We start from the raw sequence: 71,280 nt of genomic DNA on the forward strand, positions 1-71,280 counted from the left end.
CCATAGCATTTGGTTAAAGTATAAGAAAAAAGAATTATCTCCTATTGCTTAAAATATATAAGGTAAATGGAATATTTTACTATTTTACTATTGAGATGCCTATAAGAAACTGATGGATGCAAAATTTGTTGGGACTACAAAGACTTAAATACCAGTGAACTCTGTTTCCAACAATTCAGAATACTTTTAAAAGGCAGTTTTAATTTACAAAATGAAAATCTACAAAAACAAGTGAATGCAGCATTGGAAAAGGCACATGCAGGGACCACGCATTCTTGTCTAAGTTATGGAACACTTGAATTCACAAGAGGTCTCAGATATTATCACATGGAAAAACTCCTCATAACAGCGACACAATCAGAGATCAATAAAGAAAAGATGGAAAGATAACTTCTCCAAATAAACACTTCCAAACAATTCATGGATCCAACTGTGACATTTTTAGAAATGAATGACTATCAAAAATATGTCACATACCAAGGTATTTGATGATTGAGCCACACGGCACTTGGGGTAGGTTTCTAGCTGAACGTCTTTATTAAAAGGCAGCTATACGACATGGTGGCACTAGCAAGCCAGACTGGATCTATGCTTTCTATTTCTTTGGATATCTTTACAAAATGATGACAACAGACAGCTCAGTTCCCACAGAGACTGCCCACGGCATCGTACACTTGTGAGCTGTTAGCTCTGTCCGTGGGCTGGCCTTGCTGATTCCATCATAAAACAGTTCTAAAAGGCTAGTACCGCCTCTAATTGTACCGGTTTAAAATTCAACTCTTTAAGCTAAAAATATCCCCAGGGAAAGCTCTATTTCTGTCGTGACATGAGAAGTCATTTAATGCCTTCAAGCACTGTGTGCACAGCCTTTTCCTTTTCTAGATAATTTATCTATCCCCTTCTTTTGCTTTCTGAAAGGTACCATTAGAAACCGGCTTATCAGAGGATCAGGCATGCCATAGCTTCTTCTTGTATGTTTATTATCTTCAATATTCCTGAAATTAAAAAAAGAAAGCTGCAACACCAGAAAGAACGTTTGAATTAGTAAGGCGATAGTCATGTCTGCGGGATCCCCTGATATACTCAATTATCGTCTTCCTTGATATTATCCCATCACCTCCTTGAAGCAGAACACATAAGTAGGCACCAAGAAAGCCTCTAATTCATCACTTGCATTAGTAGGTAATGCCAATTTCAACGAGATTGTACTGTTAAGTTACCTCCTCCATCTCCAGGGCGCCTGGGAAAGTGTTTATATAAATGATCACTGCAGCTAAAGAAACATTGTCGGCCATAGGAAAGGCACTAGACACACGACACTAAGCTAGGAAAGAGACCGTGAGAAGGACAGGGAGAAATAGGGAGGGAGGACCAGGAGGACCAGGGCAGGACTTGAAGGGGGGGAGATGGGAAGGAGGAACAAGGACAATAAAATATGCATAAAGATGCCATAATAAACCCATTCATATGCTAACTAAAAGTCCCCTAAGAGAAAAAAAGTAGGAAAATCACATTTAAAAAATAATTTAAAATGTAAATGTATCTGTAGAAGTGTAGGGTAATAATTTATGAAATTCCTAGATTGAATATAAAATTTAATGAAGCACAGAAATTTAGCTACCAGCATAAAATAAGGTAGATATTTCATTTCACATAAAAATAGTTTTGAATTTTGTGTGATACTAGCAAAAACAGCCTGTGGGCCAAAAAATTGGGGGAAATGATTTTTCTACCCTCACATTCTAAGGGAAAATTGTCATACATATCTTTACATAGAAAAGAAAAAGAAAATCATGACAGTGTTGAAGAAAAGGCAAAAAACTGTGCGTGGTTCTTTAATAAAAGTCAAGGCAGAGTCTTAAATAATTATTAACGAACGCATTTTCATCCTTTCCCTCTATTACTTGCTGCCTGCCAGCCGCAGTCACAGTAATGCACGCGACAAGGCATGCGGCAGGGCACGTGGCAGAACACACAGTACGTCTGTTTGAAAAAGCTAATTGTTGGCGATGCCCACCTGCAATCCCAGCACTCTGGAGTCAGAGACAGAGGGAATGGAATTGAGGCTAGCCTGGGCTACATAGTGAGACCTTATCTCAAACAGGAAAAAAAAAATCATTGCTTAACTGAAGTTCAAAGTCAGTGGAGCAGTGTGCAGCACACTGCGAAGAATGAGAAAGGTTTCACACAAACACAGCATTAACAACTGTAGAAAAGCAATCGCCTGCCAGCCAAAGGCACACTCCCTTCTGAGCATTTTGTAGTAATTTTAAGAAATTGTCATTCCATGAACACAAAAAGAAAAGTTTTTATTATAAACATATTGTAGAACATTTATCAAATTTGAAGGTCTAACCAAATTTCAAACAGTTATAAAACTAAGATTCATCATTAAGAGGCTATGATAACTTTTCGTGCTATGAGTTAGTGAGCAGAAAGGAAACGATTTCTTAGCAAACCTACAGTGTAGCTCTACTGTGTGCTTCAAAGTTCTGTGGTTCGGGAGCTTACTTCATACACACAGTTTCGAAACACTTCAGTAGTAAATGTCATGGGAACTCTAGCAATAAATTTGAACTCATATAAAAGATTCTTCTATGATGAGATGAACAGCCACCTGGTAACCGTGAAGACAGATCAAATTTGTGTACTCACTTTGCTACTGAAGGCCTAATTAAAATGGTATAATGTAATCGCTTATCCAGTATAATCGGAGAAAATCGAATGCGTGCTGTGCCTTTCCCCAAAAAATGAGTCTGGGAATTTTTAAAGAAATTGTGCGATTTCGGAAAGTCCTAGTAGAAAATATCCTGTTAGAAATGCAAAAAATTAATATATTAATTTGGTAGAGGGCTAAATTGTTTCTTATGTCTATCTTACATGCTGTGAAGGGTAGGGTGGGAAACACCAAGATTATGATATCTAAATGTAAGATGTTATATACTCACTCATTTAATCCATCATGATTTACCAAGGTTAGATTAAAATATCATTTCCCTTCCTTCCTTCCTTCCTTCCTTCCTTCCTTCCTTCCTTCCTTCCTTCCTTCCTTCCTTCCTTCCTTTCTCTTTTCTGAGACAGGATTTATCTGTGCAGCCCTGACTGCCCTAGAATTCGCTCTGTAGACCAGGATGGTGATGCACTCAGAGATTCACCTGCCTCTGCTGGGATTAAAGGTGTGCGCCGCCTCTGCTCAACTAGATTAAAATATTTTACCAGACTAAATACATAACGTGAGAAAAGAATCCTGTTACAAGCCCACCCCCAATGAGATTGCGGAGACAAGTTTCTCTTGCGCCTGCCGCTTCCCTTCAGGCATTTGATGGTGTTTCAGTGGTACCATGTGGTAAGGAGTCTTCTGGATGATTTAAATTCTTGATTTTACATATGGAGGAAGCAAAGTGTGCCCCCACCCAGGACTAAACTCCTCCTATTTAGAACCTCAACCTGACCTGTTGCTTTCTTCTAGCCATCTAGATACCCAAAAGTACACGTGTGTGTTGGGAACCTCCTGCTCAGGCCCCTTTCCGAACATTGGCCTGGGAACTCAACCCCTCTCCTCCCATTCCAACCCCCGCCCTCTCAGAAAGCTGCCAAGGGTGGGTTCCTCCCCTGAGCTCCTCAAGACCATGCCTACAGGGTATTTCTCTCCTGCTTCCTTTCTCTGGGAGTCACTTGAAGTTGCTTTGCTCAGATTAAACCTGGTATTATTGGTTTATTCAGCTTGATTTGACTTATTGCATCGGTGGAGAAACCCACTACAAGGGATTTCAAAATACTTGTCGGTGTGAAGCTTTGGTCACCGGGCTCTGGCAGCTAGAGTTGTGAAACCTTTAAGTGATGGAACCCAAGGGGAAGAATTTTGGCTCCGGGGGATGTGTACTTGTGACACAGACCCTTTCTTCTGTGCTCAGTTTTTCTGCTGTGTATTTGCACCATGACATGTCTGCACCATGGACCCAAAGCAAGAGTGCTGAGCAAGCCTGGACTGACCCCGCTGGAACTGTGAGCCAAGACAAACCTTACCCTGGGGTTAAGTTGGTTGTTTCAGGCATCCTGCCACAGTGACAACATTGTTTCCAAAACTGGGGTGAAATGTAAGAATTACTAACACTACATGATGCTGATTTTTTTCATCTGGTCAATAGTTATTTAAATAAACATACTGATTGCATTCACAAGGGTCTCCATTTCTGAAATAGTCTTGCTAATAATGTTTATTTTTAGACTAAAAGAGTGACAGCTGCTGTGTTGTTTTTTTACCCTCGTAGATGACTTGGGTTCTTGGAAGACAGCTCTATAAACTTCACGATGACAGGCATGCTCTCACTGCCGTGACCTCCTCCTTTCTAAAGACTTCTACGTTCAGCTATGTTACTCAAGTTCTATCTCAGAATCATTTTTTAAGGATTTATTTATTTTATATACATTGGTGTTTTGCCTGCCTATATGTTTGTGTGAAGGTGTCAGATCCCCTGGAGCAGGAGTTACAGACAGTTGTGAGCTGCCATGTGGGTGCTGGGAATTGAACCCGGATCCTCTGGGAGAACAGCCAGTGCTCTTACCCACTGAGCCAGAATCTTACCTTGAGGTGCTGTTTTCGTCCGGGAAACGATGAGTGAATGCCCACGTGCTGGAACAGAGACGGTCGGTACTGCACTCGGACTTCCTTCCTGCGCTGCATGCAGCTCCTCTGGGGAAGGACAAGCGGCCATCTTGACACAGACCCCAGCACTGCTTTCTACCACACTTACTGCCCGTAGGGTCTTTTTAGATTAGTTTTGTTCGGAGTTATATATTAATATTTAAAATTTGGCACAAAATATTCCATTCTGGGGTCTTCCTACACAAGAATAGCCTAGCACAAGAGAAGGCTAGAGGAAAGCCTCGTGGAGGCGTGTGGTTTCACAACCTCACACAAAGCCGAGCTGTGTTCTACCAGTCTGTGTTTCCTCTTTCTCTTTTTAAAGTAGATTTTTCTTTTGGTTGTAATTTTGGCTTGATTTTTTTGGACAAGATCTCAGTACTCTGTAGCTCAGGTCGCCCAAGAACTTCCTATATAGCCCATACTGACACTGAGGTCAAGACGGTCTTCCTATCCCTGCCTACCTAATGCAGGGCCGGCAGGTGTGAGCCACACATCGGGCCCTTCTCTCCTTTCAATAGCTTAAATGACTTGATGGGAGAGCATGTTTTCCTGTCCACACAATTCTGTCAGAGTACATAATCACACTTTTGTCTTTCTGTATTCATTAATTCTGCGTTAATCCTCTAAAATCTCTTCTGAAGTGGAAAAAGAATTTGAGTGCAGAACAAAGTCTACATTGTACTTCATGGAGAACCATTTAAATGATTGTCATGAAAATACAGAAGGGGAGAGCAAGTCATCACTGCTGTTCAGAACAGACCAGAACTAAGGTGTGGCCCAAAGGTGGAGGACTGGGCTAGCCTGTGCCAGGTCTTAGGTTCCACCCCAGCATCCTAAAAGCAAAGCAAACATTCCAAATGATCCTGACCACTATTTGAGAATCATTTATTATAATTCTTTCAGAAAAGTAAGTCTTAAATTTTCACATACAGGTTAAAAATACCCAGTGAATTTATTTGAATGTGTTTCTACCCAATCCTAATGTATAAGAAAATATTTTATTAAGGAATCTTATAATAATGGAAAAACAATTTAATGATTCCTTCAGTCTGAAATTAAATTAACATGGAATAAAATGCTCAAATAGTTAAATATGTCAATAAATATGAGATGTTTGACATAGTCTTCTAAATTTTTCAGTAGGGCCACAGTGGTGGCACATGCCTTTAATCCCAGCACTTGGGAGGCAGGTGGATCTCCTCAAGTTTGAGGGCAGCCTGGTTTACAGAGCTAGGACTCCACAGAGAAACCCTGTCTCGAAAAACAAACAAACAAAAAAAGAAAAAGAAAGAAGGAAAGAAAGGAAGAAAATTTTCCAGTAGGAAAGCGATGTAGGGTGCCAGCCTCCCCTCCCCGACCCTGCCCCAACACCCACCACCACCACCTCCCCATCCCTCCCCACCTCCACCCTTACCCCCGGATAGCCTGCTGATAAGTCTGACTGAATCTGTTACACAGGTAGTAAGAGAGATTAAATGCCGTGTTAATTTGGGCTTGTCCATGTTTTCAAAGTTTTACTTTGGTTTAAATGTCTGTTTTAGGTGCATGCGCACCTGGCCCATGGAGCCTGAAGAGGACCCTGGATTCCTCAACCCTTAGTGACAAGCCTTGTGAGCCATGTGGGCCCTGGGAACCAAACCTGGGTCCTTTGCAAGAACAAATGCTCTTAACCCTGAGTCATCCTGTGCCATCTCTCTGGAACCCTTTAAAAATTAAACTTTTAAAAAACTGTTACTAGGTTTTCCGAATCCTTTACATATTGTTGTAGTACCCAACCATCATGACAAGCTCAACAAAGGCCTGGGTCTCAGTAGTTTCCCCTAAGGAAATACCTGATTATAAGAAGACCACAAACTGAGACCACCCCGGCACCACTCAGGAGCAGACCATCCTCACCCAAAGGAAATTCCTAACCTTCCAATCGTTGTAGACAGGATCACCTGCCAGCACACACCCTGCTAATGTAACTTTTCTGGGTTTAGCCTTCAAGTAACGCCCTCTAGACGGGCGGGGGACTGCCTCTAGGTACTGTGCTGATGAGGAGGTCCCTACCGGCTTGTAAGGTGCACACAATAAACCTTGCTTTTGCATTTTGGTGAGTTGGTCTCCCTGGTGGTCTTTTGGAGTTTCCAGGAACTGGGCATAACAATTGTGATCTAAAGCGAGGCTTTCTGGCTTACAGATCCGATCCTCCTGCCACAAGCCATGCCCTCCTCGGGGAAGGTTTCTTTCACACCACAGGTGTGTCTCCCTTTGCTGAAGCCCAAGCTCTGCTCTATTCCATTTCTCTGATTTTTGCACCTTGACTGACCTTAGCACGTGGCTTTGTTCCTTAAGACTGCTGTTTGTTTGGTTGGGAATTTTTGGATTTTGTTGTGCTGTGTGGCAAGTTTGGTAAGAACCTAGGGAGTCATACAAGCTAAGCGAGTGCTCCATCACTGAGCTTTTTTTTTGCCAGCCCCTCCTTAAAAATTTAAATGCATAGATTACGCTGCAAATAATTTTAATTTTCATTCAATTTAAATTAAGTTTTAATTCACCATTTTGTTTTAGTTCACTGTGCTTAGTTGGGGATTTTAGTAGCTATGTTCACGTGAAATTTACCGTGTGTGTGTGTGTGTGTGTGTGTGTGTGTGTGTGTGTGTGTGTGTAGTTCGCATTGATCTCAACCTCATTCTGCAACCCAGGTTTGTCTCCGAGTCATGACCCCCCTGCCTTGACCCTCCAAGTGCTGACCTGGGTTTCTTGTTTCCCCTTTGGTTTTCATGTCAAGCTCCTGCTGGAACGGCCTCCTCTTATTCAGTGTTTTAAAATTCTGGGGCTGAGGTGAGCGCTTGTTGAACACAAGTGAGACCCTGGCTACAGTGCTTAGCACACTGTTCCAAAAGTCTCAGGTGCTGCGTGATGAACAAATTACCATGCAAACATGGAGAAGACCCACACCACACATAAGCAATCCCCAAAACAGCACAGACATAGCCAACAATAGGAATAGAAACCCCGGTCCCAGAAACAGGAATCCCCTGGGAGTTCCTGAGGAGAATGTGCTTTGCCGAGAAGCACGGAAGAAGGACATGAAGGAGGGGCAGGCAAGCAACGTGAAGGCAGTCAGTGCGTGTGAGGAGCCACTGAGGTCCCTGGGAAGTCCAAGCCAACCAGGTAAGCCCAAGATGCTGAAGGGCCCCAGTACAAACTCAGCCATCTTGCCTTCTTCACTCAGCCCATGCCTGGGAAGCAGATTTCAGGCTACAGGGTCAAGGGTTTCAGGCTCTGACACTAAAGCCCAAGACTCAAAACCAAGGGTGAGGCTGCAGCTCCAGTTGAGGCTCCCAAAGGTGCCCGGAGTCCTGGGAAGGTCCCACAGAAGAAGCTTCTGTGTGGCACTGTGAAGACGGACGGATGGGTGTGACCCACCTACACACTGCAGATGGTCAGGGCGCAATGGTGTTTTTACAAGTAAGTCTGAGGCAAAAATCTGTTTTCAAAAAGGTAGAAAAATGTAAAACTCATCTGATTGCTATTATTTGTTCTTTAAATGTTTAGATAGAACTCACTTTCAAAACCACCAGGACTTGGACATTTCCTTCTCAGAGGGCTTTATTTATTTACTGAATTTCTGTTTTATATACGCTTATTCAGGTCCTTTGCTCCATCACGGATGAGCTTTAGCAGTGCCCGAGGCTTGCTCAGCAGCCCTTTCCTTTCTCAGTTGAGGTTACACGTATGTAACTGTAGCATTCATTCTCCTATTAAGACTTGAGAATTCTTTCACCGTATTTTTTCTATCTAAGGCTGGTGCCTCTGTCTTCCTTTTCAGTTTATCGGAGTGTTTAGTAACTTATCAAGATCGGTTCACTTTTCAACCTGCAGTAGTCTGGCTGTCCCCAGTGGGACATCTGTGGAACCAGCCAGGGCACGTGACTAGCTGGAGCACATTCCGGCTCTGTTTTCTATTGCTCTGAGGTCTACTATAGCACCTGTGCGGGCACTACCCCAACTTTGCTGGAGGGCTTCCACTATGCATGGTCTACTTTTTCCAGCCTATGACTTTAAATCTGCACCCTACACTTGGACTGAACACACACACACACACACACACACACACACACACACACACACATCACTAGCTGTAACTTTAAAAAAAATTCTGATAATCTGTGCAACTGGACAATTTACACTTACCGCAAACATTGAAATGCTTGGATATATGCCTTATTGTTTTTCTGTTTCTTTACCTCTGCTTTTTTTTTTCTGTTGTTTTAGGGACTTGTTTTCTGTTGGTATTGCTGTTTTTATTTTTTTGTCCATATTGTGGCTTTTTCAGCATTATCGTGCATCCTCATTATTTCATCTAATATTATGGAGATGTCATCAAAAGCTAGGAAACAGAAGCTTGAAGCTCTGTTACACGCATATCATTATTGTTTGGTAATAAAAATATTGCGGTGATTGTGTAACATGATGGTGATTTCTCAGTCTGTTTGGCATTTCTGTAGGAATGCTCGAGCAGGGTCTCCCCAATTGCACACCCTCATGGGGGGGGGCGACACCCTCATGGAGGGGGGATGACAACACTCACAATACGCTCTCCCCAGTGCACACCTTCACGGGGACACTTGAGCAGGGTCTCCCCAGTGGCACAGCCTCACCAGGGGAGGGGGACACTCACAATATGCTCTCCCCAGTGCACACCTTCACGGGGACACTTGAGCAGGGTCTCCCCAGTGGCACACTCTCACCAGGGGAGGGGGACACTCACAATATGCTCTCCCCAGTTGCACTTCTTCACCAGGAAGATGTCATCTAAAAGCATATCTATGGGCTTCACTTTGTAGAACATCAAGAAAAAATGGACAAAGTCAAGCAGGTCCTTCGAACGAAAGAGTTTTCCTGTGGAGAAGAAAAAAACAAACTCGTGGAACATGTGCGGACACGCGTGTGTGACGGGAGCGTTGTCTGTTCTGTTCAAAGGAACGAGCGCTTTGAGAACACGACTACCTTCTTGTTTTAGCAAGGAACTGCAACACATCCCCGTGGGTGAGTGACAGCAAGGCAAGGGGTCACGTTTGCTTCAGAACGTATTAAGGATTCGCGGTTCCAAAGGGACCGGTCTGGGAGCAGCTTTCCATCCAGCTGCCCCCAGGAAGCCCTTTTTGACCTCACACAGACCATGGGTCTCAGTCACAGGAAAGGTGGCACACTGGCAAGTGTGAGAGAAGAGGCCACCATCTCCCTGTTCTGCACAGAGAGCTCCCCTGGCCCTGCTAGCGCTCGCAGACCTGCTACAGAGCAACCTTTGTCCTATTTTTGACTAAAATACTGTATATTTCAAAATTTGAAAATTGTTTAATCAGGTGATTATAAGACAGAATACTATTTTAGATTTATGGCTCTTAGAGATATACTGTATTTTAAAAATATGATCGATTAGGCCCAATTAGTTTTTTCTCTCTAAGATACAGAGTCCTGAATTTAAAAGTGGAAACTGAGCAGAAAGATTCGGCTGGATCTGAAGGACGTAGCATAAGATGACTTCCCCATGTAGTAAGTTGGATAGCCACAATGCTGCATTTGCTTTGAATTCTGAGGCTACTTGGGTCGCTTAATAGGAAATGTACAATTGTATTTTAGCTATTTGCTGGTGTTGAGTTGAATGATGAGAATGGTCACTGTATGTCTTCTTCTGTTACCAGCAAGCTGCAAGGTCCTAATTAGTATGATCGTGTTTCTGGCCCCAGAGTCACAAAAGCTAAAGCCATGGGAAGTGAAGCTGAAATATGTCCTTAGCATCACACAGGTGAGTGCTTCTTGTTCAGTGCGTTCTCACAGCGGTGAGAATGTAGATGCTCTCTCCCCTTCTCCCCCTCCCTTTCTCTAGTTCCTCTTTCTCCCTCCTCTCTGTCTCTCCGTCTTCCTCTCTCTTTCTTTCTCTCCTCTCTCTATATCCTCATTCTCTCCCCCTCTCTCTCCTCTCTCTCTCTCCCCTCTCTCTCCTCTCTCTCTCTCCCCTCTCCCTTTCTCTCTCTCTCTCCCCGCCTCCCTCCCTCTCCACCGCCCTCTCTCTTTTCTAACTGCTGTCTGAGACAGTGAAGTTCTTTCAGCTCTTTAACTTCTCAGAGTAATGCGGCTTCAATGCCATTTCTTCTCCGAGTTCTCCTCAGGTCTTCATGGTTATGTACTTTTTTTTTTTTTTTTTAATTTTCACTGAGGCCGAAGGAAACACATTTGAGCTCTTAAAATGAGATGGGAAATCTGGGGGAAAATGTGATTATGTGAGCATATGAAGAACAGATGGATGTCCATAACTGTTAGAGGACACACTTTCCACAGACGTCTGGATGACCACAAGGCAGATGAACAGAAAATAGTCGCGTGAGGCTCACAAAGCCAACCGCACTATCAGGCTTCCTGTAATGCTCGCTCCCTCTACTGCTTCAGCACTGCTGCGCCAGTAAGAAGCTGATTAGAGATGGGCATTGATCAAGACCTTGAATGTTTAAAACGTAGCATTGAAGGTAAAACATGTAAGGAACAGAAAAGCTTATTGTATTACCAACCGCTGATGTAGATGTAAAACAGGCGCCAGCATGGGGATCAGGAAATGCTCTACTTGGGTATGTTTTGGTTTGTAAGTAGATTCTAAAGCTACTTAGACAGTGGGTCAACGTGAAAACAGAAAGCTGGGATTTCTTTTCTCCGCCCTCCACCCCCAGTACAATAAAAGTGAGTGTCCATCAGACTAATGGATGTCAGGCCCCCGGGAATGAGGGCCACAGTGACCCTGCTTGAGACCACAAAGTTCAAAGGGAATGAGAGAAAGGCTGGAAGAAGAAAGAAGAAGGAAAATTTAAATTATGGCTGTAGAAACTTTAACCATGGCCACCGTCCCAAGAACTTTTCTGTGGCCAGTACAATTCATATACTATTTCTTTTTGTGTTTCTGTGTGTGTATGTGGTATGTGCCCACATGCACAAAGGTGCACATAGGCAGAGAGGCCCAGGGTCAATATCTGGGCGTCTTCCTTGATCATCTCCCACCCTGTGTTTTGAGAGAGTGTCTCTCTCGGAACCTGCCACTCATTAATTCAGGTGGGCTGGCCAGTGAGTTCCAGGATCTGACTCTCTCGAGTCTCCCCAAAGCTGGTATGGGTGCCTCCGCCATGCCTGGTGTGTGCGCCTCCGCCATGCTTGGTGTGTATAGTGGTTCTGGGGTCCAAACTTGGGCCCTGTGTTTACATGGCAGGCTCCTTATCAACTGAACACCTCCTGGTCACTAAGTCATTTCTATATTAAGAACAGCAACTTTGACATATTGGAAATTAAATACCATTATTAACTACACTCCCATAGCCCTGAATTGCTGGTTGAGGTATCAGGATAGGACTTGGAGTCTAGCATGTGCTGAGAACATATTGTCCACAGGGACCCTCACATCCTCCTGCATGGAAAAGGGACAGCACATACTTGTCACTGAACATGCACATACTCTAGCACCCAATTTTATGATTTTATAATATGTGTATACATGTTAATTTGCTCATTTATATTGTATGCCTAGAAAAAATGATCAAAATATGTTAACTGAATTACAATTCAGGTGTGCCAGTCTGGCTTTACCATTAAGGCCGTATTATCTATACAGGAATCAGGCCATGCCTTTCCACTCAGTGTTATAACACACTGTTACGTTCTTCAAAAGTTTTAAGACTATTTTGTGCTAAACAGACAGACAGGCGAAAAAGTAAACTAAGCAGAGGATGTTTGGCACACATCCATAATCTCAGCACTTAAGGATGAGGCAGAAGAATTAAGATTTTGAGGTCCATCCTGATTTTTAAGGGTTCAAAGTCAACCCAAACTACATAACAAGAGCCCACCTTAGAAAGAAAAGAAAGTGAGCTTAATCCAATATGATTCAACACAATAGGCTTACCTATAAATCCAAGTACTGAAAATTCAATATAAAACCAATTTTCCGAAGTGAGACTATTTACAAAATCTTTCATTTTTGTAAAATACATCTTTCTTGCTATGATATCGTCTTCTAGCTAGAGGAAAAAAAAAGCAAATACAAAAAAAAACAGTATTAATACTGCCAATGAATTCTTTTAAATTAATATTATCTCAAGACTAAAAATAATACTTTCAATATAGCACACTGGAAATGTTTTTTGACAGGATAATAATCTTCAGTTCGATCCACTAAGGCTACTTTCAGTTAGTCAAAGCTCATTCTCTGGCTATGAGATCAATCAGACCTAAAGGTGTCTTTTTCTCTCCTAAATGCTGACCTAGAACATTCTACGTAAGTCCTCTTTGAGGCTCCTTTGCATCCATTTTAATTCTCATCAACATTTTAGCTTCTAACTAAGATGGTCGGACTCCATTCTGGTTGTTATAACACGATCTCACAGGCAGGCTTATACACAACCGTAAGGCTGGTTAATGCTAGCGGTTCTGGACTCTGGGGAGACCAGGGTCCAGGCGCTGCTGAGGCCGAGTCTTCATGGCGGTCTCACTGTGTTCTCTGACAAAGAGAGACCTTCTGTCTGAAAACACCAATCAATCATCAGGACTCTGTCCTCTGGACCAAATCACACCCCAAAGGTCCTACCTCGTGTCACACGAGGACTTCAGCACAGTAATTTAGGGCGGAAACACAAACATCAAGAGAGAAGCAGCCACAGACTTGCTCGCACCTGAGGTACGCTGCCAGGTTCCATCTGGAGCTCCCATGGGCTTTTGTGAGAAGTGGCAGGAAGGAGCTGCCATTCCCACCCACCCCTGACCGGTCAGAAGGATGATGGCAGGAACCTCAGAAGGAAAGCGGGTAAGGCAAAAGCTGTCTTTCTTGATTTCACAAACACGATGTGAGGTCCTTAGACTAAGGCGTTTCCCACATCAACCACATCAGGAGGGCACGAACAAGAACCGCTGTCCCAGAATGCAAAGAACCGGCTGCAGCGGACATCCCTCTGCTTCGCCACTGCGCAAGAAGAGCTGTTTTTCTTCCAGTCTCAGGAAAGATCTTGTTCTCAGCCTGTCTCTCGCTTTCTCCTGGCCCTCTATTGATAATTCTGAAAATGTCACAAGTGCACACTTTCCTCTGTGGTGAGGTTTGTACTTATTACAGGATGCATGCCGCAGCTATTCGGCAATCTGAAGGGACTGATCCCCATGATGGACTCATTTCTACAGCGTCACCGAGGCAGTATGGAGCAGAGCCATCGCAAAGTGAGAGGCCGGGTGTGGTGGCAATCTGGGTAGGTTCACAACATAACCTACAATAAGGCTTAGACATGCGCACAGGGTGATTTCCATGTCTTCCCAGGAGCTTTACAGTTTCTTTTTTGTTTGTACCCTCTAACTTTAATTTTCTCTGCTACAGCGAACACAGAAAGAAGATATAATAAATCTTAAGCTTCCTTTGGGAATATTGATTTCTTAAATATTTCCTATTTGCTTGGCTACAAACTAAGGCAGAGCAACCCAAGGAGAAAAGGAATTAAAGGAAGGATTGAAACAGTAAAGCTTCCATTTCAAATTCATGTTATGTATACCAAGTTTTCACCTGTAAGTAATACGTGGCCTTAGGTCGGGCATACAGCATCAAAACACAAAAATCCAATGTTTGTTTCATTTGCCAACTAAAAATAAAGAATAAAATCTATTAATGTTCACTATAGCAGATTAATTTATAAGCCTATTCAGTAGTTGAATAACACTTTTACATTTCTGATGTAACAGTATAGACAGTGATTAAAAGGGAATATATTTAAGCTAAAGTTATACTAAAGAGCTTCTCTATCGAGTGGGGAGCACCTGCCTCTGCTAAACTAGAATGAGCACAGACCAGGCATTTTACATTTTAGCAAAATTTTTATTTAGGCAATAAGTTACTGTCGGCTTGACAAAAACTGGAGCCCCTTAGGAAGAGGGGCCCTCAACTGAGGAAACGCCTCCATCAGATTGGCCCGTCCACAGCTGTGGGGGTGTTTTCTTGATTAGTGGTTGCTGCTGGGGAACCCAGTCCACGGTGAGTGGCACCACACCTGGGTGGTCCTAAGCTGTAGAGGGAGGTAGCTGAGCATGTGTTGGAGATGAAGCCAGTAGGCGGCGTTTCCCCATTGGTTACTGTTGCTGCTCTGAGTTCCCGCCTTGGCACGCCTCAGGGATGGCTGTGATGGGGGATTGTGAGCACATGAACCCTTTCCTCCTCTAAGGTGCCTCGGTCAGTGTTTTATCACCATGACAACAGCAAACTAAGGCAGCCTTTCTCCATCACATGGAAGTATTTAGAAACCTTACTGTACTTTATCAGCAAGCAGGGCACTGGGCCATGTCCTGCAGATACAAGACACAGGCAGTTCTTGCCCTAGGGTCTCCCTGACTATTAAGGGATTGTGTTGGGCTAAGTCATTAACAGCGAAAATCTTTGTACAACAAGATGGGAAGAGCAGAAAAATGGAACCGAGAAAGCCAGGGTATGGCATGTAGCTGAAATACAGTGCCAGAGACCAACCAGAGCATGAAGGATGTCTTCTGACATGTGAGGAGCATTGGGCTTGATCTCATATGGATGACAGAGTCTTCTGACCACAGGAAGTGAGTCTGAGATGGCAGACTGAGCAAGAGAGTCTGTGCCTGAGCAGACCTGAGCCAGGCCATGGCAGAGGGACGGAGGTGGGGAGAACGGTGCCCAGGCTTTCAAGGGAGGAGACGGAAGAGGAAAGGCTGCAGGTTAGCAAAGGTCTGACAACTTCCAGGGTACAACACCAATAAGGATAAACAAAAACGCTTATGTAGTTTGGGATCCAAACACACCACATATAATATAATATGAGCATATAATAGGTTCTCAGGGAAGGGACTTCCCCTGAGATTCCTAGCAAGCCTTTATCTTTATTTTTAATTAATTATTTATTTTACATGCCAACTGCAGCCTCCCTTCTGCCTCCTCCTGCAACCCCTCCCAATCCACCCTTTCCCTGTATTCACTCAGAAAGGGGCAGGCTTCCAAAGGGTATCAGCAAATTACTTTTTTTTAAAAAAAAAATCAATGTCTACTAAACACTGTGAATATATACTATTTCATTGAACATATCGGCAAAATTGAGGCAATTAAGGGCAAAGGGTCAATTTACCTGTCTAAAATGACGAGGGCATAGAAAGCTGGTAGCAGGTTTCATGAGCCATGAGCTCCAATACCAGGCTCCCCCGCTCCCTCACTGTGTTTCTGCTCCTCAGAGTGCCCTCAGCGGGGGGGGGGGGGGGGCTGGCAGATGCTGCCTACCCACTCAGAATGGGCAGGATGGCCACTCCTCGTGGGTATCATCTGTATCTTCTGCCCATTTTCATGGATTAATACTATGATGGATTTCATGCTACCAACTAAATGTCCCTGGGCTAGGGCTCAGAATGTGATTCTCAGGCAACCATTGCAAGTCAGTAGGAGCTGGCCTCCCCAGGTCACGACACTGTGGGTCATTGTCTCCCAGGTGTCACCAGTTTGGTGTGGGAGAACTGTCTGTATTCTGTCAGTCATATTTTAATAAAACGCTGATTGGCCAGGCAGGCAGTATAGGCGGGAAAGCCAGACAGGAAGTAGAGGTGGAACAAAGAGACTGGGAGTATTCTGGAAAGCAGGACGCTCCCTTCGCAGTTCTGCCCAGACCACCGGAGAGGAAAGATGTAAGCTGCCCAGCTGAGAAAGGTACTGAGCCATGTGGCTAATGTAGATAAGGATAATGGGGTAACATAAGAGCTAATAAGTAGCCTGACCTAATTAGCTACATTATTATTGGATAGTGGACCAATCAGTTTATAATCTTATGGAGTCCTGTGTGTGATTTTCTTTGGGCTTGCCGGCCCTCATGTTACACCAGTTCTTTCAGGTCCATTCTGTGACCTACCTTTCTGAGTCCTCCGTTGTTTTCTTGCCCAGTAATACACTCGGATAAAAAAAGGTGGGTATTGAAATGACTTCCAAGGACCCAGACTGCACTTGTCTTTTGAATCTAGAAACAGAAATATAGGGAGGTTGAATACCCAATATGGTTGAATATCTTAACTTACCAAAGTAATGTAAATACTTAAAAAAATACCTTCTTTATGTGTGTCCACATAATGTACGGATTTGGATTATCTCACAGGTTGCTTCCTGATACCAATAACGTACAAGTACTATTTACTAAGCAAAATATTTATAAGCTAATGAAAGATATATTTTTGAAACAGACTAAAATATATGGGCCAGCAAGATGGCTCAGTGTGTAAAGACACTTGTCCCACAAGCCCAGTGATTCAAGGGTCATCTCTGAAGCTCACATAAAGTGGAAGAGAGAACAATTATCCCAGAGTGGTCCACTGACCTCCGTGCCCAAACTGTGGTATGTATGCCCCATAACATGAACACAGAAAAATAGATCAAAAAATTTGAAAATTAGAATGCAAAATATAAAATAAATTTCCCACAGAATTATAGATACTGTGAATTTTCTTAAGCTGGTCAAAGGCATCCTTTGGCAGTCAGTAGGAGCGAGAACAGGCTACAGTAACAAAGCGGCTAGAAGGAAACCACTGCCAGCTGCGGGGGCCCAGTGGTGCGGTTCTCTGCAGGGGCTCACTGCGGAGGCTTGAGTGCAGCGACTCTCTTTCTGAAAGGATACATTTCCGTTTACTGAGAACCTTGCTCAACAGCAGTGCAGCTTCTGAAGTTAGGCTAAATGGCTAGCTAGGCTTGGCCTGACTTGCCTCCATTGCCCACTGAGCTGTGAGGATGTCTTAACAGTGGCTATGGCTGGTCCTCCTGCTTCTGCCTCCAAAGTACCAGGATTATATAGTCTGCTGCTCCATTCACCTTCTAGTGTAAAATTTATAAGGATGAATTCTAGTATTTCCTCAGAGAGTGGAAACTACTGGTAGAGGAGAGCAGACTGGGGAGTTACATATGGCTGGAAATAAAGATAAGTAACAGAGTATCTAATTTTAAAATGAAAGTATCTACCTTAGAGGCTTATATAGGAGTAACATGCAGTAGAGGCATGAAGATCACACGAGATTTCAGCATCCAGAGTGGCAGAAAATCTTGGACTGTGGAGGCTAATATGAAGTTTACACTGCAGACAACACCCAAATCCTAAGGCACCAAGGTCAAATAACTTCCCACTCGGTGGTCTAATTTCCCTTTACTGATGGAGAGAGATTTAGTCCTTTGTAATCCTGGGTGATGACAGTTTGCTAGGATCTTTTTGAAACATTTCTGGGTTATGAGTTTATGTTACATCAGAAGTCCCTGAAGTAACTATTCCAGAATTGACAGCCACCATTATAAACCAACAGTCCCCTTCATAGTAATATGTAAGGGGAAACTGTGCAGTGATATAGTTTTGTATAAAATACAGCCACGTTCAGTCCCAATAAGGTTTTATGTATATAACATTAGTGTTTTAAAAATTATTGAGCAGTTCCAAATTTATGACCAATTAAAATCTAGTATCCTTCCTCATTACTCCAGAAGATCTGGACAAAATGCTTTAGCTAAATGGTATGAAATTAAACATGGATTGAAATTTATACATTCATGTTAACTGACATGTAGCAACTGAGAAACAATCACTTAGAAAAATTTGGGGGGTAGGGACTGAACCCAGGACTGCTAACAAAACCCAGTCCAAACCTCATCACTACATTTTGAACTCATTTATTCTTTAATGTGTTCATTTGAATGATGGAGCTGAGCTGCAGAGGTAGCTCACAGGGTAAAACTGCATGCTGTTCAACCATGACCGCCTGTTTGGATCTCAGAATCCACGGGAAACCAGGCAGGGCTGTGTTTGTGTTCATTCTTGTGACCCTGGCACTGTTGGAGGGCAGAGGCAGGAGCATTCCTGGACTTGCTGGCTATCAGTCTAGCTCCAGGTACAGCTAAACACCCTGGGTCTAAAGGAATAAGACTGAGAGAAATAAAGCAAGGTGCCTGAAATCCTCCCCTGGCCTCTGCAAGCAAACAGGTCGTACACACACACACACACACACACACACACACACGTATACACACACACACACACCACACTGCATACAAACACATCACACTGATATACATACTTACTAACTCACATAAAATAAAAATAATTGATTTATTGCATTGTCACAATTTAAAAAGCAATCATTCAAAGTGCCCTGCATTAGCATCAACACTATTACCAACACTAGAACTAACTGCCTCGGAAATCATCTCACACAATTTTCTCAGTCTTCATTTTCGGCTATAACACACAGCAGTTTCTGAAACCACTGATTTTTACATGTGTGTGCTGTGTTTGTGTGTGTTTCTGTTCCTCTGCATGCATGCAGAGGCCTAGGAATGGTGTTAGCTGTTTTCCTTAGTTTCTGTACACCTTACGCATTGAGTCAGGGTAGGGTTGATCTGTCTTAGAGAGCTCGCCAACTCAGCAAGCCTGAGCAGCCAGCTTGCTGCGGGGGGGGGGGGTCCCCTCTTCATCTCCTACACGCACAGTAGATTACAGGGGGGCTACTATGCCCACATGGCATTTTTTTTTTTTTTAATGTGAGATCTGAACTCTGGTCCTCAGGCTTGCAAGGTCAGCGTTTTACCAGCTGAGCCATCCCTGCAGTCCCCACTGATGGTATCTCTGAAACTATAGGGCAGATCCCAAGTGTTCGCATACAAGGGATAACGGTTTTCTTTTTCCTTTTGGCTTGTGATCTTGACAATTCCCCACCCACTTGTTTTTGCTTTATCCATGCCAACTACTTCACAGAGTAAACCAAGACAGAAGGTGCCACTGCTGGGTTGCTCCTGCGAGCCAGACTCAGCTCAGTGGCCAGGCTTAGGGCTCTGGTCAATAGAAAACTGCAAATCCCTTAGCCTTGTACAGCATCTCTCCATAGCTTATCCCACCTCCCTATTTAACCCCAAGCATCTCTGCTCCTAAAGCACTTAAGGTTCCAAAAGTCTTGCACGTTGCCCTTTGGACCTCCTGCCTTTCCGATGGAGTCTGTGGCAGGCACCGGCTCTCTGCTTTTATCTGCCCAGGAAGCCTACTCGCACCCAAAGAGAGAGCTCATCCCTTCCTTCCCCCATCTGCAGGGGGACTCAGACACAGCAAGGAAAAGTGAATCCCAGTGAGCAGTCTGCAAACTCAGGAAAAATTCTATGCTCAACTTTACCACAATTAGGCAAAGCCACGGGCTCATCTTCTGCGGCTTGGAGTCACTAAAGATAATACAATCAATAAACAATAACACAATTGGACAGGAAAGAGTATAACATAAAAATAAAGGGTGGCTGATGTTGAACTTTATCAGAAAGTACTTACTTTGTTTTAACCATGTCGACCACATAGTTCAAATAATCACCAGTCTAAAAGAAAAAGAGAAATCACTGAATATTAAGGATGTCTCATGGTTTTATCGACACAACACTTTTACTACATGGAATTTATGTGTGAAGTTTCATCGTGACCTAATGATTTCTAGTGTTTTCACTTTCTAGGAGAAAATATAAAATATACATATTTATTTTAAAGAACATTTACTTGAATACAGAAACTACTGCACACTTCTCCGTGTGTCAACGGATGGGATGTTACAGTAATCACACTTAAATCAGTATGCCCACCCGTATGCATCTAAAATGAAGCCCCTTCGACTGAGGGTGTGTTCGACACCCAATCTGAGCCAAGCACCACTCCAGGTGCGGACATCTGAAGTACATTAGCTAATGTCAGCCTCAAAAGTCCTGCTACTTAAAGAATACGATCACCCTGATTTTGTACAAGAAGAGAGCACAGAAAAGCTCGCTGAGCTGCCAAGGTCACATGGCAGGAAGTGGAACAGAAGTGGAGGGTGACCACACAGGTACAGTCTGTGCTCTTAACTAGCCTGCTGGATCCTCATACCATCACTGTGTCCAGACGCTTGCCTCTCTCCTAAGGACCCGAGTTCCCAGAATTAGAATTTTAAAATGTGATGTGTGTTGCCACCTCCTCTCCCCAAAAGTTTATGACATTAATACACAATTCTTTATAGTTTTACTCAAATTTTCAAAATGAAATCGTGATTACTATTTCGGATGAGGGTGAAAAAGAAGATGATGCCGTTGTTGGGGAGACCAATACCCCGACCTTCATTACTGGGCAAGACGTCTTCTTTAAGCTGTCATTCATTATTCATCCCGCCCCTCGGAGCTCAGGGATGACCCCGCCCCAAGAGGAAGTGGGAAGAGTGTGAGAGCAGAGGGGATGGAGGACACCGGAGAACGAGCGAGCGAAGCTCGCACGAACTCAGAGACGAGGCAGCATGCCCAGGGCCTGCACAGCTCTGCACCAGACGCTCTGGGTCTATATTCTGACCTCTAGTTTAGTGTTTTATGGGATTCCTCAGTGTGTGAACGCGTGAGTCTCTGACTCTTGTGTCTTCTCTTGGGCTCTTTTCCTTCTGTTGCTCTGTCTTGTCCAACTTGGATGTGATAGTTTTTGTTTTATCTTATTATACTTTATTTTCTTTTATTTTTTTAATGAGTGAATGAATGAACGAATAAATGAATGAAAACCTAGTGACTAGGGTAAAGGTTAACAGCTGAACTATCTTTTATACCTGCTGGAGAAGGTAAAAATCAGTTTTCTCCAATGGAGTGACACTGGGTTTATAAGTCACTCCAGGGTAGGCCGCATGTTCAGGAGTAAATGACCAGGGTATGATATATGATGGACTACACAGAGGTGTGTGTGTGTGTGTGTGTGTGTGTGTGTGTGTGTGTGTGTGTGTGTGTATGTGTGTGTATGTGTACTTTCATTTGGTGTTGTTTATTTTGGGTGGTGGTGTTTAATTTTGTTTTCTTGGTTTGGGGAAGTTGTGGTTGTACTGGGATTTTGTTCATTTTTTGAGAAAAAATTTAGGGTAGGTATTCGGGAGAGGATCTGGGAGGACTTCAGGGAGGGGAAGAATCTGGTCAAAATACATTTAAATTTAAAATTGCTTTAAGTAATAAAGAAGGATACAAGTGCTTTAAAAAATAAATAAAATTGGCACAGACTCTGACTGCACAGAGCAGACCAAAAGGGGAGTAACCAGTTCCCCAGCTGGACTGCCCAAACTCTAGTCCCTAGGCCTGGGGCAAAGCCCTGGCCCCTTGCCCACCTGCCTCAGCTTCACTAGGTGGCCAGCAGGCAAGCCACCTGCAGGCAGACTGCTCTAATACCCCCATATCTATGGGACCCTGCAAGCCTCACTCTGCTCCCAAACACACCCATCCCTGGCAACCTCAGCGGCTCTCTGAGGCACATACTGCGGCTGCATAGACAGGAACAAGAGGAAAGTGACCAGCTTCCTAGCTGGACAGCCTAGTCTCTAGACCCTCAGTCGGGGTCCACAACCCCGGGCCCCTCCCCCACCCATCTCAGCAGCTCTAGCTGGCCAGCAGGCAAGCCTCCTTCAGGCAGGCTGCTCTAACAACCCCGCATTGATCAGACCCTGTAATCTACAAGTCCCACTCCACTCCTAAGCCCACCCATCCCCCCAGTAGCTCCCTGAGACACAGACAGCAACTGCAACAATGGGTCCAAGAGATGATCCCCGAGATACAGACACCAACTGCAAGGACTGAACCAAGAGGCAGAGACTGCCTGTGCCAACTGGAAGAAGAGATGGTTGGCACAATGCAAGACTTCATTCAACAACCTAAGGAGCAGCATGGTAACACCAGAACACAGTGGTCATACAACAGGAAGACCTGAACATCCTAACCAGAAGCAGAAGAAAACAACCTTAAATGTAATTTTATGAAGATGATAGAGACCCTTAAAGAGGAAATGAAAAATTCCCTTAAAGAGATAAAGCAAAAGACAAACAAAAATTTGGAAGAAATCAATAAATCTCGTAAAGAAAGTCAAGAAAAACCAATCAAACAGGTAAAGCAACAGTTCAAATGATTCAAGACTTGAAAACTGAAATAGAATCAAGAAAGAAAACACAAATCGAGGGAATTCTGGAAATGGAAAATATGGGTAAACAAACAGGAACTACAGATGTAATCATAACCAACAGAACACAAGAGATGGAAGGAAGAATCTCAGGCATTGAAGATGCAATAGAGAAAATAGATTCATTGATCAAAGAAAATGTTAAATCCAACAAATCCTTAACACAAAACATCTATAAAATCTGGAACGTTATGAAAAGACTAAACCTAAGGGATAGAGATAGAAGAAGGAGAAAAACTCCAGCTCAAAGACACAGAAAATATATTCAACAAAATCATAGAAGAAAACTTTCCCAACCTAAAGAAGGATATTCCTATGAAGGTACAAGAAGCTTACAGAACACTAAATAGGCTGGATAAAAATAAAAAGTCCCCTTGCCATATAATAATCAAAAAGCAAAACATACAGAATAAAGAAAGAATATTAAAAGTTGCAAAGGAAAAAGATCAAGTAACGTATAAAGACAGATTTATCAGAATTACAGCTGACTTCTCATTGGAAACTCTGAAATCAAAAAAGTCCAGGAGAGATGTGCTACAGACACTAAGAGACTAAGGATGCAAGCCCAGACTACCATATCCAGCAAAGTTGTCAATCACCAGAGGGGAAAAGAAGATATTTCATGACAAAGACCAGATTTAAACAATACTTATCTACAAACCCAGTCTTACAGAAAGTACTAGAAGAAAAACTCCAACCCAAGAAAGCTAGCTGCACCCACAAAAACACGGGCAACAGATAACCTCACACTAGCAAACCCCAAAGAAGGAAAATACACAAACACTACCACCAAAGAATAACAGGAATTAACAGTCACTGCTCATTAAAGCTCTTAATATCAATGGGCTCAATTCACGTATAAAAAGATGCAGGCTAACAGAATGGGTACGAAAACAGGATCCATCCTTCTGCAGCATATAAGAAACACACCTCAACTTCAAAGACAGACATTACCAAAGAGTAAAGGTTGGAAAAAGATTTTCTAATCAAATGAAGCTAAGAAACAAGTGGGTGCAGCTAGCCAATCCTAATATCTAACTCAAACAGCCAAAAGACACTTAAGGAACTGCTCAACATCCTTAGTCATCAGGGAAATGCAAATCAAAACTACTCTGAGATACCATCTTATACCAGTCAGAATGGCTAAGATCAAAAACACTGATGATAGCTTATGCTGGAGAGGATGCAGAGTAAGGGGAACACTCCTCCATTGCTGGCTGGAGTACAAACTTGTACAGTCACTTTGGGAATCAGTATGAAGGTTACTCAGAAAATTGGGAATCAACCTACCTCAAGACCCAGCATATACCCAAAAGATGTTCAATCATACTACAAGGACATTTGTTCAGCTGTGTTCATAACAGCATTATTTGTAATAGCCAGAACCTGGAAACAACCTATGTGCCCCTGAACTGAAGAATGGATAAAGAAAATTTGGCACATTTACACAATGGAGTACTTACTCAGAGGTAAAAAACAGTGACATCTTGAAATTTGCAGACAAATGGATAGAACTAGATAAAAACCACCCTGAGCGAGGTAACCCAGACCCAGAAAGACAAACATGGTATGTACTCACTCATAAGTGGATATTAGGTATAAAGCAAAGAATAACCAGCCTACAGTCCTCAGCTCCAGAGAAGCTACGTAACAAGGAGAACCCTAAGAGAAACATATGAATCCCCCTGGGAAGGGGAACTAGTCAAGATCTCCTGACAAAATTGGGAGTGTGGGGTGGGGAGAGAAGGGAGGGCAGAAGGGGAAGAGGAAGGGAGAAGGGGAGGGGAGAGGAGAACATGCGGGAATGTGATGGCAGAGATGGGGGAAGGAGAGAGAGGGAGAGCAAGGGAAGAGATATTTTGATTGAGGGAGTCATTATGGGGCTTGCAAGAAACCTGGCACAAGGGAAATTCCCAGGAATCCACAAAGATGACCCCAGCTAAGACCTATGCAGTTGTGGAGAGGGTGCCTGAACTGGCCGTTGGCCTTGCCCTGTAGTGTCAGATTGATGACTACCTTAATTGTCATCATAGAACCTTCATCCAGCAACTGATGGAAGCAGAGGCAGAGCTCCACAGCAAAGCACGGGGCTAAACTTCTAAAGTTCAGTTGAAGAGTGGGAGGAGCAAAAATGTGAGCAATGGGGTCAAGACCGTGATGGGAATATCTACTGAAACAGCTGGCCTGAGCTAATGGGAGCTCACCGACTCTGGCCTGACAGCAGGGGAACCAGCATAGGGTCAAACTAGGTTCTCCAAATGTGGGTGACAGTTAATATGGGTGGAGAGATCTGTGGGGCCACTGGCAGTGAGACCAGGATTTATCCCTACTGTCTGAACTGGCTTTTTTAGAGCCCATTCTCTTAGGAGGGATACCTTGCTCAGCCTAGATCCAGGTGGGAGGGCCTTGGTCCTGCCTCAAGTGCTGTGTCAGACTTTGTTGACTCTCCATGGGAAGCCTCTCCCTCCCTGAGGAGTGGATGGGGTTGGTGTTGGGGGAAGGTGGAGGGGGATGGGAGGAGGTGAGGGAGTGGGAACTGGGATTGGTATGCAAAATGAGGAAAGATTTTTTTTTAAAAAAATAATTAATTACAAAAATCAGGATAGTGACACATACTTTACAGGTGTTACAACAGTTACAAATAATGTCTAGAACAATTCACAATCTCTCAGACATAGGATGGAGCCTTCTTAATAGTATTTACCAGAACTTAATAATGCATATACCAACATTTTATTAAGCTAGGCAGATTTTATCTCTATAGTAACAGTTTTAATACTCTATTTGAAAGTTAAAATTGCAATTAAGTTATTTAATTTATAATTAAATTGAATAATTTTGTGTTTTGCTGGATAAATAAGTACTAACTATTTTACCTAGATTCTAAGAGTATCTGTGGGATACTTCCTTTAAGTGGAAAAAAAACCCCTACAAAACAAAACAAAACAAAGCATGATGGGATAGAGGCTGCTGCTCGGGGCTTTGGAGGCTACAGAGATGGATGAGGGAACCTCGTTTCCCATACTCACATCGGCGACAGAGATAATCACCACAGAGTCCTTCTCTTCTTCAGGGGTCATCCTGGACAGAATAGAGGTCAGCGTTTGCTTCAGGTAGGTATGGTTCCTTCTGCCAATGGTGGTGATTCCCAGTGCGAAAGACACTGCCGACAGAGGCACACGCATGGAGGAAGTCATGCTTGACCATCAGATCTTAGTTACCCACGCCTGTGAGCTGGTCTTACACTTGCCTTTAAAAGGAGCGTTTTGAGTCACACTACCAAAATACTGTCTGTGCCCTGACTTTCATTTTCTGCCGTTTGCCGTGGACTGGGAATAAGTGCACTAGAATTCAAAGTGTTCTTAGGTTGCAGAATTTTGTTGTAGAGAAACGAAAATGAAACATTTTTCTTTTGTTAATACAGCTAACTCAGTATACTTCCTCCCACAACCTCTGGTTCTCCCATCTTCTTCCTGAAGAGACAGCGGAGTCCCAATTGGGAAAGACACTCTGAAACGTTGTCATTTGTGGAAACCATGAATGAAGTCGTTTCTAAAGGGTTTGATGGAGTAAATATGTATCTCAAATGACTTTAGGTACCTATAATGAGTACAGGTACCTAAGATGCACAGGCCCCTCAAGACCTAGACAGGAACTAAGCTTTTCCTGGGCATCTCGTCACCCTCACGTCTGGCTGTGTAAGGGCCCCGCCAACCTTTTCAGCTTTGATTTCCCCATTGTTTATATATATATATATAATATATATATAAATATATATTATTTATATATATTTAATATATATAAAATTTATATTTTATATATATATATAATATATATAAAATATATAAAATATATTTAATATATATAAAATATATATATAAAATATTTATATATATATAAATATATATATAAATATATATATATTTTATATTTAGTTTGGGCTATCTTTATCCTTCATGCTTAATATCTTACAGTTCCTGTGTATTTTTTCCTGCTGTCCATCAACTTCTATTGTAAGCTATAGTGCACACACATGCACACACACACACACACACACACACACACACACTCACACCATTCAAAATGCCCAGAAGGCTCTGAAGGGGGATTCTGATGAAGGTAGAGGTATCTACAATGTGACCTCAAAAAATTCCTCTAGTCTCAGTTCCACGGGTCTAAGATAGGCTAGAGAGTAATTAGCCTCACTGTCCTGGGTCTGGGGACTAAGAAGAGTAATGGAAAAGGTTTAGTTTGGGAAACACAGTTAAGAATTTAGTAAACACTAAATGATGTTTCAGAGTTCCACTATCTCCACACTCCAGGCCTGGGCAACATGTCAGAGGACTGTGATGCACACTTATTCCCGAGGAACTGATGCGTCTTGGGGCTGCAAACCTATTCTGTGAAGGGTCAGACAGCACAGACGTTTGGCTGTTGTGCCGTGCTGTCTCTAGCGAGAGCATGCATACATGAACAGAGCTGTATCCCAGCAAAAGTCTTATGTAGAATCTGGCAGCTGGGAAGACTGACTCAAGTTGGCCCTCGCACTGGAACAGATGAGACTTGTGTCAGACATTCTGAGACTTGGCTCGGTATCTGCTTCTAGCTGCAGTGTTGTGTTTTGATCTGTTATGTATGATGAACCTGAACTCATGCTTCTATGTGGAATAGTGATGCATAGCTGTAACCCCAGCGATCCGGAGGTAGGAAAAAGGCATTATGAGTTCAAGGTCAGCCTGGGTTACTGATGTGGGATTCCCCTCTGTATGCTGTGAATACCATTGGTTAATAAAGAAAGTGCTTTGGGCCTATAACAGAGCAGGACAGAACAGAGATAGGTGGGGAAAACTAAACTGAGTGCTGGGAGATAAAGGGCAGAGTTGGAGAGACACCATGTAGCTGCCAGTGGGGAAAGATGTGAGCCGCCAGCTGGAACCATGCCTGTAAGCCACGAGCCTCGTGGTAAAATATAAAGTCATAGAAATGGGTTCATTTAAGGTGTAAGAGTTAGCCAGAAATATGCCTAAACTATTGGCCAAACAGTATTGCAAACAATATAGTTTCTGTGTGATTATTTCAGGAGTCTGGGTGGCCAGGAACAAACAAGCGGCCTTGCCAGTTGTGGTGGTGCACGCTGGTAGCATTTGCTGAAGGAGGCAGAGGCAGGAGGACCACAAACAAGCAACCTCCTACAACAGGTTACACAGTGAGGTCCTGTCTCAAAAAGAAAAGACCTAAAACCACAAATAAATAAACAACCATCCTCTCTTGGAAACCCATCTTTGCTGATATTGGTCATAAAACGGCGGGAGGAACAGGACAACCAGCAGCTAACAACAGGCTTGTCCATGCAAGGAAAACCCCTTGTGGGGCACTTAGAAGATACTTCGTGTGTACTGGACGTACGTCACAGATGTTCGTGTGTACTGGACATACACCATAGATGCCTCGTGTACTGAACATATGTCATAGGTGCCTTATGTGTACTGGACATACATCATAATGCCTCATGTGTACTGGACACATATCATAGATGCCTTATGTGTACTGGACATACGTCATAGATGCCTTATGTGTATCTGACATATGTCAATTAATTTTCTAAGCATCTGTAATGAAATTGAACTTAAATTCAAGTCAATGAATTAAATGTAAATTAAATGTAGTGATTATTTTTTTCAAAATTCACACCTAATGGCTAGAAGTCTACGTAGTAGTATCTCACAACTTCAAATCCAAAAGTTTGGCCATGAAATCTAGAGGGATTTCTTGAAGGAGGGGGAAGATGGGAACCATTGAGAAGGGGGAGGATGGACAAGGGATGGTAGTGAGGGGACAAATATGACCAAAAAGAGAAGATAAACTCATGCGTGTGCACATGCACAACACACACACACACACACACACAAAATGACACACACAATGACACACATACAGATAATGACACACGTATATCCCACAATGAAACCCATTATTTTGTATGATAACTGAAATTTTAAGATATAGATCCTCCCCCAAATCAAAATACTTGAACTCAGTTTCCCGATTCTAACAGTTCTTACCGCCTGCTTTCCCTCTGCCAGTGGCTATGTCCGGGTAAATTCTCTCCACTGTTCTCAGATGAGGGAGGAAGAACTTCAAGCCTTCAAATCCGTTGGGACGTATTTCATTCTCACTCAGTCTGCTCACTTTCCTTTCAACTGGAAGAGAAAGAAAGGAGGGTCCCTGAGTTCACAGCAATATGTTTTGAAAATGTTATTTGTGAGGTAGAGGTGGGGGCTGCACATCCTAGCATGCATGCATGTGTGAGGCGCCTGCTGGGGCCTTAAAGTGGCATAAGGTCCCCTGGAGCTGGGGTCACAGCTCCTGAGGTGGATGCTGGGAGCAGAGTTCTGATTCTCTGGGAGGACGAGAGGCACTCAGAACTGCTGAGCCATCTCTCCAGCTCGACGCAACTTCTTAAAAAACGAGGGCTAGTTAATTCAGCCACAAACCTAGTGCTCAAGGAAATATCTGCAAGTTATTGTTATCATGATTCTATGTGGGAGAGTTCAGCGGTTATTGATGAGTATCTATTTTTAAACCAGTGTTTAATTTCAGCCCAGCACTGTGAGCTATACCAGAAACAAGCAGAACTGCCCGTCCTGGACCGAGGGGCATGGATAAAATGGGCTGTAATCGGTGCCCCTGCTACTTTGATTGATGTCCCTTGGTTAAAACTTGTAACTTTGTAATTTTTTATAACCGCTTAACATTCAGCAACTCTGTTTTCACCTTTGCCAAATAATCCCTTCTACAGTTTTGAAAAAAACAAACAAAGGAGGGGTTCATATTCATAGTAGCAATGTTGGAGAGAGGGTGATGGAGAAGGCTCGATGAGGAGAAGGTTGCCTGCTGGTTGCCCAGAGGCGTGTGAGACAAGAGGGATGGCAGACGATGCCAGCTGCTGGCTGCTTCTGTGAACTGATCGTGGATGTGGTAGAACTCAGAGAAAACATGGGGAGTCGCTGTCATGGCACAGACGGGGAAAGCGTATCATCTGTGTGTCTTCCCTGAGCTCTGCATGTCTCACAGTAAAACAGCATGTGAACTGGACTGTGTATTGGGGGGAAGTGACCTAGAGTCAGAAGCACCGACGTCTAAACCCCTGAGTTTTTGGAAACAGAGGACCATTCACAAAGGCAAAAGCAGCACGCACGGAAGTCTCCGGAGGCATTCGTTGTCTGGGCAATTTCATACTTCACTTGGTTCAAGACTTGCAGTAGATTTTGGCGATGATTTTCACTTTCATTTTTTAAACGTAGCATATTTTTCCTAAACTCCAAAACATGGTTTCTGCAATTAATTAGTTGATTGCCTGCAAAGGAAACAGAAATATCTAGTTTATGCATGTAGTGGGCAAAACGAAGTTTTCCGATAACAAAGGGGTTGTACATACATGGCACCACATATGAGAGTTATACATACAAGACACTATATTTGGATCTGTACATATATGCCACTATATGGGGGTTGTATACATATGGCACTAACATGGAGGTTGTACACATATGGCACAATATTTGGGATTGTACATATATGGTGCTATATATGGGGGTTGTACATAGACATAAGTGAATATATATTATATTATACATATACTATATACAGACGGCTAAAAGACCAGAATGTTAAAAAACAGTCATAGTGAGAAACGATACTATCAATGATCATTTTTATTTTTTTACTTTGTGTTTTATTTTTCCAAATTTTCCTTATTATGAACATATTCAATTTGTAATTATAGAGAAAACCCACTGGCCCTCCTATAAATGGATGCTTAATTATTTATCTGTGGAGCTGGGCAGTGGTGGCACATGCCTTTAATCCCAGCACTCAGGAGGCAGAGGCAGGTGAATCTCTGTGAGTGTGAGGCCAGTCTGATCTACAAGTTCCAGGATAGGCTCCAAAGCTACAGAGAAAGCCTGTCTTGAAAAATCAACAAAATTTAAAAAGTTAAAAAAAAGAGTTTATCTGTGGAAAGTCGAGGATGTTGCTGAGTGGGGCTCGCCTAGCACACACTGGGCTCTGGATTCCAGACCCATTGCCGGAACAAACAAAATATAAAATGAAAACCACAGTGACCAGGAACATAGATTAGTTGGATCTGAGGATATTCAACACAGGCAGGCATAGGAGCCAGCTAAGGAGGCTGAGATTGCTGAGTTATGAAGGCAGAAATCATTCCAAGCAGCAGATGAGGAGGGTGCCTCATGTTGATTAGGTGTCTTAGTTAGGGCTCTATTGCTGTGAGGACAATGCCCTAGAGGAAGAGATTCAGAGCCACCTACGAAGTTAGAGAAGAAGTTCTCACGGACACCCATTATCTCCCGTAAGCCATCCTTCTCCATCCTTCTCAACATTAACACGTCCACATCGCCCTTCAAGGTAGTTAAAAGATGGGTTCAGGGTAAATGAGAACCAAGAAGCTTCTAACCATTGCTTTCTTGTTACCATTGTTAGATGTTAGTAGGGAGTGAGTCAGAGCTGAAGAAAAAATCTTATACGTGTGCAAAAGGCCGGATATTTACTGAAATTCTACTTTTAAAACTCAGGATGCAGAGGCAGGGGATCTTTGTGACGTGAGTCCAAGTTTGCCTGGTCCACACAGTGAGTTCTGGGCCAGGGCTATGCACTGAGGCCTTGTCTTAAACAACTACTACTGAGTGCTCAATACCTTGCAGTATATGCTCCCAGAGTCTTACCTACTTCTATCTCTCATTTTACCACAAAAATATCAGGTAAATACGGGGAAATAATTCTGTGGATGGTTTGTTTTATATCAGAAAATGTGGATTTCTCTGGTAAACAATCTCCTTTTTCCTTCCTTCCTTCCTTCCTTCCTTCCTTCCTTCCTTCTTTCCTTCCTTTCTTTTTCTTCTTAAGGCCAATATGTTGGCTGAGCAAGCAGAGAGAGCTGTGCAGCAGAAGTTTAAGAATAAGACGTGGGGGGGGGGGAGGTGAGTTTACAAATTCCCAGGGTCTGAAACAGTGACTTCCTTCAGCTCTCACACAGATGGATGAACGAAGCAAATGGATTTGCCACATAAAAACTGATCTTAGTGCTTCTTGGGCTGAATCGTGTTTTCATCAAAGAACTGAACTGCCCAGTGTTCGTTTCACGGGTAGCATCCGAGGTGTAGCCACAGTGTACACTGTGTAGGGTCAGGGTTCCCTGGATAACTGTCTCTGCCAAATAAACCGTGTGTTGGAGTCGTTACCTTGCAGGTGATGCAATCTGCCTGAGACAGCCCCCTAGGGACTAATTTGGTACACATGAAGAGAGAGTGTTCTCTGGAGAGTACTATTCACAGAAACAGGCACACAGAGGTGTTTAAAGACATAACCGACAGTCGGCCCTGCTTCTTGCATAATCCCTGTGGGGAGTCTAGGTATCCCTGCTGTAGTAAGGAGCTCTCAGTGCTTACACAGGCACCCAGGCAGAGAGCAGGGACGATGCTGTACAGAATCAGTGTGGGAAGTTGGAGTTAAACAGCAGCTGCAAGCGCTGGTCCACTGAGCATCCTTGTGGAGCTGTGAAGCAAAGCCCAGTTTATATGAAGAATGGACCAAAGTGACTATTTTTATGCAGATTCTCTCTACATAGCCCTGGCTGTCCTATAACTCTACAGACTAGGCTGGCCTTGAACCTCTAACCCACAGAGATCTGCCTGTCTCTGTCTCCTGAGTGCTCAGATTAAAGGCATGCACACTATGCCTGGCTAGTGACTTCTATCTATTAAAAGCAAACAAATAAACAAAAACTCCAAGGGCCTGGCAGGATGGCAGGAACCACACTTACCACCAAGCTTGATGACCCGAGTTCAATCCCTGGAACCTACATGGCAGAAGAAGAGAACTGACTCCCAAAGGTTGCCCTCTGACCTCCACACCTGGACCATTCCACCCCAATAAACAGATGGACGCAGAAAAAAAGTAAATAAAAGGCTCCAGGGCCGGAACTACAGCTCAGTGGTAGATTCCTTGCCTAGAACAAATGTTGCCAAAAATAATTTTTTAAATGTAAAAGGTTCCTGATATGGTCCTAAGCTCTCAATTTTCATAACAGAGGGCTTCAAATTGCTCTCAGATTTTTTTAAAAAAAAGGATAAAACTAAGTGTGGGAGCATACAGTCAGCACCCAGGATGTGGTGGGATATTTGTACACTGTGTGAAGATGTATTTCTGTGATTGGTGTAGTCAGGAGGTATAGGCAGGACTTCCGGGCAGAGAGAGAACTCTGGGGAGAAGGAAAGCAGAGTTGCCAGCCAGATATGGACAGGAAACAGGAGGTACGAGATGGAAGAGAGGTAACAGCATGTGACAGAATGCAGATTCATATAAATGGGTTCACTTAAGTTATAAGGGCTAGTGGAGACAAGCCCCAGCTAAAGACCAAGCTTTCATAGTTAATAATTAGTTTCCATGTCATTATTTGTGAGCTGGTGGCCCAAATGAAAATCTGACCACACCAGGAGGCTGAGGCAGGAGGACTGTGAGATTCAGGCCAGCCTGGCTGCCTACCTAGCAGGACTGTCTCAGAAAGGGAGAGAAAGAGAGGAATTCACATCTGTGTGTTTAAGTTCTCTTGTGTCCCCTTATGAAAATAGAAAAAGAAATAAGTGAAAGTATTTTACATCTTAATTAATCCATTATATCTAGATGGTATTTCATTATGAAAATAACCAGTGGGATGTAGTGTGAATTCTAATTGGTCTTAATAATAAAAACCCAGGGTTAGATATTGGGGTAAATGTTGGAAGATCAGAGACATAAAGGAGCAGCCACTAGAGACCTTTTACCTGTCCTAAATTCTCAGACCAAAGTGGGCAAGATCCTGTTTCACACAAATCCTCAGCTGAGAAGGGAGAGCATGTTTCAGATTGCTCCCTGCATTCTAACTGACAACAGTCAAATTACACTACAGTCAGATACCTTAAATTGCCCAGGAGTGGCCTTTCCTTTATCAAGACATGATAAACAGTACAAGTGAGAGCTCAGTGGATTGTAAGAGTGCACATCCACTGCCTTAGCCTTTGGGGTGCTGCGAGTGTGCCCAGACCACCTGTCCCTTTCTCAGCACCTTGGGAATGTACCTTACTTTATGCTTCAGGTATTATTAGGTAAAAAGATGTGTGTTTGGGGGCTGGAGAGATGGCTCAGAGGTTAAGAGCATTGACTGCTCTTCCGGACGTCCTGAGTTCAATTCCCAGCAACCACATGGTGGCTCACAATCAACTGTAATGAGATCTGGCGCCCTCTTCTGGCCTGCAGGCATGGAGGCTGAATACTGTGTACTTAGTAAATAAATAAATTTTTTTTAAAAAAAATAGATGCGTGTTCTTCTACATTTTCTTCTTTTGCTTGCTGTACTTTTCAAATGTGTATGTGTTGCCCATAGGTGCACATGTGTTTATGAACATGCCTCAGCTCGTGTACAGGTAAAGGACAACTTGTGGGAGAAGGTTCTCTCCTTTTACTATACGGCTTCTGGTTATTGAAATCAGGTCAGCAAAGTCCATTTACCTGCTGAGCCTGTCCCAGTGTATGCTTTGGAGATTCATCCCTACAAATGGGCCAAGCTGTAATGCATACATGTTCACTGCTATAACTATGATCAGAGTGCATCACAACATGCTTTCACCTTGTTGAAGGATGCTTATAGGGATACTATGGATCAAGAACCTTTTATTCTGTCTTCTAATAAATGTATTCAAGTACTCCTCCAGAATATAGTAGTTTTATTGAAACTACTAAACAATCTCCATGTGTATGCATGACATACCCCCCCACCCGTTTGTATAGGTATGTAGGGAGATTTTCCCCTTCCAAAGAGAGTCTGGGAGAGATAAAATATGGTGCTCGAGGGTCAGCCTTTTCTCCCCCAATTCAGGCTGAGGCATGTTTCTCTGAAACTTGCAAATCATTGGGCCTGATGAAGAGGAACAGGGATGGGGAGAACAAGCTAAACCAAGAGAGACATCTGTGCACAGCTGCCAGGCAGGCCGGTTGAAGTGGTATAGACCTCCAGTTAACTGTGGCCAGAGACAATATTGCAGGGTCACCACAAGCATGCATCTGCTTGGTAAAGATCCTAGTCGAAAGGGGCTATGGCAGAGGGGCAGCTCATGGAGACCAGAGGCCACATCAAGGAATGAGTAGCCAGCTGGGAGAACCAAGCAAGACCCCAAAACAGCCACAAATAATCCCACAAAGAGCCAATCAGACGTAGGCCACAGAAACATCAACTAGAGAAATCAAAACCACCCTAGATCCCCGACCCCGACCCACCCCTCCCTCCCTCCTCGAACCCTCCAGGCAACCAACTACTCCACCCGCAGGGAAGCACCAGAAAGGTGCGAGATGGTATTTTCCAAAGGCGGCCAGAGGTACCTTCCCATCAGAGGTCTCCTGCTGTGTGACTTCATCCTCCATGCACCATGGAGGATGGTAAAGGTTGAGGACCAGTCTGTGCATCTACCCTGTGTTGCCTCCACAAGGAAAACATGGTTGAAGTCCTGTACTATCCTTCCCTGTCTCCCCCAACATCTGAGCTCATGCCACAGTCCTAAGGCTTTAGCTATAGTTGTTCTTGTTGTCCCCTTAAGCCCAGTGGAAACTCCTCAGAAAGGCGGAATTTCTGCAGCCGTTGTCGTCGTTGATCCATCGCTTACAATGGAACAGCTACTGACTTGTTCACTCATTTACTCAATCATTGTTGTTGTTGTTGTTTCCAAAAAAGTGTCTGGCCTGCTTGTTCTGTGCCATACACTTTTTTCTTGGACACTAGATTCACATCAGGGGACAAAACAAGACAAGAATAGAAAAGTATCTTCACCTTCATTCACTGAGGTTAAATGTTTTCAAACAAATCAATTATTAATACCATGAACTTACAGAAAACAAAAAATACTATCTGTTCATAAAATTAGTTGTTATTTATTTATTTATTGCGCCTATGTAATTCTGGCTGGCCTCGAACTCATAGAGATCTGCTTGCTCCCGAGTGCTGGAATCAACAAACATCAACTAATTTATAAAGGGAGAAAAGACTAGGTGCTAGATCTGGCTGTCTTTCTGTGTTTCTAAATTCGCACTGATAATATTTAAAGCTATTGGGAAAAGAGGAAAGATGCTGGCATGCTTGTAGTGTCTGGAGGAGGAGATCTGGAAAGAGGAGAGGAGAGAGGCCGCTTTGGAGGGACCGGTCAGCGCGAGGCCAGAGGGCCGGATCCATCAGCGCGCGTCTCATGGTGACTCCCAGGACCGGTTATAGCCCAACCGCCAGGGGGCGTGGGGCTGTGCCCTCCATCGGTACAGCCGTGGGGAGGGGCATGAGACCTCCAGGGTGTCCCTCATCTCCCTTCCTTCCTGACATAGGCGGTGGGACTCCCCGACTGAGGCAGGATGGGGACCGACCGTTCCCGTCCCCGTTCCCCTCCTTACTGGTTTGGTTCATCTTGGAGATACAGAAACAGGAGAAGCAAAAGAGCAGGGTCGCAACGAAGGCGAAGAGCAAGTTCACGTTCTTTGCCTTCATCGCGCCGGCGTCACGGCGGGTGGACGCGACCCGCGTAGCTGCAGGCTGGGGGCTGCACGCCGAGGCTGGAAGAACGCGGACCTGAGTCTCGGACCACGCGCGGGCCGTCGTTAAGGTCCCCAGCACTTTAGCCGGGTCAGATCTCGGTCCCTTCTTGAGCGCACTTTATGACCCTCTGGCTAGGGCAGCGGGGTGTTTAAATGTGAGAAAAACTGTGGGCAAGCCCACGACTGTATGGCTCTGGCTGGACAACACCAACTCAGCGTATTCTCCTGAGAGAACTCATCAGAATTTTGATTCAAAGGTGAAAAACCGCGAGGTCCTTTCATCCGTGTTTCCGATTTGACTTTTCCACTCTGAACTCTCTTGGAGACTCGCGGGCAATGGTTGGGTGATAAGCAATCTCTTTTCTGCAAGCGCACCCCGGTTTCTGGCCCCTTTGAGAGTTTAAAAAGATTTGGATTCCCATCTGCTTGACAATGGCACACAGAATGCTAAAGACCGGGAGTAGCGAGTAGTGAGACCCTGAAAGGAAGATAAACCTTTCCGCTCCTCCAGGCCCTCTGTTTCCCAGGCATTTGCTAAGCACTCTTAGCAGCCACAAGGCAAGCAAACCCTGATAGGTCAGACACACACTTGCCAGGCTACGGAGCGATGGAGAACGGCCATGCTACGGAGAACTGAGAGAAGGAAGGCCTCTGCAGAAGGGAAGGGCATCGCAACGGATTCTTATGCTCATTGGAGCAATTTTTTTTGGTAGCGTTTCTGCTGGGATATCTCACGTCCAAGCATCTCCCTCAAGCTCTGCATCTACAGAGCCCCTCAGTTTAAGGAAACGGCGTTAGACCAATCTGTTTTTACACTCCATCATTTGTAAAGTGTCTACAATCCTTAGAAACTTCTTGCTCTAGCCCCGCGTTTCTGTTGTTACCGCCCCGACACCCACATTGCGGCGGCGACATTCAAACTGATTCCTCCATAGCATCCACTCTCCGTGGTCCACACTTCTCCCACTAACAGATGATTTTTCCACCCGTCATGCCTGCTTGAGCAGCTCCTCTTTTCGGGGTAATAAAGCCCAGGCAGGCTCTTCAACTGGTAACCAACCAGAAAATGAGCATCGCTGTAAATCAACACAGAACAATATCAAACTGCCAATGGCCGGTTTACCGCGCATTACCCAATTTTCTGTCAGAAACTTTTTAAGCGCAAATATTTCAATGTTACCACAAGGTGGCAGTATTATGTTTCAACCAACCTAAACCAAACCAAACCAAACCAAACCAAACCAAACAATAACAATGAAATATTTGAATAGGTCCTTGTAACAGAAAATCCCCAAATCCTTTGAATGTGCTGGAATCCTTGGGTTCCTATACCACACTTGGATCACTGTTCATATATATTTTCATAGCTTGTTAAACAGACTCTTGGTATGTTTTCTTTCTTTCCCCTGGCAGGCCCCGAAGGGAGTATGATTTATTGTTGCTCACAGATTATCTCTAGAGGTCCAAAGTTATTTTTAGCTCCATATTTAGTCGAAGTTAAATGGATAGGATTGGGCTCTGACTCCTGGCTGGATGACCAACTGGCCGGCTTGTCACGACAACTATCCAAAACTTCCCAAGGCAAATCACCACAGTGCCCGCATCAGCACGAAAACCGCACTTGATTCTCATAAGTAACCATGTTTACACACAGTCTTAATACTAGCTGTGACAGCAATCAAAGAGACCAGATATCCTTGGGGAAAGGCCACAAACACACATTTGTAGCCAACCATGCTAGACTTTTCTCTGAGTGAGATCAGCCCCCAAATGCTGCCCGTTCAGTCTGTGGGACTGCTCTTCAGCTTACACAATGCCTGGCCTAACAGTGACTTTCTTAAAGCATGACCACTATGTTACATCGTGATGGTCCAGAGCTATCTGCAAGAGCCACTCTCCTGGCCTACCTAGGGTCATCAGAAGACACAAGCGGAGATTAGGATTTCTGCTTCCTTTGTTTCACAAGGAAAGATGACATTTCCCGTGTTCTTCAGGAATCTGTCACTGCCTGGCATCTGGCTGGTTCCAGCAAGCACTGGACCAAGCTGTAGGGCTTTCATTTTGACGGTCTTGTTGAATCTACATGAAGGGCACGTCTGTGTCTCACAAAGGCATTTAACTTTAAGATGGTAGTGACAAGGACCTTAGCCATGCCCATTCTAATTTTGTAAAATTAAGAGTTATATATTTTTTTCTTATTTCTTCCTCTGCATTGTCATCACTATTGGTCGATGTCTGTAGATCACACTACATTATTTTACATCAAAGGCTTGAGTGTCTGCGGACTTTGGAGTCAGATGGATCCTAAGGAAAATCCCTCATAAAGACTGAGGGATGACACTTCCATCTTGGGACAAAGTTTTCTGCATCCCAAGTACATGCGAGTTCATGCAGAAAGGAACAGTGCTGTTTAAAATTTGGGTCCTCTGTGGAGCAGATGCTTGAGTTGTAACAAGTAGATGGTTAGTAGCCATATCTGGCAGGTCTCACTGTCCAGCAGGCTCTCAAATCAACAGCTGTATGGTTTTTCCATCTTAAGAAATGGAGATACAGCAGTGTGACTAAGAATTAGAATCGAAGGCTGGAGAGACAATTTGGTGAATGTTTGCCATTGTCAGCAGGGATGTCTGAGTTTACACCCCCAGCAAGGACGTAAGAATCTTGCTGGATCATCATGTACTACACACGGTCCTAGAGCTTGGGAGGAGAAGGCAGGAATACCTGTAGTGTGCTCCCCAGACAGGCTATCTAAACCGGTGAGTTCTGTTTGGCTAGAGATTCTGTCTCAAAAAACAAGGTGTAACTGAGGAAGATGACCAGGTGTCAAACTCTGGTACCCCCTCCCCACCTTACACACACACACAGGTAGCCAGACTTCATTACAATGTAGCCTTTGGCTTTCTTTTAGGTATCTGATAAGGCCTGAAAGGGCACACGGTTTAATAGAGAGACCTAGAGAGCAGGTGAAGAGGGTCCCATTTTCACCTTTCTTAGAACTGCACTACTTCTTAACGGGCCCCATAGAAGAAGAAAGCCAAAGAGGGAAAAAAAAAACTGCAATGAACATCTTCTCCTGGAAACAGTGGGGGTTTAGTATAAACGAACACATACACACACACACACACATACACACACACACACTCAGAAACAGTTACAAAAAGAAACAAAAATCTGGCTAGGGAAAAATCTCTTGGAAGGAAACTGGCAGCTCCTGGGCAGGGATGCAGCTGGCCTGTAAAGATCCAGGAGCAACCAGGGCAGACAGAGATTTCTTTTCCGACTCCCCTGCTCTACACAGAGAACTGTGGACCTGCCACCAGTGTGCTTTTGTGGGCTCTGGGTTCTCCCCCTACTCCATTCGTTTGACAGCTTGCTCAATTGATACGAATTTTTCACCTTCTGGGCACACCCATTGTCAAGATTTGCCACTCAGGGACTGCATAGTAACCTATAAATCTGGACGTTCAGAGGCTGCAGAAACAGAACCACTTACTGTAGGAGCCTACAGAAGAGAAGAGAGGCTCTCTTCAACACTTCAGCAGGATGGATTCACTGGAGGCTAGGCTCCTGAGACTTTTCTTCTTCCCTGGGCTCACTTGAGCCACCTCAAGGCTGTGACCGGCAGCTGCGGGCAGAGGGACTCCAAGACTGTGCCATCTAACCACAGAAGGGAATTATCCCTGCAGCTGCTTCCAGCCGCCTCCACACTCTCTGCTCTAGATTTCCAGCTGTAGGAGCTCTACTGAGAGTCTCCCTCTGAACAGTAAAATCCTGCATGACAATGGTTTAAAGTAGCTGTTATCTTGTTAAGGCTGTTAATCCTAGAGCGCCTCCTGTTTGTACTCTTTGCTGCCTGCCCACTCCATCCTGGGAGGAGGACCGGACAAGAACTTGATTGGGGACAGAAAGGAGAGGGTCTCCACCAAAAATATTTCACTTCCACTGGGACAAAGATGGGGGTTTATGGGTCTTTTGTGCATTTCTGTTCTACAAATAGAATCTAAATAGTTGAGTAGGGGCAAAGTGTGCACTACTCACTTAATTTGAGTTAACAAGGACATGAATGGGGCACAGACAAGACACTGGCTTGAATATCTGGAAGTATAAGGAACTGAGCAAGGGAAATAGGGAGCCAGGAATCTTGGCTGGGTGGGAGGATTCTTTAGTTATTTACCTTTTGAGACAGAATCTTGTGTTGCCCGGTTGGCCTTGATTTCCCAATCTTCCTGCCTACATTGCTTTCTGGCTGGGATCACAGACATGCAGTACCATGCCTAGTTCAGGGATTTCTTCCGTTTCATTTTATTTATAACGTAAGGTATCTTTTGTATTTGATCTTCTTTCCACTTTGCCCTTATCCAACCCTCTGACCCCTCACTGCTTCGTCAGAATTTAATACATTCCTAATCCAACATCTCTACACTTACTGCTCATGTGGGTCAGCCTTCCTCCTGAAGCGGTCACAGCGTGGTCCCTTGCTCCCTACCATAAAGCTTACTCTTACTGTGCTGACTCCGCTGTACGTAGCTCCTTCTGGCACTCCCTAATCCCCTTTCCCTAATCTCCCTAGTAGCCAGCAGCTTCACCCCATACTATGTCTTTGCAGGTTGGTTTTGTGTGTAGCCCCTTGTAGAAGGCGGCCTAGCACAGTATTAGTACAGCTAATCAACTGTACCTTTTGAGGTTTTAAAAATGTGTACAAATTGTTCCTCCAGTAGAAACAATAATTAAGAAATGAATAATAATAAATGAGTGAGAAACGAATAAAATAACTTTGATAAGTTAATCGTTCAATGTTCTTCTTCAGAAGAAAAAAGTCCAAACTTTGCAACTTCTCATTGCCACCCAAATTCCTTTGCGTCATCCATAAAGTCCCGTCGAGCCAAGTTTCCTTTGTTTCTCATAAAGAGGGGGAATAATCACTTCGCAGATTAGGAAATGTAGGTGAAAGTGCTGTTGTCACACCCGAGGCAGAATAGTCTTTGAAACCCGGGAGCAAAGTTTCCAGGCCGCGTCCACGGGGGACCACGTTGACACTGGGCGTGGCAGCCCGCCCCCCGTTGCCAGGGGAACCGTCCGGCGTCCGGCGCACCAGCCGGCAGGCCCGCCTTCCGCGCCACCGATAGGCGGGAGCGCAGGCCAATCGGAGGAGGATAAGGAGGCGGGGCTAGGAGCTCGGCACCGCCTTCTCCCGTCCCCCGCCCCGGCCTCCGGTGCCGACTTCCGGGTCGCGGTGTTTGCGGGGAGCGCTCGGCGTAGAGCGTCGTTTCCGTTGCCGGTGTTTGCAGCTGGCGGAAACCGAGGCAGTGCCAGCTTTTCCTAGTTCTCCCGCTCCTGTGAGGTGGCTGCTGTTTTAATCTTCTCTCACCCTGCGTTGCTGGCGTGCGGCCGCGCAAGCCTCGCGGGGGTCCCGTGGTCACCGCAGGGTGCCGGGGCCGTCGGGGCTTTGTGCAGCGTTCCCGCGCGCGAGAGGGGCGGGACGGCGCGGTCCCCACGGGGCTCGCGCACGGCTTCCCCGGGCCCGCGCCCGGACGGCCTGTCGGTGCCTGGCACTTCTGCCGCCTCCGTCCGGACGAGCGCGGACGGGATGCCTCATTTTAAAGACCCAGATCCGCGCGTCTGGCACCGGCACCCAGTGCCCTGGCCTGCGGGGATTTCGAATTTGACAGCTCCTCGGGCCCCGGCGCAGAGAGGGTGTGTCTGCGAATCCCAGGCCCGGAAGGCAGGCGAGGAGCAGTTTCCTTTCGGTCCCCGGCATCCCTCCTCCCCTTCGTTTAGCACTCGAAGAGTTTTCTTCTAAGATCCAGTTGTATCAAGTGTGTAGGTTTTGCGGGATTTATAACAAAACAAAAAACTTTTTTGGCATTTCTGCCCTTCATCTATTGACTGGAAAAAATCATGAGTTCGTCAGGATGCCATCTGCTCGGTTTTCAGCCTGTATGCTTCAGTTTGTAAGCCACTTGTAGTGTTCTCCTTTGCTGGCGTCAGCTGACCTAGACAGCTGGAACACGCTCTGCACCCTGGCAAGAAGAGCTCATTCTTGGGGAAGCCACATGTGATATGTGGTTGATTTGAAATTGTTTCTCGGTTGGTCTTTTTATTCTCAAAACTGTTTAGTTCCAAGTTTGAAGGGATGAAAAACGGAAGTAGGAATCCAAAATGCGAAATACTATTATTTGGTAAAAATGTAGGGTAGTTATTGTTCTTTTAAGCCATTAAATAATTTGGCCAGCTTTTTCCCTAGTTTTTTACAATTTTTACAAAAGTGAACATTTGGCCTAGAGATAAATTGGCCATTTAGTTAGTATTTGATTTATGCTGTTTATTGTTTCCTTGCCTGACTGATTAAACAGTCACAAAATAAGACACAATGGAATAAAAGATTTTGTTATTTTTTGGGATTTGGGGAGTTGGATCAGCTTAATTTGTTTTTCAGTTTTAAAAATCCCAGTTTAAAGGCGTTAAGCTTGTGTTCTTCTATCCGCCAGGACAACATGTTTATTTCTCTGTGGGAGTTCTTCTATGGGCACTTTTTCCGGTTCTGGATGAAATGGGTCTTGCGACAGATGACTGGGAAGTGTGAACTGCAGCGAATTTTTGACACCTATGGCGGCGCACAGAGGACGTACAGGATAGGTAATGCTATTCAAAAACCGGAAATTCACTGTTAATAAAAATACAATTGAATGCCCTCTGTCTTCCCGGTGGTAATGTACTTGTGTTTTCTAATTAAATCATCGCAACTGAGTTTCTTAAGCTTTGTGGTCCTCGAGTCCTTTTAACTGTGCTACTGAACACTGAATGATTGTATATGAAAAACTTTTTATAGCTACCCAAGGAAGAAATAATTTGGGTTTATTAAAAATGTATCAGCCTAGCAGTGGTGGAGCATACCTTTAATCCTAGCTCACAAGAGGTAGATCAGGAGGATCTCTGTGAGTTCGAGGCCAGCCTGGTCTACAGAGTGAGTTCCAGGACAGCCAGGGCTACACAGAGAGGACCTGTCTTGAAAAACCAAGCAAGCTAGCAAGCAAAAAAGTATCAGCTATTCTTCAGATTATACTTGCAGTCGTTTACTGGAAGATTATGCTTTCTTCCATTTGAAATTTTTACACAAATATATGATGAAAAGAATCAGTATCTTTTCTTACTTTGTGGCCTCAGTCTTCTCACATCCTACTCTTATTCATGAGTGGGCAGACTGCTCCTTGGGCCTAGAAAAGGTTACTCGAACCTGCCAGGGCCAGGCTTGTAGAGATGGCCACATGGCTACTGAGCACTGGACCTGATCCAGTCCCATAGTGCTAGATGGCCACATGGCTACTGCGCACTTGGAGTGTGCATGCTGTCAACTGAGTTGTGCTGTCCCCATAAGGTACACACTGGATCTCAGAGTCATATAAAAAATTGTAAAGATGTCATAACTGTATTTGTATGATGTTGAAGTGATAATATTTTGGATCTGTTAAGTTATAGTAATAAAATATAGTAATATAAATTAAATTTCTAATTGATGTAGCTGTGGAAATTTTATATGTGATATATATACATACATACATACATACATACACGGGCTTATTTTGGCTTGTGTTATTTTCCTGCTGAATGACAGTTTTTCAACATTTAATTGAAAGTATTGCTCTGACTTCAAACTCAGATGGTTGAGAAATGTGGTTTGAAGTCACTTTAGGTGTAGTAAGAAAGACCTGGGCAAAGCCACAGAAAATGTTGCTGTGTTAAGTGGAAAGTCGAGAATTAACCAGTTCCTATTTTGTGTTGATCAAGAATGCCTCAAATGAGGAATCATTACCCTTAGGGCCAAGGTGAGGCATGGGCAGTGGACCCTGTACCCAGGGTGGCCCTGGAAGAATGGCAGGAGCGTTTCATGGCCACTGGCTGATGGAAGGTTAGTGTACACTCTTTGATTTTCACTCTTGCCTGCTCAGAAGACCCACACACTTCTTGATATAGGTCTCTTTGGGCTGCACTGGTTGGCACTTTATAATATTTGGGAAGAGCATATTCAGGTCTTTACTTTGAGGCAAAAAGCATTTTTCTTAAAATTCCTAAAAGGAGAGCGTTCTCAGTGTACCAGAAACTTTTTTTTTAACAGACCAACACAGATATTCTTGTCATTCTTGGCACAAAGGCCAGGACTACAGAGAGAGGCTGTTTGCCCTTTGCTTGGTCCAGGGAAGGTGGCGAGGCCGTCCGGCCTCTGCTCCTTTGTTCCTGTGCTGTTCCGTTGCTGGCCACTCGCTCGGGCTGGCAATGGAGAGAAAGTAGTGGCGAATGCCGTCTTCAGATGAAGTTCTGAGGTCTGAGCTGTGGGCAGACACGCTCACTATGGCGGTCCGCATAGAAACAGGACATTCTGGGGAAGGGGAGATCGTTCTACCTTCCTCTTGGTCATCATCTTGAGATGATTACTGTGTTGTTCATGTGGAAATTGTGTCTTAAACTGTGAGAGTGACTTATCATTGCTTTTATATTTTTACTATTTGATTTTGGTCTAATGCAGAAAATATATTTAAGTGGTAACTTTTTTTTTTTAATTTCAGAAAACTCCTTGACATATTCCAAGAGTAAGGTAAGGGCATATTAAAATGCTAATTCTACAAATCTTAACATAGGCATATTTTTTCTTTAAAAAGAACACTTATATTTACTGTCCTTGCTATGAGAAACTGTGAGTTAAGCTTTCTCATTTTAGAAGTAGCAATTCTGTTTTCAAAGTACTTTCTGTGTTTTGAGTATTTCAACTGTGTCCTTTTCTGAGGCTTTGCCTCTTTCTTTTGCAGTAGCAGTTGGTAGCTTTTGGAGACCAGTATCTTAGGGAAGCCCTCCCATCACTGTGTCCTTAGGGTAGCAAAGCGATTCTGGCTGGAGCAAACCTTGCATGTTTACTTTTTGACCCAAAGTGAGTCCCGACATATGCCATGTAGCTGTCAGCTTTTGCCACATAAGAAACAAACGTAAAGCTGCAGGAGCATAAAGCACGGTTACACATGTGTGCTCATGTACATGTGGTCCAGCTGCACAGCCCCTCTGTCATGGTGGTGTCACAGTCTCAGGTGTGTTCCACTTGTCCACTATAGGCCCAGGTGTGGGATTCAGTGTTGGCAGAGGGAGTGGTCTCAGCGACTCACTGACAAACCGTGTCCTCTCTTCTGCATTCCCGGGTTTACCTGAGGGTCAAGCACAAAGCAAGAGTCCGCAGGCGCAGTCTGACTCTGTGAAGCTAAGGCAGGCAAGTGGTTGCCTAATTGAGTCGCAGTGTTGCAAAGTCAGGACCAGTACGCCAGTCTGCCACGTGTGAGCCGCAGCGTTTGATGCTGGTGTTAATCAGATCATGGTGTTCTGTGTTTGAGAGTTACTGGAGTAGCAGAGACAAACATAGGGGCACGCAGGTCATTATTTGACGCTGTTAAGGACGATGGCAGCATTAACAGTGACAGAAGAGGTGGAAAACGCATAGAGATTGCTCACAGTAAGATTAAGTACTGTTTCTACATTGTTAGTTCAGTCACCTGTTTGTGCACCTGCTTTAGATAGCGGTATCTGTTTGTGTTTGGTTCCATTGTAAATTGTGAATCATAGTAAGCACATGGACATGACTCAGTCTGCGAGTGTTGAGAAGAGTTGCTGACTCACACTGGAACAGAAGGGTGGTAGATTCTGCAAGTGCAATGCTTCTCTCGGGAGATTAGCCGCTCAAGTGGGTGCTTACTAGTTTCGGTACAGTCTCACAAGTGAACTGTGTGAGAACAACTTACATAGATAAACACATCATCTCTCAGAGCTGTTAGGACAGGTTCAGCAGCTCCATGAGGAGAAATCCGGACAGAAACTCTGGTTTTATTGACTCCTACTTGTTGGCCTTTGTACAGTTGGCTTGTCTCTCATCAGTACCATGTGAGGGTTTTACAACTAGAGGCATTCATATGAAGGCAGCATAAGAAAATACATCTTGATAATATTGAGGATGATATAATTAAACCAGTGGACAAGCATCCATGAAACATTTAAATTTAAATGTATTTAAATGCTTTGCATTCCCAATGCTTGTGATGAATAACAGCAGTTTATTCTATAAGACGTATCCCCAGAGTGATCTCAGAGAATGGCTGTGTTTTATTGTAAATTGTTTGACAGTTGAAACTTCTTTGATTGTTAAAAATTAAGCCTCACTTACTCAGTTACAGACTAGGGACTGCTTATAAATTATTTCCTATGGCTGCTAAAATATGAAAAATTTCTGTATCTGGAGTGTAAGCATTGTATTGATTTCATTGGTTAAAGAATTTTGTCAGAAACAGAGAAAGAAAATCAGACCATAACCAACATTTGTTTAGCTTACCAAAACAAATTTTAAAGACCTGAACTAATTATCTGTATTTGTACCTTTAGAGACCTAAGAAGATACTAAGTCCAGAGTAAGCTGAGGAACTTACAAATAAGGCAGAAACGCAATGAAATAATGAAACACACAAAAGTAGACTACCAACAAGCTCAGAAACTGATTTTTAAAAAAGATTAATAATATCAATAACCTCTACAACTGACCAAGTATGAGAGAAGACCAAGATGCCCAGTGTGTACACAAGATATCACCCTAGCCTAGATTCCAAAGTTCTGTGAGTGACTTCATGCTAATAAATTCTGTAGCTTAGATGCAATGGAAAAAGTTCATAGAAAACAAAGTTTATCAACTAATATGAAAATAAACAAAAAACCTAGGTGGCCATATATTAAAAAAAAAAAGAAATCTCCAATTTAAAATGTTTTAAAAAATCTCCAGCATTGGCCTAATTCATTCTCTTTTAAAAGATATTCGAGCCTTTGTATTTTTATTTTATGAGTGTTTGCGTGTATGCATGCTAGTGCATCATGTACATACTTGGGGCCCACGATGGTCAGAAAGGTGTCAGATCTCCTGGAGCTGGAGTTACAGATGGTTGTGAGTCACTATGTAGATGCTGGTAACGAAACCCAGGTCTTCTACAAGAGCAGCTAGTGCCCTTAACCATTGAGCCTTCTCTCCTGCCTGGCCTAATTCATTGTCACCAAAATTTATGGAAAGAAGAAACAGTGCCACTGTTAACAGAAAGTCTTTGGATGTAGAAGTGAAAGAAGCATTTTTTATTTTTTTGAGGACAGACTAGAACCAAATAAAGACATATAAATAAAAAGTACAACTCTGTACCCTTTATTAATGTAATACAAGAATTCTTACAGAACATCAGCAAGGATAATAGATTATGATTGAAGTTTAAAATCAGTGAGTATAATTTATTACCACACTAACAGTCAGAAAAAAATATGATCATTTTGATAGATACTAAAAAATCTGATCATGATTAAAAACACCCACCTAGAAGAGCAAAAGCTCCTTCAATCTGCTGAAGGCCAGTGAACAGTCTGCAGCTGGCACAGAAAACTTTCCGACAGTGAATGCTTTGTCACATGGGGTAGAAGCATGACAGATGCCTTGTGTTTCTCGGCTTCTGCTCAGCATCATTGCACTGAAAATCCTGGGAACCACAGCCAATCAGAAACAAACCAAGAAGTAGTTGACCGGAAAGAACTATTAGCAGAAGTGTAGTCTGAGAATGTGGACAACCCTGGAGTCCTCAGAGGCTGCAGCTGTGTACTAACAAACAAACCGAACAGTCTGGCAGCAGGTAGCGTACTGCTGTCTGCTAGCAGTGAGCTTCTGGATCATGAGAGAGCAGTGCTACCTACCACAGAGCCAGAAGTGCAGACACTAGGGAGTTTAGTAAAACACTGTCTTCAGCCCTAAAGCTTGTGGAGAAATTGTTGAGAAAAAAGAGAATAAAATGAAGCCTGGTATTCATCAATTAAAAGACTCATTATTGTTAAAATGTAAGTTTCAAATTGACTATGAGTCTGTGAAGTTATTTATTTTTTGTTTGTTTGTTTTATTTTGTTTTTCAAGACAGGGTTTCTGTGTGTAGCTCTGGAGCCTGTCCTAGAACTCAGTGTGTAGATCAGGCTGCCTTGAACTCACAGAGATTCCCCCTGCCTCTGCCTCGCAAGTACTGGGATTAAAGGCGTGTGCCTCCACCATCCGGAAAGTTTGCAAAATTTTAATTAGAATCTCATTGAGTATGTTTTGAAGAAACTGACAAGCTCATCTGCAGACCTATGCAGAAATAGAGGGAGGGGCTGGGGTAGCTCAAATGGTCCTCTAAGAGAGCCAGATTTAAAGGACCTAACAGGGTTTTCTAGACAAGGAAATTATCAGGCAGACCAGACGCAGATCCCACCAAACAGCTACCTTTTTAATATGTTGACACAGTATTTGGTGGGAAAAGAAGCTGCCAGCAAGCGTGTTAGAGAACTGGATGCCGGGAGGGGAGGCCAGGCTTGGACAGGAAGACAGCTCTTAGAGCCTGTTGCTGCTCCTCTTTAATATTAATTTTAAAACTGCATCTTTTTTGACAATTTCATAAATATGTAATAGTTCATAACCATATTCTTCCCATTTTCATGACTTATTTTTCTTTTACCCACAGAGTTTAATTAGGGTTTCTTTTATAAGTGTGACTAGGAGGCTTTTAGAAAACCGTAAATGTATGCATGATTCCAGCTCTCGGAGATCTGAAGGAAGTGTGGTTTCTTTTTGCATTTTAATATGTTCTGGTAAGGCTGATTAAATGTCTCAAAACAGACTTCTACGTCAACTCTTGGGGACTTCTCTCATTCAGCTGTGTCTCGATACCTAGGTCCTCCAGAGAGCCACACGAGTTGCCGAGAGTGAGCTGGACAGATGTGTAGCGGACATAATGAAGGAGAAGAAGATCTGCCGGGAGAAAGACACCAGGTGCGCTGCTCCCTCTGTGACGGCATGGGGCTCTGTAGCCTGCGAGCCCTGCTCAGGGGGACTGGGGTGGGTTGTCCTGTGTACACTTCTGAGTTGGCTGCTGTGTGGTGGAGTGCTCAGAGGAGATGTGTGAGCGAGTAGTGGAGTCACTCTCGGATGTGTGAACCACAGGCCTTGCTTTGTTGTGAGAAGAGGTTTGATGTAAACTAATAATGTTATCCTTTCAGTTTTCAGATGTGCATGAGGACGTGCTTACTGCAGATATCTGGCTATAAGCAGCTCTACCAGGATGTGGAAAATGTGAGGAAAAAACCCTACGATTCTGGCAATGCGCAGCACGAGAAATTGCTCCTCAAGGTGAGCGCTGGCTGTTCTGGCAGGCAGGCAGCTTCAGCTGTGAGCACTGTGTGGGTTCTAGAAGCTCATTCAGCCCACCTGTTTGTTTGCCTCTTGGAGAATGTGTGTTACATTTCATTGATAGAGAAAGTTTGTTGATCAGTAACTTTTTTAAAATATTTTTTTATTTCATGTACACTGGTGTTTTGCATGTGTGTTTGTGTGTTTGTTGGATCTCCTGGGACAGGAGGTACAGACAGTTGTCAGCTGCCAAGTGGATGCTGGGAAATGAACCCAGGTCCTTTGGAAGAACAGCCAGCTCTTAACCACTGAGCCATGTCTCCAGCTCTCTGATCAATAACTCTTACTTGATAAGCATCTTTTAGAATATATTCAAGTAAATAGTGCTTCTAAGATAAGTTATCCACTCATAAAAGGGGGTCTCTTCCGCCTCCAGGCAGGGGTGCCTGGGCCCCAGAGCTTCCGTTTATCTAATTTGTTGTGGAGGTTGAGCACAGAAACTATGAAAGTAGATGCCTCTTTTGCGCTGCACTGGGGCATCAGTCAGCAAAACTGCCACAGTAGACTGCAACTGTAAGAAAGGAGAGAGCTTCCTGTCCCTGCTCCTGGTGTGTAGGTGTGCAGGCAGTGACCACTGTGTAAAGGCTGCCGTAGAGAGAGTGCTGTAGCCCATCCAGTCTGGCTCTTCCTGTGGGGATGGGCTGGCCTGCTGCTGGTGCTAAAGTCCTGGAGCTTGGGGGGAGCTGCCTCCTGCTCATCTGGTGTTCCAGTTCTCACTGCCTTCAGGAGGGCTGAAGGGCGCTTCTCGATACGCTTGCCTTCTTTCATACTTTTGGTCTTCCTTTCCCCTTCTTCCTTTCTCCCTCCCCTCGCCTCTCCCTCATCCTCTCTGCTTCACTCCCTCTTTTCATTAGAGATTTCCTGGCACTTTGTGTGGTGTGCTTAGTTTTGATCGATCCTCCCTACCTGCCTCTCCTCTCTGCTCCCCATCCCTGCTTAAACCCTTCTCTCCCAGTCTCCCCTTCCACTTTGATCTCACACGTAGCCCATTAGCATATATTGCACTTGGAGTTAGTGCACAAAACCAAAAGTCCTATGAAAGTAACATTGGGGAGAGCTAAGTAAGATCAGATGCTTAAACAAAGCAAAACTGGGGCTGGGGCCTGGGCTCAGCATCAAAGAGCGCTTACTGCTGTTGCAGAGGACCTGGGTTCAATTCCCAGCACCGTCTGGAACTCTAGCTCCAGGGGATCTGACACCGTCTTCTGGTCTCAGAAGGCATGAGGCACACACATGGTGCACATGAACACCTTCATAAACATAAAATGAAAATAAATCTAAACAAACAGAAAAACCTTTTTTTGAAAAATGTAAATAAACACTTTACCTTAATGCAAAATTAAAATAAAACTAGATATTATTTTGAGGTTAATAAAGGGTTACTATGTGGGTTGAGCTTATATTTGAAGTAATTTAAAGCATGCTAGATGAGTACTCTTATCTTCATTCACCTTAATTTCAGATGCTTTCTGTGTAACACCTGCCTTCCTGAAGGGATCAGACACAGGCCTAGTGCCCTGCCCCAGGCCCTTTCCCCCTGGCTGTCCCTTGTACAGTTCAGCTCTGGGGGGGAGTGACAGTTGCTGACTGCGAGTTTAGCTCAGCAGTCCTGGGAAGGAAACTGGAATTGAAGTACTTTTAAGTATAATCCAAAAGCATGTTCACCAGCTTTTGTCAGTGTCTACGTTTGGGATCCAAACTTCTACCTTAACCTTTTGAAATCAGAATCTTCAGGCTACATAAATACATAATATGGATATTGAATTTTGAGTATTAAAAGCTGAATATGATGGCATGTATCTATAATCGCAGAATTCTAGAGATTGAGGCAAGAGGAAGGGGGTTCAAGACTATCCTGGGCTACATAGCAAGATGCCCTCTCCATAATCAAACATCAAATAAGAATTGGGTAGTAGTGATTTTACACTGCAGCTCATACATTGAAAGCCTTATGCTATGGTCACATTCCTTGTTGATGTCAATGAGCTGTCTGGGTTGCTAGTAAGAGAGTGGGCAAGATAAAGTCCAATCTAATCGTTGAATTTAGTTTAAGGGCCAGAATTCTGGAAGGCCAGTCTTGACACCCTTTTAGGTGAAGGACACTCTTCCGTCACCCAGCAGTGCCTATGGCAATGAAATGGAGGCGGGGGTGCAAGCATTTTGTTTTGCCAAGTCTTTCACTTTTTTAATCAGTGTCTACAATTCTGTTTTGTCTGATGACTTACATTGGATCTTGAAATTGACTAAATTTTCTTAATTATTTTTCATTGACTGTTTTGTTCATATCTAATGAAGGGAAAGGTTGTTAGTCAACAACTCTTGATAACAACTTAGTGTTAAAGATTCTACTTGTTTACAACCAAGCCATTTAAAAAAATAAATTTTATGAAATAGTCTCATGTACACACATACATACACTTTTCTCTTGAGTTTTATTAACATTATTTCTTCATGGTTCTTTCCCTTAGGCCTATTTTATTTTATTGAATTAAAGATTAACTACCCAATGTTACAGCAGAACCTGTTCAAGCCAAATTATGGGTCCATTTATCCAAGACTGCTCTTAAGCAATTTAATTCTACTAAATATACATATATATATGTGTGTGTGTATGTGTGTATACATATAGCTTACATATGTATTTGTTTACTAATCAGTATGTTGCCATATATTTTGAATTATGACTTATAGACTACTATCATATAGAGAATGGGAAGCCAATAATTTCAGATATATATATATACATACATACATATATGTGTGTATATATGCATACATACATACATACGTGTGTGTGTGTGTGTGTGTGTGTGTGTAAACATAGACAGGCTATTGCTCCAGAGTTTTGTGGTTTTGATTTAAAGAAATGATTCTTTACAACAGTCTTTCTGGTTGGAATAGACTATGTTATGTTAAAAACATAAATACACTATGTTTTTAATACATCCCTTGTTGGTCTTAGAATTTGTCTAAAAGTTATTGAGCTCAAAGTATTCAATTATGAGTTACTTAAGCTAAGAAAAGGAAAATGTCTCAGTAAACCAGGAACATCATTATCATTTGTAACACAAAAACATGTTTGCACAGCTTTGGAGTCTTCTGATGCCTACGAAAAAGTTGAAGGCCCGGATCTCCAAGCAGTGGGTGGACATTGGTTTCCAAGGTGATGACCCCAAAACAGACTTCAGAGGCATGGGCATACTCGGACTGATCAATCTTGTGTAAGTGAAATAAGTTTCCTTTCCTTGGGTGAATGCAATTCCGTGTTATTTCCAGTCTCTTTTAAATCTACTGAGAGCGGACCTGTTGTTTTATAACTGTAGTGCACGTGTTTGCTAGGGTGCTGATAACAACCAGAAACATAGCGCGCACACATGTGCATCCGCACATCCCCTGTGCGCACCTGCGTCCGTGATGACTCACCAGCGTTTGCAGTGCCTTCCTCCTCCTTTCTGTTTCTGCCCTCCTGTTTCCACTGTGTGGCTCTGACTTCATTTGGGAAAACAGAATCAGGTTAGATGGCATGCCCCTCACTATGCCTGGCAGTTGACCTAGACCCGGGCCACTTATCATGGCTGTAACAACTTGCCTTTTCCCTTAGTACTTAGCCAATGCACATGGCATCCTAAAATACACACTCTAAGTCACAGCTGATAGCCAGCACTATTCTAGTACACTGGGAGACGGAGCTCTTTTACCAGTGGTTCTCAACGTGTGGGTCAGGGCCCCTGTGTGGAAAGTTACATTATGATTCATAACAGTAGCAAAGTTACAGCTATAGATCAGCAACAAAATAACTTTGTGGTTGGAGTCACCACAACACTAGGAACTGTTAAAGGGTTGCAACATTAGGAAGGTTGGGATAGAGGTCTTCTGCAGGTGTTTAGACTGCAGTCTTTCAGTTTACCTGTGAATTATGATTTATACACTATAAATCATTTAGAGAATGAGAAGCCAATAATTTCTTTGTTTTTTTACTTTTGAGAGATGGTTTCTCTGTATAGGCCTGGCTATCCTGGAACTTGCTCTGTAAAACAGGCTTGCCTCGAACTCAATGAGTTCTGCCTGCCTCTCCAGAGTACTGGGATTTAAGGCATGCAGCATCACCACCTGGCTTTTTGGATAGTTCTTACTGTGAAAAAAATCTGAAATTGAACTAAACTAAGTTAATACTGAGAAAAAATATTTAGGCCAATATGGATAAAGCTGTTGGGGGAAGACAGGTCCTAATGAGACTTCAAGATGTATACTATTTTAAATTATAAAAGCATGTATGTTTTGGTAATGTCTAAAATCTTAAAAGTTCTATATAATTCTTCTTCCTTAGGATAAATCAGACAATAACCTTTAAGGAAGATGAGCAACTTTCCCACCTCCCTCTGAGCCTGGGGCTTTAGTCATTTAAAATCTGACTCTTGACTGTGTTGAGGGGTCTCAGACCTCTAGATGGAGGACAGGGCTCTTCACTGAACTGATGTGAAGATGGCAGGACTCACGACTGTGATGTCTGCTTGTAAGCAGTGGGTTGGAAATGCACACTCCAGCCGTGGCAGAGGAGACAGTGATGGGGCGGCCCAGCAGGTGCCCTCTGAGTAATGTCAAGCCAGAAATTAGCAAGTTTCAAAACGAGGACTTTTTCTTTTGTAAGTAAATAGGAAATCCCTTTGTAGCTGAGTTCTCTGTTAAGATAGTCTTGCCAAGAGCCATCTACCTGTGTTCCTTATTCAGAGACCTGATTCCTTAGGATTAAATTTGGACTCTGACACCTCTGTGAGCCATTGAGGGGGCCTGAAGGGGGGTGGCTGTGGGAGCGAGGCTGTTGTTCAGGTGGTAGCATTTGCTTGTGCTGAGCTTTTTATACTACTCAGGAGTGTGACGTTTTCATTTCATGGTCTTTCTTGTTCAGGTATTTCAGTGAGAATTACACCAGCGAAGCACACCAGATTCTTTCCCGTTCCAATCACCCCAAATTAGGGTAAGCTGGACAGACATTAAAGCAGCTAGACTCTTGCAATGAAAATGTCTATATAAATCTGAAGGTATTTCAAAATATGTCTTAAAATGATGTCATTTTAATGAGTGATAACTGTAGAAATGATATTATAAACTATTTTAAAGAAAAATGACCAAAAATGTTCTATGTATTCCAGTAAATTGTATCATATGATATAATTTATAAAACAAAGATGGTGGCTCAATTTTTTTTCAAAAATTATTTTAGGGGCAGTGGTGGCTCACACCTTTTATCCCAGCACTCGGGAGGCAGAGGCAGGCGGATCTCTGAGTTCGAGGCCAGCCTGGTCTACAAGAGCTAGTTCCAGGACAGGCTCCAAAGCTACAGAGAAACCCTGTCTCGAAAACCCCTCCCCACCAAAAATTATTTTAAAGTAGTAGAAAATGGTAAAGGAAATGCAAATTGTTCTTAGCTTTATATTGTTTTATACTTAATAATTAGAATAATAAAGCTTGGTAAATGTAGATTTCCCTCTCTTTATTGTCTTTAGATGTTGTATTGTAGGAAAAAAATTTATTTTTACTTCTTAACTTCTATCCAGAAAATTAACAGCCTTCAAGAAGCAAACACTTTGGATCTTTCTGCCTACCTAAGTATAGAGAGATTATTGCAAAGTGCGTCCTGCGTCAGGCGAGCAGCAGCACTGTTTGAGCGACTCAGTTCTTTCCGCTCTGTAAGCTCGCTGCGGGTTGCCGGCTAGCTGTGTAACTGGTGATGTTTCTGACACAGGTATTCTTATGCAATAGTTGGAATCAATCTCACAGAGATGGCTTATAGCCTACTGAAGAGCGAAGCCCTGAAGCTGCATCTCTACAACTTTGTTCCTGGGATGCCAACCATGGAGCACTTTCAGCAGTTTTACTGTGAGTATTGGGAATAGTCAGTACTAGCTCTGCCTGGACAGCGGCCGCTCTCAACCCATTGCCTGTGAAGTCCAGAGTTTATGCTTCACCTCTTACTGTTTAAGATCTGAATTCAGGATGCCTGGCTTGCGGCATCACTGAGCCATCTCACTGGCAAGGTGGATGCATGCTTTCTGAAGATGAGATGGCCTAAGTAGGATTTTGTTCCTGTGGATAACATGTTTGTGTGGTTTTTAATTGCAGGTTACCTTGTCTATGAATTTGACAAGTTTTGGCGTGAAGAAGAACCAGAAAGCATTATGTACTTCAACTTGTACCGAGAGAAATTTCATGAGAAGATCAAAGGACTCTTGATGGATTACAACACTGTACTCACTCTGAAAACATGAGACAGACATAGCATCTTCTCTTTCTACCACATTTTGCACACACAGCAGAATTTATATGTTATAGAAATTATCTGATCAACTACACTCTTATATATAATTTCCTACAGAATTCTTCAGAACTCTATTTAAAAAGCTAGTGGACAATCAGTGTATGTTTACAGTTGTTTATACACTGTTCTCCACAGGTTTGCGCCCTTCCAAAGAGCCCTTCTGGAGTCACATGAACTACAGTTTGGAACTTGGGACTTAGCCTGTTAGTGTAAAAGTATAAATCAGGTATATTTATATTTAGCCAGTTGACTAAAATGTGCACGAATCTCATTTTTATGTGTTGTAGCTCTCAAGCTGGTGTCCTTTTCAAAACTTTAAAACTCTTCAAGATGATTTTTCAGTCTGGAAATGGCTTTTAAATGTGCATTGTCTTTTTTATTTCTAGCAGATGGGCATCGTGTGAGCTCTAAGGCTTCCTTTGTGTCCCCAGCACTTGTCAGGGTGTCCCTGCCTTAGAGCAGGGGGAGCATGGTTCTATCAGAGAGGGCGAAGAATCACGGCTTCCTTCTGAATTTCTCTGACAACTGAACATGATAGAAAATGAGAGAATGGCAGCCTGGGTGACTCGGTTTTTATTTACACATAGCACGCTTTGGAGGTCTTATTTCAAGAGTTCCAGGCATTTGCTCTTGCTCGGTATTTGCTTTTATCAGCTGCATAAAGAGCCTTCCTCAGAGCTTCCCAGGAGGCACTCGGCCTCTGTGTTAGAGAGGAGGTGCATCTACTAAGAAAATCCTGACTTTGGAAACATGGTTTCTTTTAAGATAAAACTATCTTTGAAAACCACACAGGGAGAAAACTGAGAGCTTTCACGAAATATCTGGTCTCTATCATTGGCGTGTTTGACTTGCTGTTCGTTTTTGCTTGGTCTTGCATTGACTCTGGTGTTTCTGGGTAATGATGTAGGGACCTGGTCAACAGGCTGTGGGGTGCCATAGCCTGGACCATGACTGTGCTTTTGTATAGCTTTATTCCCCCAAAGCTCAGGAGGGTGGCAAGTACTGTGGAGGATCAGACGCGATACGATTCTGATGGGATGGTTTCCTCTTGGCATGTTTTAGAGATTTGTTTTCAGAGAAAAATTAAAAGAGTCTAAAGATAGGAAAATATTATTGGATTGTGAAACAGTGCTTAAGTCCTGTGGGGAAAAGTTCACAATATCATAAGTTAAAATATGGTGATATTTTGCACATGTTTTAATATCAGGTATTTAAAGACTAGCTTATGTGATAGAGAAAGGTCTGGTACTTTCCATAAGTTTGTTTGTGTCTTTTGACAAACCCCTATCTTCATGCTGGTCGAAGAGAGTGGTCCAGACGTCCCACAGGACAGCCGTGGCTGCAGTGTTGCATAGCCCGTGCATTACAATGCATGGGTTAAAAGTGTTTTTCCTTAAGGAAGATGGAACTTCTTTTAAAAGTAGGTTTGTTTTATAACACTAGAAAGGATTTAGCTTTTCAGTATTATAGGAACTTAATAATTGATTTCTTCATATGGGGACTTTCTCAACCCTGGTAATATCTTATTTCACTTTTGAGGCATCTTTTGCCATCCAGGTTGTATGATGTACTATGTAGCAAACCCTAGCAAGGAGCTCATGTCCGCTGTCATTGTTCATTGTGCTTAGTGGTAACTTTCCATGGAAAGCAGCTGCGTGAGTCTTTAACTTTTGCACTAAAAATACTTATCATTGTATTTTAATTTTTAATTTTTCAATAGCTTTGATCTTGAACTGATTTAACTCTTTATCAGCATATTTAATAAAAAGAGTATTTGACGTGTGAAAGAGGAAATTTTTAAGTAATTAAGCATTTCCAAGCAGAAAACCTCTAGTGATGTTAAGAACATATTGTCATAGTTTGGTTAATGTCACAGTCTTTAAATTCTCCTTTGTTTGTACATTACAGATATTGTTTGTTTTTATTAAACTTATCATTAACCATTTCAGGTAGTTATAAAGTGAACTGATCTTAAGTTCCAGAATTTGACTGTCACTAGTTGTCCATTAGAATGGAACATGAACCCTCTGGCTGACAGGCTGGGCATATGCAGCAAGGGAACAGCACAGCCAGCAGCCTTTGCTTTCAGAGATGTCACAACTGTGTGTAGTTTTGAAATCCATGTGCAGATGTTTACCTGTCTAGAACTAGTAAGATGGCAGTGTGACGGTAGTCACAGCATTGAGCGGCAGGGGTTATTCTAGCTTCAGTAGAAGTCAGGGTGGAGATGAATCTCTGTGTGTGCAGGGTCGAAGGGAGTTTGCCAATGACAGGGGCAGCGTAAGCAATAGCAGCTCCAGGTCAAATGCTGTGAAAGACGATCTTTCTAGAAATGGGAGACACTGGGTGTCTGAACCTAGACCAGACTCTTTGTAAATAAATGTAGCAGTCCAACTGGCATAAATCTGAATTTAAGCTGGTGACATTTACAGTTCAAAAATCAGAATCTTTTTCTTAAAAATCCCTACCCTGTTTTTTCTTTTCTATTTTAGTAGCTACTTTAATTTGTATGTATTTTCCTATGACATGTAAGCAGTCATTCTTCCTTCAGTGTTGATCGCCATTCTTATTCTGTCCATTGAGAATAGTCAACGAAAGGAATTTTGATTAAAAGCTTTGCTCAAAGGAAAAAACCTAAATTGGGTGTGAAAAGCCCCTGCTCATTTCTGTAGCAGAGGTGCATCATGGCCCCGAAGAGGGTGCTTTTCCTGGGAGGGTGATAGTGCTGACTCCAGTGGTCATGACTGAGGACCACAGCTGAGTCCTCAGGACAGATGTGTGTGCTAATCCATGATCCATGAAGATCCTGTGGCTGGGGACTTCGTGTCATGTTCACGGTTAGTAGTCTCTCCACACAAGCAGCTGTCAAATGGAGATGAGTGAGCTGTTAATACTCTGAGAAATGTCATGCCTTGTGTTGTTGTTGGTTTTTTTTTTCTGCCTCCAGTTTTTGTTGGGAAAAGGTTTTACATGTAGTGTAGGTAGGACTAAGACCCACATTAAGTTTGGTACGGTAGCTCTATGTTCTTATTAAAGTGCTGACAAATAGTTAAGCAGGGAAAGTACTGGTGGGCAACTTAAATTTCTGTCTCTTTTGCATCAGGCATTTGAGTTTCAAGTAAAAGCAATAGTGTGAGGTGTGCTGTCCTTTGTTTGTGATGTTAAATGAGAAAATAAAAACACAGCTGGAACTGTTGTAAGCCTTTCTGTGGGTGCTTGCGCTGCCTTGGTGTCCCTCCCCTCTCTAAGTCATTTGAGATAGGAAGCAGTGCTTCCTTATTTAAATTACAGGTAAGCTGTAGCTCACAGATTTGTGACTTTTGCCTCACTTCGTGATTGTGTAAGGCGGTGCTGGGTGGCAGGAAGTGGCTGTGAGCTGAAGCGATGTTCTTTTACAAGAAGCTCCCAGTTCACCTGGACTCACCCCATCCGACCCAGTTTCACCCAGAAGTGAATCACACTGCACGTCTTTCTTTACAGTGTTTTTTGGTTCTGTTTGTATATTAAGACTTAATTTTTATAACTGCATGGCATTCCAGTATGTAGTTTTATAGGTGTGTTTATTTTGACACAGCGAGCTCTCTAGAACAGTCTGGATAATAGTCTCCAGCGGCCGTCACTGGCTTACTCTGCCTGCGAATGCTCCCAGCAAGAGAGAAAGGGTGAGAAGTGAAGACAGTGATTTCCACAGAGAGGAGCAAAGTAAGTAAAAATAGAGAAAAAGCCTGTTAAAAATAAGAATGTGAACAGTCGATCGAGTATAGGAATAGTATAGAATCAATGCCAGTAGCTGGGTCTGCTTCAGTTGTTTCCGGGTTCTTGGCATCTTACTCAAGAATGAGATAAAGGTGCACACAGGTTTAAACATTGGAAGGTCCTTTCTTCAGAACAGTACTGGAGGGCTTTGGGTTATTGCCCAGGGCTGCTATTTTACAGATTCTAAGAAAGAAAAGCCTAAGGCTAAGGGGTAGAGTTTGTGTGCTTTTCTCTTGATTGACAGACTTAGATTACAGAAGTCTTTGCTCACTGTGTGTACTCTTCCCTTAATGCATCAATGTAAAGCATATTGTCCTAGTCACTGTTCTGTGGCTGTGAAGAGTCACCGTGACCAAGGTAACTTATAGAAGAAGGCATTTAGTTGAGGGCTCGCTTACAGTTTCAGAGTGAGTCCGTGATCCGCACGGCAGAGAGCATGGCAGCAGGCGGCAGGCAGGCTGGCATGGCACTGGAGCAGTAGCCGCCGAGAGGGTACATCTCATCCACAAGCACAAGGGAAAGAGCTGATTGGGGATGGTGAGGGCTTTTGAAACCTCTCAGCCTGCCCCCAGTGGCACGCCCCCTCCAACAAGGACACACCTCCTAGTCCTTCCCAAAACACTAACACAAACTGCAGACCATTCATGGAACCATATATGAATGTTGTTTAGATGACACAGCCCTATTATACATGCACGCAAAACCAGTCTAGGCCAGATCACCACTTTCCCCTCCCCTGGATGTGACTGTAGGTACATTGAATAGACTCTGAGTGGTAACTAAGGGAAGGAGGAACTCATTGCATTGTTTGGTGGGGCATGCATGCAGCTGGATGCAGGTGAAGATCCTGGGTTGCTAGGATTGCCAGGTGCATTATTTATAGTGTGTGTGTGTGTGTGTTGCCCAAACCAAATGGAGTCTTAGGTTGCTGTTGTCTATGCTTGTGCTTCAGGACCAACAGTTGTTAAAATAGTTTTGCTTTTTAAGCCCAAATGCTGATAAACTGATGTGACTAATTAAGAATAAAAGGAAAGAAAATAATGCCAGGAATGAAAAATGAAACATACCACAGATTCTACAAATAGTCAAATGAAAATATATGAAGAATAGTTTTGTCAAATTTAAAACTTAGGTGAAATACAAAAATTGCTTTAAAATTGTAAGTTACCGGAGCCGTTCTTCCCAGAGAGATCCTTCCTCTGGCGAAGGACGGCTATGCAATAGGAGGCCCACATTGGAGGACCGGATTGAGCCCCCCCGAGGTCCGGAGGGGGAGCGGAAGGAGGAGGAACATGAAAAACGAAATCAGTACTGCGAGGGATGCTATCACCCACTGATACAAGGGAACGGATCTGATGAGAGTTTACCAGGGCCAGCCGGACTGGGACTGAACGAGGACGTGATCTAGACAGATTCTCGGAATTTGGCCGGATTCTCTGACTGTGGCTGGCCCGGGGTCTTTCTGAAAAGCCATTGACTATGACACTGGGACCTGTTTCCTCTGCATATGCTGGATTTTGGGGATCCAGTCTGTTTGGATGCTAGCCTTCCTGGACCTGGAGGGAGGGGGAGGGAGCTGGAGCTTCCCACAGGGCAGGAAACCCTGACTGCCCTGGGGGACGGAGGGGAAGGAGGGGGGGAGTGGGGGGAGTGGGAGGGTGTTGGGAGGGGGGGCGGAATTGGAAACTTTTATAATTTAATAAAATTTACTATAAAAAAAAAAAAAAATTGTAAGTTACCAAAAATACAAAATGGAAACGATAGTCCCAGAACCTTTAAGCTTAACCTTTAAGCTTAACTTAATTAAACTTTCTATTGGAAATTTGCTTGATTGGTGAATTTAATAATACTTTCAAAATAATATTAATTAAACAAATATTAATAAAACTGCTGCAAATAATGTAGAGTCTGCAAATCATGAGGCTGCATTAATCTTGCTGCCCCAAAGAACAGTGTGAAAAAGATAAATTATATGAAATATTAGGTACAATAATCCTAAATTAAATGCTAGTAAACAACTTTAAAATATATTAGATATTTTAAAATGACATACAGACTTACATGTAGATGATGTTTTAATATGTGGTAATGGATAAGTTCAGTTTATCGTCAGGACTAAACCAGTGTAATTTGCCATGTTAGCGTTTGAGAGAGCTGTGTGATGTCTTAGAAGCAGTAAAGCACCTGACAGGAGTTCAATACCCCTTTGTGTTAAAACAAAACAAAAAAATATCAAGGAGGTTGGAGAGATGCTCAGAGGTTAAGGGCACTAATTTCTTTCAGAGGCTACTGATTTGACTCCCATTACCTACACGGTGGCTCACAACCATCCCAGTTCCAAGGAACTCAGCACCTCTTGTGTCACTGTGTGCACACAGTGCACAGACATACATGCAGAAGACAGCCATACACATAAAATAGGGATTTTTAAAACCTAAGGGCGGTGAGCTGATCAGATAGTAAAGGCTCCTCCCTCTAAGGCTGGTGAGTTTGATCAGATAGTAAAGACTCCTCCCTCTAAGGCTGGTGAGCTGGGTCAGATGGCAAAGACTCCTCCCTCTAAGGCTGGTGAGCTGGATCAGAGGGTAAAGTCTCCTCCCTCTAAGGCTGGTGAGCTGGATCAGAGGGTAAAGGCTCCTCCCTCTAAGGCTGGTGAGCTGGGTCAGATGGTAAAGGCTCCTCCCTCTAAGGCTGGTGAGCTGGATCAGAGGGTAAAGGCTCCTCCCTCTAAGGCTGGTGAGCTGGATCAGAGGGTAAAGGCTCCTCCCTCTAAGGCTGGTGAGCTGGATCAGATGGTAAAGGCTCCTCCCTCTAAAGCTGGTGAGTTTGATCAGATAGTAAAGACTCCTCCCTCTGAGGCTGGTGAGCTGGGTCAGATGGCAAAGACTCCTCCCTCTAAGGCTGGTGAGCTGGATCAGAGGGTAAAGGCTCCTCCCTCTAAGGCTGGTGTGCTGGGTCAGATGGTAAAGGCTCCTCCCTCTAAGGCTGGTGAGCTGGATCAGAGAGTAAAGGCTCCTCCCACTATGCTTGATAATGTTGATGCCCAGATGTGTAAGGTGAGAGAGACCTGACAAGTTGTCCCTGACCTCCGCGTGCTGCCGTGGGGTTAGTGTACCCGTGTGCACACACCGACCTCCACGTGCTGCCGTGGGGTTAGTGTACCCGTGTGCACACACAACACAACACAAAATGTACTGAAGTTATAAAATTAAGCCAATATGTTAATAGTGATTATCTTCATTTTATCAAACACATAAGTATGATAAATTGTAAAATGGATCAAATTAAAAGAAGCCTCTATCACAATTTGTGTAGGTCAGCTGGTGTCACAAGTGTTGCCTAGTAGTCAGCTATGGAAGGAAACTACCTGGTGGCACCACCTAAAGCATTACTCCTGCCAGTAGGCTAGCTAGTCAGCGCTGATGGTTCTAGGATCCTCTTGCCTTAAGTCAGTACTGCCATTTTTGGAACAGTTTTGGTTTCGATTCTTCTGGAACTAACCTGAGGCATATCCTTAACAATGATTTCAGGAACACAATCACAAGTCCAATTGCTCATACATACTCCTGCCACTCACAGTGTGTGCCCCTGGGTACAGCAGATCCCATGGTCAAGCCTGGTGTGGATGCAGCAGGGAAATACTCTCTGTAATCACTGGGAGACCTGTGGAGGTTTGCTGTGTGCTGCTAGAGACGGTGCCTGAGGACAAATGATAGGCAGTCACAGCCACTGCTCCAAAGTCATGCAGATATGTGAGAGCTCTATCTGCATGCACACCTTTATACCAGAAGAGGGCGCCAGATCTCACCACAGATGGTTGTGAGCCACCATGTGGTTGCTGGGAATTGAACTCAGGACCTCTGGAAGAGCAGCCAGTGCTTTTAACCCCTGAGCCAGCTCTTCAGCCCCAAAAGAAAAAAAAATTAAAAAATTGCTATATAAACTATAAAGAGTTGGCAAAATTGCTAATCAATATGAAAAGCAGGCATGGTGGCTCACCAGTGTACTCCAGAGTACTTAGAAAGCTAAGGCAGCAGGGCCTCTGAGAGTCTGAGGACTCCCGGGACCAGAATATGATCTGCCTCAAAAAGCAAGTGAGCCCCCCCCCCCAAAAAAAGAAAACTGATAAAAGAAATCGGCAGCACCGCCTACAGACTCAGAGGACAGTGTATTGTATATTTTAAAGAAACCAAACTTTGAACATCCTCACCACAAAGAATATTTAAGGTGTGTATGCACACTTGTTCTGGTGTGAACATTACACAGTGAAATGTGTATCAAAAGAATTACATGGTGCCCATGTGTCTATACAATTTATGTGCCAGTTTTTAAAATTGTGAATCTAAGAGTTAAATCTGTCAGAATATCAAGCATACAAACAGAAAAGAGCAAAAAATGCAGAAATGACTCAAGTAAATGAAGTCAAGATTTCAAAAATTACATTTTACTATGTCATCCAAAAGCAGCTGGAAAATCTGCATAAATGTCTCTAGTATCTAAAAATACCCAGTGCTATGCAGGCCAGCCTCAGATCAACTGCACACAAGGGAGGGGTATCTGGGAAGAAAAAAAAACCTTAATCGAGAAAATGCTGCCATAGGATTGGCCTGTAGCTGGTAGGTCCTTTTCTTGGTTGGTTGATGTGGGAGGGCCCAGCTCGTTGTGATGTCACCCCTGGGCAGGTGGGTATAAGAAAACAAAATGAGAAAACCAGGATGCTCATGCCAGTAAACAGTGTTCCTCAGTGCCCTCTTTCACGTCTAGCCTCCAGGTTCCTGCCTTGGCTTCCTCAGTCATGTACTGTTCCCAGGAAGTGTAAGAGGAAATAAACCCTTTCCCCTTTAAGTTTTTTGTTCAGTGTTTTATTACAGCAATGGAAATCCTAAGAGAAGCACCTAATAAACAGACCAAATACTGTATTACCCTGGTGAGGAGACCATGCCATGCTGTGTTAAAAAAAATATATGCTGTATTCATGGATTGGAAAATATTTTCTCTTCATATTAATTTTATAGATCGAATGCAATCTATAAAGCATTTTTCCTTTCATGGTCAGTGTAGGGGAACGTGGTACAGCAGTGCTATTGGGATAGCCTGATGTATCGGGAAGCCAGGATATACTTAGTGCTCAACAGGACAGCTCTGGAGGCTGGAGCTGCAATGGGACAGCTCAGTCCTGGAGGGAAGGTGTCCTGACTATCAGGAAGCCAGGCTACCTGAAGCTGGGGTGCAGTGGGGGATGGTCTCCCCACAGGATGTAGGGATCCTGCTCCTCTCCTGGACAGCTGAGTTCTGCTCTGCTCCCTTATGGGAGCGTCCTAGCAGAGCTGTCTTCTCCAGCCCAAGATGTTCCTTCTGCTAACACTCTGCTAGGGGAAGCCCCCTGCAGAAATGTAGCAATCTCCTCTTGCTCTGGCGAAAAGTTGTTAATTTTCATCAGTTGACCTTGCTCAGCCTAAGGAGCATCCTAGCAAGGTTCTTCTGCTCTGCAGTGGAGAATGAAGGTCATCACCCAAGACTCTCTTGAGAAAGAGAATCATTTGGATTGTTCAGGAGAGTGGCTGCCTCTGCCACTTAACAGCAGCTCTCAACTGAAGGAGTGGAGAGGCTTCTTAGGGGCAGTTTTCCCAGGGAGAAAGGGGATTGGTTAATTTTTCCCTGCTCAGGGATTGGTCAGTTTAGCTGGTCAGGGGCAGAGATGGCTCTGACTTCATGGCCAAACTGTTTCTTTCACTGGTCCTATTTAGCTTTTTGACTCTAATCTTAGGACCAGGGCATATTTCTTTCACTGTCTCTGATTCTAGGGACAAAGTGTGTTTCTTTGACATTAATTTCAGAGCCAGGGCACATGTCTTTAGTCCTGGGTTCAGGGATAAAGATGTTTTTCTCCCTGGCCCAGTTCTCAAATACAGGGTGTGTTTCTTTCTCTGACTCTGGGTTCAGAGTCAGGGTGCTCAGTGATTGGTTGGTTTCCTGCCCCAGTTGTCCCTACTACCCTGCAGTCTGTATCTTTGCCTCACACTGCTGTAGCCTTTTTATAAGACGGACGCGCTACCTATTCTGCTAGCGAGGCACCTGCTGTAGTCTGTGTATTTCATTCGCTCCTCAGGGCCCTTCACAGTCCCGGTAGACTGTTGGGACACTCGCGGGGGAGCCAGCTCTGCAGACAAGTTTCTGCTTTTGCTCTTGTCACTTCTGTTTAACCATTGGCAGAGAAAGGTGTAAAGTCAAACCGAAGACAAGTAGTGGGAAAATACCATCTACACCGAGGTGCAGCCAAACAATGCTTTCTGAGCAACAGCCTGGTCTGCCACCGAAGAAGGCTCGACTCAGGTAGCTGCTCTGTATAAATGAGTGCACACGGACACCAGAACACGTGGGTCAGGTGGAAATAGCCTTCCAAGAATGAGCGAAGGAATGTGTTACATTAAATGATAGAAGAGAATTGAAGGAGGTAGAGAAGTCAAGGATTTGAGGATGAGAATTCTCTGGGACCTGAAGAAGGGCAGATCTCAAGGGACGCACTGGAGATTTCTCATCTTCAGAATCGCCAGATAATAAATTTATATTGTTTGAAGCCACTTAATTTGTGATAATCTGTCCTGGCAGAAGTAGAAAATGAGTCCCTTCATCATAAGAATTCCTATAGCCTGAAAGGAAGGCTCAGATGCCATCAAATGGAGGAGATCAGACCTCATCATTTCTGTAACACAATGCTGGGTACTGCTGATGGCCTGTGAACTGCAGTTACAAGGGACTGCACGAGTAACCCTAAAACCTACAGCATCAGCCAAAAGACGCCACACACCCCAGCAAATGGTTCAGGTTACATAAAGCCTCCCAGACTAGACAACTGAAGTGTGAATGCCTTCATCATGAGTCTACATTTAAAGAAGACCACATTAACCACAAAGGTAAGGTCACATGATGGAGGTGGGCCTGGGTACTTGCAATGTTTTGTCCTTTGTCACTGCTGGCTTACTTTGTGAAAATTTATTAAGTAATTCATTTGTGTGCTTTTGTGTATACATGTCATGTTCCCCAGTAAAATATACATCCCTGCTAAAACTTGAAGAGAAAAAAACAAGCTAATGTGATTTCTTAGCCACAGAGTGCAGACCTTACCTTGTCCCATAAGGAAGGGTCAGATGGCAACTGTTACAACTTGTGTGAAAAAGAAGAATCATTGGTGGGGACCTTCCACCCTCCTGAAGGGGCTCTTCCCAGGTGAGACCACTAACCAGGACACCCAGTGAGCTGGCAGGTACCACCAACACCAATTTGCTTCTCTCTTTGGATATGAATGCGGGACCTAAGCCTGTTTTACCACTCTGTATACAATGCCAGACACATTTTCTGAGTGACTTTTTGTGTCCCAGGGCTTAGTATCTCAATTCTCTTCATTTCTTTCTGCCGTTGGGGGAAGCGGGATGCAGACAAGGAAATGAAACTTTATGCTTTTTTCCTTATTCTTGAAACATGGTACTCGGAGGTTTTGGCTCTGCATCCCATGGAAGGTGATGCCAGGCGACACTGGCCAGGCCCTGGAAACCGAGAGGAAACTTATCAGTGCAGAAAGGGTCTTCGTTTCAAGCAGGACACCACTGTATGCAACTTGAGTTTTACCTCTCAGTGGCATTTCCCACGAGGCTTTACAGAAATGAGGAACTGATAGACCATCTCAGTTCCTCACTTCTCAACGTTCTGACCCAGCTCTCAGATGCCATGCACAGGTAGGCAAAGGTGACTCCAGGTGAGGAGATACTAAGAAAGGAGGTGCTCCCGGGAACATAGGAGTCAGGCCAGAGCACACCAAAATAGTGAAAGCTGAGCAGTCTGGAAAAGACACTGAGAAACCCACCACAAAATTCTGCAGCTAGCAAGTGAGGGATGGCAGTGACGGGCCAGTGCTGAGGTGGTGGTACAGGGAAGGTGTGTGGCCTGGGGAGGCGATTCGGCCCTCAGGGTACTCCTTACTTATGGACAGATCAATGCTGGTCTGAAAGAGCAGGTCACACCTCTCTGGAGTGACTTCCCTGAAGGTGGTTATTATAAATATATCAAGCATGTCCTTTCCCTGAGACATATAGAAGGGGCTCAACTCTCCCTGCGATGGTGGGCAGATGTTAAATGTTAAAACCACTTTATGTTAGCATTAAGGTCTTTACGTCTTTGTCGTGAGCATGCCATCTGGTTTTCCTGTAAGTAAGCAAGGCAGTTGACTGTGGTCAGTAAGCAACCTTTGGGCTCCCTTGCTTTCCTAGCTGTTTTGAATGAGTCAGTCAAACATAGCGGGATTACCCTTCTGTCGATACTAGCTGCTTTGAAAACTCCGTGAATGCCTTGTCAAAGCTACACAAATAAAGGCCCTGATCGCCGCAACTCCTGAAGGCACAGCCTGCTTCAGGACTGTTCCGAGCACTCTGTATTAGACTTTTTGCTATCACAAGTCCTGGTGAACTCAATGACTCTCCAGAGGAGGAGCACGACCCCTGGTGGTCTAATAAAAGAACTGCAATGATGGGCACCAAGAGGCGAGGCTGTGTTAGTGCGGACAGGCTCCTTCATTTGCATATGTGTTATGATTGGTGCAAACATCCCTTCTCTGGCTTCTGGATCAGATTGCTGGAGGGAGTCAGCTGGGAAATGGCATCTGACCTGCTGTCTCCACCCCACAACTCCCACCCCTTCGGGCATCGCAACTTTAATTTCAGTCAAAGTGGTCTTCCTCCCACCCAGCAACTGGAAGACCAAGTTAACAGCCAGGAGTCTAACAGCCTGGCCAATAGCTGTGACACTGGCCAGTGTTAAATTAGGCATAGAAATCTCATCTTCCTAGACCTCTGCAAGAGTTGCGATGCCGGCTGCTGTCAAGGGCTGAGCACCGAAAAGCTACACCACCAGTAACCAGCCCAGGGCTACAGTGCCCTGATGTCCTGGGCCTGCAGAAGAACGGAGACATAAACTCATAAGCAGCCTGTACAGAACCCATGCACAAGGACCGCCTGCTGCTCTTCCGCCTCTGCTGCCAGCTGTTGCCATACGCTGACGACACAGAAGGCACCAAAGAGCAGCATTTGGAGAACCTCTCCTGTTTCCCTGTGGTTTCTCTGTGGGTAGAGCAAAGGGACCCAAGGCAACACAAAGCAGACTGACCCAGCCTGAGACTCAGGAGTGAACCCACCGAAGCGAATTCAACCTGAGACCGGCTGAACCAGGGGCAGAGTAGCGACAGATGAGGGCGTCCTGATCCCTACGACTGACTGTAATATAGTGTCCTTCTGCTCTTCTCCATTTGTAGGAGTGAAAAGATAAATAAAAAGCTCACTCCACCGCTGCTAATCATTTTGGCGTTGCGGGGAAGACAGTCACAGTTCACCAACAGTAACATGAGTGACCGAATGAATATCGTGTCTCCACTTGCAAGTTGTTACCGGTGCCATAAAATACGGACTTCAGATATCCGCATGAACCAAGTTAGTCTGTGTTTCGATGCCAAAGAACTTTCTTGCTATGGGGACACTTCTGTATTCTAAATGACCCCAAACACTTAATTCCAGGTATAGACTCTAAAAGACAAATTTTGGATGGAATTAGCAATACTTTATTGATTATACTTGCTGTGAACTATAGTTAATAAATAAAACGAAACAGCAATATTTTCTTTCACAACCTCATTTTTTAAGTGTTTATGGATGTAAAGTTTTCCTTTCCACCAGTCTGAGCTGTAATTGAAATTATTTATACCCAGTCATACAATCCTACCCGCAAAAGACCTGCTAAACACAGTACCCTATGTGGGCATTATTTTGCCAGCCTGTGTACTGGGTGCTATGCTTTTCCTCCTTAAGACAGTGAGAATAAAAATAATATGTATGTGTTAGTTTTCCCTTTAGAAAAATTAGGAGTTTCAAAGCTCTGTACAAGAAATGATTTTTTTTTAAAGTAGCCAAGTGACTATAGCTGTTTGGTTGGTTGGTTGGTTTGGTTTTATTCATGGTCTCCAGCAAGGAACCCACAGCAGCACCCCACCGCTTTCGCCGAACTGGTTATGTGGTGCAGTCCACCGTCTGCCTTGACTTCATCAATTCCTTCTTCAGCTGTTCGAAGCACACAAACATGATGACATTCCAGGACGCCAGTCTCAGGAAAGAAGGCACAAACCTGGGGGAGCATAGGGCACGGCCCGTTAGCCACTCGAAAGCCACAAGCCTTGGTGCAAACCTGGGGAAGCACGCACCACAGTCCATAGTCGCTGGAAAGCCACAAGCCTTGTTGCCATGAGCAGCTTACTTGACTCACAAAACTCAAGGAATGATAAAAAAAAAAAAAACAAAAACAAAAACAAAAAACAAGGCGAAGTACTCTACGCTCCTCTCCCAACAACTAAGGTGCCCCAGGCATCTTCTGTGTCTACCAGAAAAGTCAGCCTCAGCCTCAGACCAGTCCTGCCTGTCCTCCCTCCCACAGAGCTGGAGCAAATCACCTGAGAAGGCAGCCAGCAACACTCCGCTCTCTTTGGGGGAAAGGGAATTTCTGTTTCACTTTACTTCCTAAACAGGAAGGAGGAAACCATTAAGAGAAGAAGGGAAGGGAAGGAAGTGCTCAGCCAGCATGTGGGCCGTATCCAGGTGGAGGTCCCGGTGTGTCCCCCGCGCACCCACAGCTCGTGGCAGACTCTCAAGGCCTGAATGGGACTTGGTCAGTTCCAGGTTTGGGGAGTTCCACTAAACTACACAGAATGGCTTTATATCAGTGGATTACTCCAGAAGACAAATATGTTGACAATTAACCCTGCTTTGAATAGATATTTTAAAAACAATTTTGTGCGCCAGTATTTTGCCTGCATGTGTGTCTGTGTCCAATGCGCATGCCTGGTGTTCAGGAAGGCCAGAGAGGCACCCGGTCCTCTGGAACAGGAGTTGTAGATGGCTGTCACTGTATGGATGTGGGAATCGACCCGGGTCTTCTGGAAGAACAGCCTGTAGTCTTCCTCACTGAGCTGTCTCTGCACCCCCGAATAGACTTTTTAAAATTAATTTTTTAAAAGAAGGCTTTTATAAAAAAGACCTTCCAATGTGCTTTGTTTTTATAATTTGTTTTGTGTTAGTTTTGAGAGTGGGTCTTGCTATATAACCCCGGGTGGCCTGTGCAGCCCAGGCTGGCTTCAGACTTCTGGCGCACAATACGGTTGCTCCTGTCTCCCCAGTGCTGGCGCTACACGCATGTGCCAGCACACTCAGCTTCCCCAGTGAATTTTCACTCTTCTGGGGTCTCCTCACTCCCAGCTGCATGGCTTTTTTCTTGTGAAAAGATATAAGTAACATAAAAATTGACATTTCAACTATTTTTCAATGTGTTTTTCTGTAGCATTAAGTGCATGTATAATGTGTAGTAAACACCAGAGTCAGATCCACGGCATTTTGCTTCCTTGGACTCTTCATCCATTAAACACTGGCTTCCCACCTCCTCGGTCAAAGGTTAACCTTGGCTGTTCCTCGGTGTGGCCTTCTAGCATCACCCTTATTTTGAGACAAGGTCTCTTCCTGAGACATGGAGCTCAATTGTTAGGCCAGCCTGGCTGCCGGCAAACATCAGGGAACCTCTTGTGTCTGCCGCCTAGACCTGGGATTACAAGCATGTGCCCCTACGCTTGCTTTTTACG

At 43.8% G+C, this 71,280-nt stretch overlaps 3 protein-coding genes across 10 annotated transcripts in view; 1 reads left to right on the forward strand and 2 right to left on the reverse strand.

Moving 5' to 3' along the window:
* Positions 1-514: 514 nt before the first annotated feature.
* Positions 515-36,285, reverse strand: Mgat4d (MGAT4 family member D). 2 transcript variants are annotated; one of them, XR_014999201.2, is made up of 12 exons: positions 36,139-36,285; positions 29,852-30,010; positions 28,716-28,853; positions 25,683-25,816; positions 19,990-20,033; positions 16,561-16,665; positions 14,220-14,295; positions 12,582-12,696; positions 9,408-9,538; positions 4,586-4,693; positions 2,656-2,810; positions 515-995 (listed from the first exon to the last, which is right to left on the reverse strand). XR_014999201.2 is itself a non-coding variant. In XM_048447507.3 (11 exons), exons 1-11 carry the CDS (start codon positions 36,230-36,232, stop codon positions 2,796-2,798), a joined length of 1,119 nt encoding a protein of 372 aa, XP_048303464.3. In that variant the 5' UTR covers positions 36,233-36,285; the 3' UTR covers positions 2,289-2,795. The 2 variants fall into 2 exon arrangements, 1 of the variants encoding a protein (XP_048303464.3); XM_048447507.3 differs by lacking the exon at positions 515-995 and having other exon boundaries at positions 2,289-2,810.
* Positions 36,286-41,469: 5,184 nt separating this feature from the next.
* On the forward strand, positions 41,470-59,054 carry Elmod2 (ELMO domain containing 2). Of its 7 annotated transcripts, none has more exons than XM_048447510.3 (9): positions 41,470-41,620; positions 42,768-42,915; positions 44,841-44,869; positions 49,029-49,126; positions 49,354-49,483; positions 52,631-52,764; positions 54,450-54,518; positions 55,287-55,420; positions 55,664-59,054. In XM_048447510.3, exons 2-9 carry the CDS (start codon positions 42,774-42,776, stop codon positions 55,807-55,809), a joined length of 882 nt encoding a protein of 293 aa, XP_048303467.1. In that variant the 5' UTR covers positions 41,470-41,620; positions 42,768-42,773; the 3' UTR covers positions 55,810-59,054. The 7 variants fall into 7 exon arrangements, with proteins under 7 accessions (XP_048303467.1, XP_085538260.1, XP_048303469.1 ...); XM_085682134.2 differs by lacking the exon at positions 41,470-41,620 and adding an exon at positions 41,814-41,977; XM_048447512.3 differs by lacking the exon at positions 41,470-41,620 and adding an exon at positions 41,973-42,099.
* A 10,142-nt stretch (positions 59,055-69,196) lies between these two features.
* The window catches only part of Ucp1 (uncoupling protein 1), an 8,861-nt gene continuing 6,777 nt past the window's right edge, over positions 69,197-71,280 (reverse strand). Inside the window, exon 6 of the mRNA XM_048447499.3 lies at positions 69,197-69,779. Coding sequence (XP_048303456.1) covers positions 69,665-69,779 — 115 coding nt within the window. The 3' untranslated portion in view covers positions 69,197-69,664. The remainder of the gene's footprint in view (positions 69,780-71,280) is intronic.

This window comes from Myodes glareolus, chromosome 22 (assembly GCF_982192425.1).
Source record: "Myodes glareolus chromosome 22, mMyoGla1.1, whole genome shotgun sequence".
NCBI lineage: Eukaryota > Metazoa > Chordata > Mammalia > Rodentia > Cricetidae > Myodes > Myodes glareolus.

Coding starts and splice junctions, on each gene's coding strand:
- Elmod2 (XM_085682134.2), top strand. CDS start 41,867: ATGCCTCATTTTAAAGACCCAGATCCGCGCGTCTGGCACCGGCACCCA. Junction 41,978..42,767: donor CCCCGGCGCAGAGAGGGTGT/GTCTGCGAATCC, acceptor TCTATCCGCCAG/GACAACATGTTTATTTCTCT. Junction 55,421..55,663: donor GCACTTTCAGCAGTTTTACT/GTGAGTATTGGG, acceptor TTTTAATTGCAG/GTTACCTTGTCTATGAATTT.
- Mgat4d (XM_048447507.3), bottom strand. CDS start 36,232: ATGAAGGCAAAGAACGTGAACTTGCTCTTCGCCTTCGTTGCGACCCTG. Junction 25,817..28,715: donor TGGCAGAGGGAAAGCAGGCG/GTAAGAACTGTT, acceptor CTCTGTCGGCAG/TGTCTTTCGCACTGGGAATC. Junction 14,296..16,560: donor ACAACGGAGGACTCAGAAAG/GTAGGTCACAGA, acceptor CTTTATTTTTAG/TTGGCAAATGAAACAAACAT.